Source organism: Lampris incognitus, chromosome 1 (genome assembly GCF_029633865.1).
Source record: "Lampris incognitus isolate fLamInc1 chromosome 1, fLamInc1.hap2, whole genome shotgun sequence".
Classification (NCBI taxonomy): Eukaryota; Metazoa; Chordata; class Actinopteri; order Lampriformes; family Lampridae; genus Lampris; species Lampris incognitus.
In genome coordinates, this window is record NC_079211.1 from 20,488,629 (window position 1) to 20,560,717 (window position 72,089).

The window sequence follows — 72,089 nt, forward strand, 5'->3', positions numbered from 1 at the left end:
GCAGAATCGTGCTGTGATTTACAGTCTTTGTATTTAACCAGAGAGAGATTAATTATGCCTAACAAATTGACAGGGCCAAGAAGAGGAGGAGTCTCGGTGATTGACACTGTCTTTCCTCACGCTGCGGACGGCCAGAGGGTATTTGCTCCTGACCTTGGGAGGGTCAGGATGTCTGGGCACCCGTTTTCCTCCCAACCCCACCCCCATGGACTGATTTTCTTCTTCTTCTTCTTCTCTTACTCCACACGGGGATGCTCACTGACTCACCATTATGGGATTAATCCAGGAAATGATTGTCCAATTAGAGTGAACATTTACTGTCCAATAAAATTCACATGTTATTCCACTGATCTGGCTTCATTCTGGGGTGTGTGTGTGTGTGTGTGTGTGTGTGTGTGTGTGTGTGTGTGTGTGTGTGTATTTGTGTGTGAAGATATTCCGTGTGTGTGTGTGTATTTGTGTGTGAAGATATTCCAATGTGTGTGTGTGTGTGCGTGTGTGTGTGCGTGTGCGTGTGCGTGTGTGTGTGTGTGTGTGTTTCCGTGTGTGTGTATTTGTGTGTGAAGATATTCCGTGTGTGTGTGTGTGTGTGTGTGTGTGTGTGTGTGTGTGTGTGTGTGTGTGTGTGTGTATTTGTGTGTGAAGATATTCCGTGTTTGTGTGTGTGTGTGTGTGTGTGGCTATTTAAGTGTTTATATTTATGTGTGAAGGTATTCTGTGTGTGTGCGTGTGTGTGTGTGTGTGTGTTTGTGTGTGAAGATATTCCGTGAGTGTGTGTGTGCGTGTATGTGTGTTTGTGTGTGTGGGGGGCTATTTAAGTGTGTATATTTATGTGTGAAGGTATTATGTGTGTGTGTATGTGTGCGCGCGTGCGCTCGTGTGTGTGCATATGTCAGTGCACGTAAATGAGTGTTCATGCCTTCTGCAAAGCTAGAAAATAAAAGTATTTGGATTCTAGTCTTTGTCTCTACACTGAGTTTACTGCTGCCCGGCAGATGCCCAATTCTGTTAACACCTAATGCATTATGCGCTATTTTTTATTTTATTTGTTTTCCATAAGGGCGCTATCTAACTCTGCGATCTTTATTCGGGAGACAGTGTTAGTCTGGTCATTCTCAGTGCTTCATGTTTTAAAACATGATATCAGATTACGACATCAGTATTCCCTCTCGCAGGCCAGTGAGGACCTGTCTGAGCCAGTGCTCTGCTTTAGTGCCATTATGAATCAAATTCAGCCTAAAAAAATATCTTTGATGATTACAGATCTAGCTTTGGTAAAGAGATTTCTGTGTTAAATGGCTGACAGAGCCATCACAGCAATAACCTGTCGGACGTGACGATGTGACAATGGTCACCCCTTTCCGACTACACGTTCTACCTCTCTCCAGCCCTCTTCCTGTTTGTCTCCATCCAGGCCCTCCGCACACCGGCTCCTGCAGCCCCATAGCCGAGCATCTTTCAGCCCTCGCTGTTGGCACACTCCCCTTACATCCTTACCCCGCGCCTTGCAGACTGAGAATCAGAATGAGGGATAAAAGGCTAATCATGCTCACACAAGACCAAGTATTTGGCCCCATTCAGTTTGGCCCCGGGCTAAGGGAGGTACATCCAGCGTAAACCCTGAGATTTTTGATATCACCAGCGCCTCCTCTTCATCTAAGTCCTGTTGTGCAAGTAGTGGGAGCAGAGGGCCCTTCCCCTTTTTCCAGCCCCTCGTCCATCAGCAGGGTTGGATGAGGAGGACCATGCAGGTCTAATGATTACCTTTACTAATCCTTTAGCGCCACTTAACAGCATCCCAAATCCCTGAAATTATCGATGAAAATCGCTAAAGGATCATAACATTTAATCAAGTCTGCCCGCTCTGCCCTCAGGCATCGCCGTCCCCTCTCCCTGTCTCTCTCCCTGTCTCTCTCTCTCAATCTCTCTCTCAATCTCTCTCTCTCTCTGTCTTTCTCCCTGTCTCTCTCTCTCAATCTCTCTCTCTCAATCTCTCTCTCTCTCTGTCTCTCCCCCGTCTCTCTCTCTCTCGCTCTCACTCTCTCTGTCTGCCCCTCTCTCTCTCTGTCTCTCCCTCTCTCTCTGTATCTCTCACTCCTGCCCCTCCATCACACTTTTTTTTCCATTTGAGGTCGGTGATCTAAAAAGGAGAGATCACACCAATCCAACTGTCAGCAAGGGAACAATTAGCAAGCAGGTGCAGAAAATGGCTCTTTTCATAATGAAGGTTATTTATACACGGACCCCTCAGGCTGCTCTAAAGCTGGACATGTTCCCTGTAAGTGCCCGGTGATTTCTCCATTTCTCACGCCATCATCCATCCGTGCAATGGCACAAATGCTTACATACTGCACAAACACACAAACGACAAAAACAAAACAAACAAAAAAACCATAAAAACTAAAACCTGTTGCTGAAAACTTTGCCAAAACCAGCTCGGCCTTGTAGTGATGTGATTATGTTAAGCGACCACAGAAAATCCATAATGAAGGTTGTCAAACAATCTTTACCGGCAAATTACCATCTGTCATTGCCTGCCTAATTGAATAACCTTGGTGCAGTGACACTTTGACCATCATCATAACAAACGTAATTAACAGTGAATGACTTAATAGCACCCTCTGCACCACACCACTTGCTACCCATACCCAACTCCAGTATGAAAATAGCCCGAGAAGTACGGCAAATACCTCACAACGGGGTGTATATATTAGCATTTGACAGATAAGCTATGACGGGGGGGGGGGGGGACTCACTTTTCTTTTTTAGGGCCCATGTCTGACTTTACAAGAATTGGAGATAAAGGGCGTGCATTTTCAAAGGACCACCTATCAGAAACACCTCGAATAATTCTGCGATGCCGACACAACTCCGGAGCTCCCGCTTTGCACGGCACACTTATTTCAATCTACAAGGTCAAAGTGGTCAACGGACAAAGCGCCACATAACGCCCAGTGGCGCTGCAAAACATAAAGCGCTACTGCCCCCTACTGGTAAGCAAGGGGAACAGACATTCCGCTGCGCTGGAAGTCGAGTGTGTGGAGAGGTTTTCGATCAAGGTTCACCTTATCATGTGTATAAAAAAGGGAAAAATACAAGGTAGTCACAAATTGCGATACAATTACTATAGTGAGAGCGTGAGTTGTTTCCTGCTTCCAGTATTGTCGTATAAAAAGCTTGTGAAGTATATCTCCCCTGAACAGGAAAGGTTTGTTTCACAGGGCTGCGGCTGCACCCAAGATATGATCTGGTGCTGTGGTGGCGCGTGGCATGTGGCATGTAATCCCCGGTGAACTGAGCAGAGAGCCTTATTATGATAAGATACACATCTTTATCCTTACAACAAATGGCTTCCTGATTGTTTACTATCGCACACGTCTCCGGAGATAGCTGCACCCTCGTGCTAAGCCGTTTGTCAGTCTCACCCCCACCCTCGCCCACCCCCTGCCCCCCTCCGCAGGTTTCGTGTCTGATGTAATGTTGGCAAATCACCCCATCAGTTTAAGCCATTTAAGGCGCATTATAGTTTTCTAAGCGTTACATTTATTTTTTTTAACTCCTTTGATTGTAAGAAATCATTAAAATATGAAAGCGGCTCTAATTCATTTCTAAAACATCCATCAGTTATCCCAACCCGATTATCCTGCTCTCAGGGTCGCGGGGATGCTGGAGCCTATCCCAGCAGTCATTGGGCGGCAGGTGGGGAGACACTCTGGATAGACCGCCAGGCCATCACAGAGCTCTAAAACATACACTAGTGTTTCAATTGGGGGTGGTGGGGGGGGGGTGTCCAGGTGTGTTGTGTTGTCTCCATCTAGTGGTATCATATAAAGTTACAGAAATCCTTTCACGTCTTTTACAGCGTTACTTTAGCTGAACCTTGCTGTGGGAGTACTCTCATAAACTTGTTACATGCTCAGATTTCCTAATTTTAACACTCTGAATATGTTTCTGTTGCTTTTCACAATACCTCTAAATGTACAGGGGCCACTGAAATATAAATGTAGGCCTATAACTACATAATGGTCAGCTCATTTATGTTTAACTATCAAATATTGTGATTTTTTTTGTGCCAAGAGCCCACTGAATCAGTTTCAGTGTAAAATAGACAATGTCTTCACTTCTATTCTATGAGGGGGAAAAAAATCGCAAACTGATTATGGGAAAATCGATCTGTATGGTAATGTCCACATTTCAGACTAGGCGAAAAGAAAGAGAAAATATAGAGTAAATGTGTGCTCTGCAGTATGCTCCCAAATTGTTTCAGGCTTAAGTTGACTTTTACATGTTCAAGACCGAGAACATATTGTACAGTATAGTCAAATAATTCAGAACTGTAGTGCACTGGAAGCTGTGAAATGATCTTATAGCACGAGACAACAATGGCCTGTAAATGTTTGGGCGTTTCTAACTTTTTCTGTGTACTCAACTCAAGTCAAAACTTTATTGCAGACTCGGGATCCAACAGACAAAGACAAGGTAAAAAAAACGAGAAGAAAGAATAAAGCTATAAAAGATTGGTAAAAGATTAACCCAAGACAGTACATAAAGTAAACAGAACAAAATAACAAAGAAGGAACAAATCAGTATAGCGTGGAGCTACAGATTTAGAACATTAACGTAGCAGCAAACAAATATTTGCTGTGTAAAGAGATAGCGGAGTAATGACGTCCTGTGCAGTGAATGACGTCATACGCTGTGTGTGTGTGTGTGTGTGTGTGTGTGTGTGTGTGTGTGTGTGTGTGTGTGTGTGTGTGTGTGTGTGTGTTGTAACCCGAGTTTCCCAAAAAAAAAAAAAAATAACTCCGACTTTCACTGTTCTTTATTTTGGAAGCTTGTCCGGCTGCGCGCGTGTATTAGTGCATCGCGCGTGCGTGTTAGTGCACGTGAGGTAGCGAGCAGGATAGCTAGCAAGCTAACAATTACGTTACATGGATTTAGGTTACTCGGCAGATTGAAGAAATAGCTCCTTACCTAGCTGGATACGTTACTAATGTTAATAAATCAACTCTATACTGTAAAAACTCAATATTCCAACCAACGAAATAACCAATAACGCGAAATAGATAAGATTAGATAAAATAGCCAAGTAGCCAAAAACGCGAAGGGAGGGGGTGGGTCTGAGATGCTGGTTAGCGCCTTTAAACATGGGTTTAGTCCCATATAACATAATACATCTATTCATCTTTGGCATATGTAGTGTTCATCCACTTCTGAACCTCTGACAGCCATCAGAGGCCCTTTTTCATCCTGTCTTGGCTTCTTTTTGGGGGGGGGGGTTGTTTTGTTTTGTTTTGTTTCATTCTTCTTTTGATGTCCTGGTTCCTGTGGTCCACAACTGCCCATCTACCATATGCTGCGTGGTACAAAAGTTCATCCCAAACTGAATCTAGCCCTGTAAAAAATAAAGCAGACGATTCAAATCAGCTGTCTTCGAACATCCATCGTTCAGATTGTCAACACTGCCGTCACCAAAGATCAGGCAGGCGATGTACAGTAATAATTCAACGTCAGTAGCAAAACTTGCGTCATCACTCATTCAAATCGCGAGTCACGTGACATTTTTGACACGCTGTCAAAAGAGGTTTTCTCGTGGGGAGGCTAAAACTGGAGGAAGATATATAGCCCCCTATTGTCTCGGAACACCAAGATTACTGCCAGCGAGGAGGAAGGTCCCTTTTTAAAGGGTCATCGATCCTGTAGCGTCTCACAAGAACAGCCTTTGTGCGAATAGATTAATATATATATATATATATATATATATATATATATATATATATATATATATATATATATATATATATATATATATATATTGAGAAGATCTAAAACCTACATAACAGCGTCGGCTGTTTGAGATCCGCGCAAGTCCCCGTGCAGCTCCTGACAGAGCGCGGCGATTGTTCTCCGCTCACAGTTCATCAATTAGCCTTCTTTTTTTCACCACAGATAACATTGACTTAATGAACCGTTGTTTCAACTGGAATATTAGGCGACTTCCCTTCCCTAAATTAATGAAGCCACTAATTTCCCTCATTTGCCTGTGAAAGCCCGGCATTAAGCGACCCACGACGTCTCCCCCGCTCAGCAGAACCACCTCCGTAGCTCTCGGGTGTGTGAGGATAATTAAAGGGCTTTTCTTTTTTCTTCTTCTTCCGACATCAAGAGGTTCACTGTTCCTCATGCACGTATGTAATGTCTATTGTGTGTGTGTGTGTGTGTGTGTGTGTGTGTGTGTGTGTGTGTGTGTGTGTGTGTGTGTGTGTGTGTGTGTGTGTGTGTGTGTGTGTGTGTTGGGGGAAGGGACACAACCGCAAACGTTGTTTTAATTAAAGCACGCACGAGGCAACGTGTTAGTTTAACTTCGGAAAGGAAACTCTGCTCGTCGGATGACCCCCCCCGCCCCCCCCACACACACACCCATGAGCAGATGAATTACCTTATTCATCATAGTGGACGGAGCGGACCAATCAATAGATTCACAACGTATAACCACCAAATGAGGCACTCATGCGGTTTACTGCGAAAAATGTGCGAGAAATATGCACAGTTGTTACAAATGCTACGACTAAACAAGAGAAACAGTGAAATAATAGCAAATATATATGTATTGAAGAGTCAATATTCCGATTAAACTGTTTAATCACGCAACGGAGCCACATGAACTTATTCCTGTGTATATATTTGTGACAACGGTTTTTTTGTTGTTGTTGTTTTTAACTGTGCTGGTGTTTGCCCAACATGAGAGCAAAGACAAAATTTGCAGCCTTGGTTGGATTTCTATTCTATTCTATTCTATTCTATTCTATTCTATTCTATTGTTGGGAAAGACGTTGGTGGAGCATGTTGGGGGTACGTGGTGGTTGCTCCTGCCATGGCTGGTTCAGATATCAGTCAGGGCTCATGACATACTGGGGGACGAGGGGGTACTGGGAAGGGGGGGGTGGAGGGTGGGTACTGGAAGTTGACCTTTGAAATGTTCCTCACACCTCCTCGACCCCCTTCGCCACTCCCCACTCACGCCTTACACCAGATGGGAAGTGTAACCCGGCGCCGCAATTTTAAAGTCGGCAGGGTTACAGGCTGTTTGGCCGGCAGCGGGGCTGAAGGAATGAAATATTCATGCGCCGAAAAGTGAATGGACACCCCGGGATGAAGAGCGTGCCGATTTCTTCCACTAGTGTAAGAGCAGGCCTCATTAAACTGCTGACGGCGAGGCAGGTCACGGTGATTTTCTTATGACCGCCGGTGCATTACGGCCAGACAGACTCACGCGTGCGCGAGGACGAGACGGAGAGCGGGAGAGAGACAGAGCAAGAGGGGGGAGGGGGGTATGACGTGAGGAATACTAATCCTACATGTAAATGTTGTTGCAGCCTCCATCCCCTCCAAATGAGCAGTAACGTCTCCCGACATTAGCTCTCACACTCACTGCGGTGTGGGGGTGGGGCGGCGGTGTGGCTCGTGGAAGCCGTGACCTGGTGACTGATTGGTTCTCATGTCACTTAACCACTCTGGAAGTTGGCTGGTCCCGGCGCGCGGCATATGGGAGACGTGGGTGATGGCGCTGGCGGAGGCGTAGCTCCAGAGCTTTGAATGAGGGTGTCGAGGGACACCAGCTGATAGACACGGTTTCACTGCGAGGCAATCAATCGGGTTAGAGAGTTTCGAGGTCTGTGGCTACTTTTGACTCATTTCCACGTATCTGCACTTTTAACTGGTGTTCTGAATATCGCAGCAAGTCTACGCAAGGGTGATGACGTCGATAATAGTAGTGATCGCTGCGATGATCATAGTCACAGACGTGGGATTTGGTGGGATGACCGCGTCTCCAGTCACTTTGGCTCCTCAAACCCGCAACACGCGTGTTTTATCATCTCGGTGTCGTTGCTGAATGATTCATAGGTTGCTTACGGGCAAGTTATCAGCTATCACAGCTCTCCCAGAGACAGGTGTGTCCCCAGCCATGCCTCACACCTGTTCCTTTTATTATTCCGCAAATACTCCAAGAAAGACTGTTCACTTTTACTGTTTATTTGATTAACAAACGCGAACACGTACATTTATCACTGACATTTTCGCCGATGCGGACGCTATAGGTTCAATTCCGTTGCTTATAGGTCGGAGCTCGCGGCGACAGTCGTACATACGTATACGGTGGTTGGTGTGCACGTGCAGCCCAATTCTAATTTATCCCATCGAGTCAAGGGTGAATTACTGATAAGAGTGATTCTTGGGATGATTCAGCGGAAAGCAGCTTACGAACCTCATCATTGCCTACAAGTTGAATGACGATGAATATAAAATGGTGTTTAAAGTCTGCACCGTTTTTTTTTCTTTTGTGGAAATGAGTAAGAACTGGCCTGCTTGTTCTGTATTGCTATTATTAGACCGGTCTCGTAAACACTGCCCCCCTCCACCCCCATCTGAAGCTCTTTAATGAACAGTTAATTTGGGTGTCTTTCAAGACAGCTGAAGATGAATGACCTGCATCGATGTAATTGCGTTACAATGCACAAAAGTTGAGCTTTGTCTACTTTTTTTTTTTTTTTTTTTTTTTGGACAGGGTCAAAGAGACTATTGGCTGCCTGCTCACAGCCCGTCAGTGGCTCCTGGAGGACAGTAGGGGTGTCTTGGTTATTTAAGGGGTGGGAGGAATATTCAGATGACAGTGAGGGAACACTCATCACATCACTCCAGGATTAAAGAGCATCACAGGAGAGAACTTTTCTTTTTTTTCTTTCTGTCAGCTTTCCTCGATAAAGACGATAAAGGGGTTATAATAATAATAACAGCAACAACAATGGCTGCTAAAACTGAACTTGCGAGCTGGCCAGAGTACTCAGAAGACTTTGCACTTTGGGAGCAGCAAAACTTGGCGGCCCACATCGACTCCAAGTCTTGGATAACTCCACCCGGGCGCTCCGCGCATCCCGTCCTGGCCCACTCCGTGCGGGGCGGCATACGCGGATCTGCAGGAACGTCCCCGGAGAGGAGGTTCGTGTCCGTCGCTACGCAGCCGGAGCAAACGGCCGGCGGTGTTACGGCGGAGGTGGACGCAGACAACCCCGCGGAGGGACACGGGGGCCGCGAAGCCGGTCCTCTGAGACACAGGCGCGTGGCAGCGAACGCGAGGGAGAGGAGAAGGATGCACGGTCTGAACAAAGCCTTCGACCAACTTAGGAGCGTCATCCCCTCGTTGGAAAACGAGAAAAAGCTTTCCAAATACGACACCCTGCAGATGGCACAGATCTACATCACCGAGCTGTCGGAGCTCCTGGCCGGCGTCGTGCATCCGGAGCGCAGGAGCTGCCGACCCTGCGCTGCGGACCACGCTTGCAGAAGGAGTCTGATAGAGACCATCTGCGCAACATCAGGGACCACGATGAGGAGTGAACTTTCTTACTCGCTGAATTCCCCACAGACCCCGCATCCACTGACCGGGGAGCGGTGCGAGACCCCCCACGCCCCCGTCGGTCACCTCATCATTCTGGCGACACCCAAATCTGATTCGGGATCAGTTGGTAAAACAATATCTCCTTCTTCCACGAGCAGTGACGGGGAGTCTTCCCATCTCAGCGACATAGAAGATGGCCAGAATGGAGGACAGTGAGCGAGAACTCAGACTCAGATTGTGTATGTATGTGATACAAGTCACCAGGTGAACCTGATGGCTCTGGAACAGGTTTACTCGTGTCGTGTGGAGGTTGCACAGCCAAAAGTAGGATGCGAAAGAAGCGAAGTACATCTGCACACACAACCAGATGAGGCATTTTTAACGTGTGAGGCCAACATGAGCCTTGCGTTGCACTTTAAACTTTGATATAGTTTTGAACCAACAGCTACATGTCCTGTTTATGTAATGTTTTTTTTTGTTTTCTAAATTAAAAAACAATTATTTTGATATTTATATATTTGTGTGTTTTGTAAGGATTGTTGTTTTCTAAAATAAACAAAGATACATTTTTATCACTGTGCCGTTTTAGGTGTCATTTGTGTCATTTTGGACATGGGCGGATTATGAAAAATTGCCCCCCCCCCCCCCCCCAGGGCAGGCACACTGACTTGCAGCCAACAGCACAATAACTAAAATTCACCTGTACCTCAACAGGATTTACAGTGCACATACACACGATTAACGCCAGCAATATATTAAAACATACATTCACCTGCAGTATCCTTCAGTTTTTCCGTAGAACTTTTGAGGCTCTGTTATTGACATGAATGACTAGGCCCTTTGACAATGCAACAAGAAATGCAAAGTCAATAACAGAGACTTCATGTAGAGGCTCTGGGCCCGGGCCCAGTAGGCCCATTCAGTAATCCACCCATGGCTTTGGATGTAAACTCATGTGTACCTATACAGTTTGTATCTTTATGTTAGGATGAATTATAACATCATGTTGTCATATGTGCAAACATTCAGTTAGCTATTCAAACCAGAGGACGACCTTTATCTGATAAAAAAAACCCAATCATTTCAGTTAATGCCAACCAATTAAATGTCCTTGTATGTAATCTAAATTAAACCTGTGGGCATCATTACATAGTAAAATCAATCTCAGATAAAAGTCAGTGGTAATTTTCTTGGTTTGCACATAATAAACAGAGAAACAGAAAGCCACTCAGAAAGTCAACAACTAATGTCTATAATTTCTGATTCCCGCGTATAAGTATATATAGGAAAATGTCAGTAAAGCATGACTATTTTTTTTGTTTGTTTGTTTTTGGGGTTTTTTTTGCTCAATTTTCTAACTACAAGGGTTATTAGATCATCTATACATGGAGAGGGCCTGGCTCTTTGCCAGGTCCTTTGAGATGATCCCTGATCTCTGTGAGGGTGATGGATGGAGAGAGGCCCTTGGCTGCCCCCCTCCCCTTTGTCCTCTCACTGTTGCCTGGGCTGTTTGCCGGTACCAAAGCTATCAGGGGACAATGAAGAGGTTGTATCTGAGGAAGACTATTGGAAAAGGAAGATTGTGTGTGTGTGTGTGTGTGGGTGTGTGGGTGATTATACCTGGAATTGTAAGTTGGGCTCACAAATTTTCCCAACAGAATATGCCCACTCTGAAAACCCCTCCTGTCTTTTGGTGCGGTCTTTTATCCTCATTCAAGTCCATCTCCTCACATTGTGGATAAATGCCCTCCTCCCCAACATTTTTCATTCTTACGGCACCAACGAAGTTGACAGCGCTCTTCTTTTTTGGTTTTTGGTCCAGTCTGTAGGTGAAGATGAGTCTCTGCAACATGTGCTGATGATTGTCTGCCGTCCAAATGCAGAGCTATGCGTGTATGTCATATAGTAAGCGTAAAGCTCATTGGCACTTTGGTGTTGGCTGTAAGGCTTGGAGGCTAAGAGGATCATGTGGGCAGTTGGTTTGGGCCTTTTGGTTGGGCAGTGGGTCTATCTGGTGGATGAGCAGACAAACCCTTTGTCCTCAGCTTTGTTTGTCAATACCTTGCAGATCTGAAGACCATGTTTTCACAGGGAGGTAGATAGTCCTTCTCTTGAATCACAGGGTTGGTCTGCTTGAGACAGAGCCTCATTATAATCCTCATTATAATGAGACAATATATCGAATGAAATATTTCCAGAGACCTTAAAACAAGACAATGTTGAGTTGGTCAGGAAAATGTAAGTACTTTCAAATAGGTTTTTTGTTGTTTTTTTGCTAATGTTGAGGGGACTCAAGTACCTTTACCTATGAAAATATATACAAGTGGCTGTAGTAGATGAGTATGGACTAGTCCAACAGCCTCTGTCTGGGGTCAACCCACCATGTTCCCTTGTTAACTGCCTCTCTGGACTATACAACAACATGGTACCGGTCTGTCTGCAGGGTCAGATTGAAGAACACACGACCACATTTTGCCATTTAAACCTGACTGGATACTGTATATACCCCCAATGACAGCAAGACATTAACTTACAGAAACTGTTAAGGGCCTTGATTCTCAGGATGAAGTCAAAATGACTTTTAAGTGGCAGTATTTGCACTTATGACAGCAAAGTGTATGAATGTAGACTGGATGGATTCTGATACAGAGAAAGGGTGATGTAAGAATCCCTTCCCCCTCCATTTCCCAAGACATCTCCAAATTATAGGAATCCCCCCTTCCCTCACCAAAAAAAAGAAAAAAAGAAAAGGCGAATCCATTTAGGCTAGTTACAAATATTTCAGAGAAAACAATTTACGACTTAGTTTGCTGACTATAATATTTTTTGTGTTTGAATAAGTTCAGTGGTCATTTCTGCTCTATGCAGCTCTTCCAGGTTTCTGCTGATGTCATGCTTGTTTTGATGTCATGACAATTCAACTTTGTGCTGTTTCCCTTAGTATTCTCCTAAAACAATATTTTTATGGAAATTGCCTACTCCGTAAAATTTTCCCCTTCAAAAATTCCGCACAGTGTTCTTACATAAACATAAAAAGGGGCATTTTGTTTATTCATAATAGCGTTGTCATCTTTCACTGTATTGGAACCAAGATACCTTGTTGCCAAGGAGCACACCACTCCTCCCCCCCTTTTTTTCTCCCCAAGTGTATCCGGCCAATTACCCCACTCTTCCGAGCCATCCGGGTCGCTGCTCTCCCCCCTCTGTCGATCCGGGGAGGGCTGCAGACTACCACATGCCTCCTGCAATATATGAGGAGTCGCCAGCCGCTTCTTTTCACCTGACAGTGAGGAGTTTCGCCAGGGGGACGTAGCGCGGGGGAGGATCATGCTATACCCCCCGTTCCCCCTCAACCCTGAACAAACACCCTGACCGACCAGAAGAGGCACTAGTGCAGCGACTAGGACACATACCCACATCCGGCTTCCAACATGCAGACACGACCTATTGTGTCTGTAGGGGCGCCCCACCAAGCCGGAGGTAACACAGGGATTCGAACCGGCGATCCCTGTGTTGGTAGGCAACGGAATAGACCGCTACACTACCCGGATGCCCGGGGGGCACTTTTAACAGCCACTTGACATACGAAATTAATGTTAACTGTTAGCTTTTGCATGTCAATGAGAAGTGGTAACGACATGTTTTTCAACATGGCATTTTCCCTAATGGCTATGCCATTTCCTCTCGCCAAAGTCCTTGAGTCTATTCCTCCAGGATCCTTCTACAAATACATCAGCATAGCAAACATTGCACAAAGTAAACTGCACACCCTTATCAGTTTTATGACATCAGTGAGGTTAGCAGCAAGGAAGAGGGGAGCCTGGACAAGCACAATTGGAGAAGTAAATAAGGAGATACGGCCTTCATATCAACTTCCTCATCCTATGTACCTCACCACAGTGGCTTCAGTTACAGAACCACCCTAACCCTAATTATTATTATATTTACAATGCAACTTCTTCCCTCCATATAAAAGCATCAACAACAAAAAAAACACACCCAACTGCACAACCCTTCCCCCATTCCCCCAAGTAACACATGTTGCACCAGGAAAGCTAGCTGATTGATGAAAGCCATACAGTCTTGGCACATCCCAGATCAGGGTGTGGATGTGGAGGGTATTGCTCAAACACAAGTCATTGCACACTGAAGAGCAAAACGTCTCTGGATGGGGGATAATGTTAAAGCAGTCACACAGAGGCACCACCAGCCTCTCGGCCATTCTTCTTCTGGTGGGACTACATCTAGTCGGAGATGTTTTCACTGTAACTGGTGTTACATATATCACTGAGGCCGCAACTTGCCAATTCCTGTGGTGCTAAAATTGAGAGCCACATCCACATTTTCCCCTGCATTTCATTTTGACAGGTACAAGGGTAATAGCATCCAGAATTGTGGGTCTGGACATTCATTGTTAAATCTGAGAAACGGTTTCTACCTGAGTAAACAGTGCACCAGAACTACATATTCGTCATAAAAGAAAACTTCAAACCATGTTTTTTTTTCTTACTTAAATTAAGTACTGACACCTACAAGAAGTATGCATATCTGAAGTAGCAAGAAAGATTTATTTTTTACATTACGCAATTTTGCCGTATCAAGCACAAGACTGCAAAAATAAACCTTTCCAATGTTGACTCACCGTAGGTTGAGCATCCTCTCTGAAAACATTGTTGATCGTTTCTTCCACTCTCCTCCTCTGCAACATCATCTCTTTTCAGTCTATGCCAGCTCTTCTTTTGAGTCATGCTCAATATGCTATGCAAGAAGTTTGGCCTGATGTACGCTTTTCAGCCAGTAGTAACTGTTTTGTGTCATCAGAGAAAGATGTGTTGTTTTCTAGTTTTGTGGAAAACTACTAGGAGGCAAGGTAACTTTGATCAACCGAAGAACTAGTGTTGTAAAAGTTGTTTAAGTTTCAGATTGCGAAAAAAAAAATTCTTGAATTTTTACACCTGATTCATCAACCAACAAAAGCTAAATACACTTAAAAATGTCCACTTAAGTAGGCAAAACAAAGACAAAAGGGTGTAGTTTTATTTACAATAAGATGCTTGTAAAACTATTTTACACACGAAACATATCTAGAAAAGGTATGGGAAACATAGGACCAAATAAAAAGACGTTCAAGCTGCACCAAGGGAAGCCTTCGTTATTTGAGCTGTTTCACAGTAATAAAAATATACTTCCTTTTTTTACAGGGCATGAGTCCAATAGCGACCATTCTTTTAAAAAAATCAGATGTTTCACAATTCAGTCCAGCATCCAGCGTAACAAGTGTGCCTAGAAGTCCATGGAACTATGAGCCAGGTAGTCTTTGCGGCCAATGTTTGTGACCTGTTTTGTCTGCATGGCCTCCAGCTTGGGACAGTCTGTAATACGATGGCCCAGACCACCACAAAACGTACAGCCTCTCTCCCCTGTGAAACCAAGAAAATATAAGGCATGTTAGACAGAAACCACAGGCTCTCAAATACTGACATGTTGGTATCACAAGGTTATTTTCTGTATATGATTCTAACTAAGAAACTGTACATTAGAAAAAAGGAGAAAAATGAACGAACACATTGAATACATAAAATGAAAGAAAAAAAATCAATAGATTATAGTCATCCCATGAATAATGAGAAATTGATACAGATATGAGAACAAGGGTGTTGTAAAATGAAACCTCACCTCCAATGTCCAGCATGGTTTCATCTCCAGTGTGGAGCACCTGGAGGACAGGTGGAACCTTTTGCTTGGCTTCAATGAGCAGGGCTTTCAGATCCATTAGTACTGACTCATCTGTGATAACAGACGCAAAACTTGAACGTTGCAAAAAGTCATCATTCAATGAAGACATTTAAAATGCACTGACATAGGATTAGATTCCAAAAAGACTTTTATGTAATTCTTCTGATATTTGCTAGATTTTTTTTGTGTCAGTATGACAGAGACAAGAGCTTTCTTGTTATTTACCGCAGCCTTTATTGATGAAGGTTGTGGCAATACCAGTCTTCCCCGATCGTCCTGTTCTTCCAATTCTATGGACTGAAAGAGGAGACAACTTCAATAGTCAGCGGTTGTGCAACACCTGCTATATGAAAAAAATTGTATGATTATTTACTTAAGATCATAGACATCTTCTCTCACCATAGTTTTCTATCTCCTCAGGCATGTCGTAATTCACCACATGCTGTATAGCTGGGAAATCCAGACCCTTCGAGGCAACGTCTGTGGCAACTAGAACGTCTTTCTTTCCTTCTTTGAATGCTTCAATGGCTTTAGTTCTTTCTTCCTGATCTGGACATCAAGAAGAGTTACATAATCATTAATTAGGGTATGAATGACTAGGGCTAACCTCTCAGTCAATTAGTTGACTAATTAGTCAGAGAATTCCAGGTTGGTTCAGGTTTTGTTAGTCCAGAAGTTGCCCCCCCCCCCCGAGATGAAAAAATTCCATCGTGTGTACCATAGAAATGTAGCATGCATGATAAAGATTTTATGTTATACAATTTAGACTGTAATCGTTTTGTCAACTTCACTTGGGACTTGCTGGCAGGACTGGCTCGTCCATACAGGCGAACTAGGCGACTGCTTATATTTGCACCTTGACAAGGCCAGCCAAATGAATTAACCATTTCAAACTGCAGAGGGCTGCCTGCCCCACATCCACTCATATCTCACCATAACAATTTTAAGACAAATGTGTGTGGTATTATATGATGCTGACTTTAGCTTGGATTTGTATGGTGCTAATGAGCGGGATGAGAGGTTTTCCCATGCGCAAATGTCAATCGTTAATTAATCAAGTTCAAGTGCAGACGCAAGGCTTCAAATTTTTCATTATGTTGGAATTACCAAAACTGAGACAAGAATGTTAGAAGAGTAAGCACTACAAAAACAGAAAGGCACTGAATTTTTAGAGTGAGCCTAAGGCCACTAACTATGTGCAAATGTGTTTCCAGTGCAAGTGTGAATATGTGTGTGTTTATGTAGTGACGCATGCAAGAGAGAGGTGGCCGCAGTGCATTAGCAAGAGATTTACATAAATTTGGTTTTTGGAAATGAAAAAGAGTTTATATACACTACCGTTCAAAAGTTTGGGATCACCCAAACAATTTCGTGTTTTCCATGAAAAGTCACACTTATTCACCACCATATGTTGTGAAATGAATAGAAAATAGAGTCAAGACATTGACAAGGTTAGAAATAATGATTTGTATTTGAAATAAGATTTTTTTTACATCAAACTTTGCTTTCGTCAAAGAATCCTCCATTTGCAGCAATTACAGCATTGCAGACCTTTGGCATTCTAGCTGTTAATTTGTTGAGGTAATCTGGAGAAATTGCACCCCACGCTTCCAGAAGCAGCTCCCACAAGTTGGATTGGTTGGATGGGCACTTCTTTGAGCAGATTGAGTTTCTGGAGCATCACATTTGTGGGGTCAATTAAACGCTCAAAATGGCCAGAAAAAGAGAACTTTCATCTGAAACTCGACAGTCTATTCTTGTTCTTAGAAATGAAGGCTATTCCATGCGAGAAATTGCTAAGAAATTGAAGATTTCCTACACCGGTGTGTACTACTCCCTTCAGAGGACAGCACAAACAGGCTCTAACAGGTACTATTTAATGAAGATGCCAGTTGGGGACCTGTGAGGCGTCTGTTTCTCAAACTAGAGACTCTAATGTACTTATCTTCTTGCTCAGTTGTGCAACGCGGCCTCCCACTTCTTTTTCTACTCTGGTTAGAGCCTGTTTGTGCTGTCCTCTGAAGGGAGTAGTACACACCGGTGTAGGAAATCTTCAATTTCTTAGCAATTTCTCGCATGGAATAGCCTTCATTTCTAAGAACAAGAATAGACTGTCGAGTTTCAGATGAAAGTTCTCTTTTTCTGGCCATTTTGAGCGTTTAATTGACCCCACAAATGTGATGCTCCAGAAACTCAATCTGCTCAAAGAAGTGCCCATCCAACCAATCCAACTTGTGGGAGCTGCTTCTGGAAGCGTGGGGTGCAATTTCTCCAGATTACCTCAACAAATTAACAGCTAGAATGCCAAAGGTCTGCAATGCTGTAATTGCTGCAAATGGAGGATTCTTTGACGAAAGCAAAGTTTGATGTAAAAAAAATCTTATTTCAAATACAAATCATTATTTCTAACCTTGTCAATGTCTTGACTCTATTTTCTATTCATTTCACAACATATGGTGGTGAATAAGTGTGACTTTTCATGGAAAACACAAAATTGTTTGGGTGATCCCAAACTTTTGAACGGTAGTGTACAATAGTGGCATTGGCAGAAAGAATTTTGAACTGGTTTATTGGAGTGGTTATACAGAGAGACTTTTTTTTTTTGCGTCATCATTTGTGTAGCAACTGTTATTAAAGCCTCAAAAATCTGCTGGCAACTATCTGCATCTGAGAGCTTACTTAATGTGTGTTGAAAGCAGAAGTAGCCTCCAGGAGAGCTACAATATTTAGTCTAGTCTGTGTGTGTATGGGCAGATATTGGATTACATAGGGCTTTGTGTGTTAACTACTGGTTGTGAGGTTGCAAACTTAAAGAGGCAGCTTGATTGCGTTTTGTCTACAGCAGCAGGATATCACGGGCTGGTCCTGGTTGCTGGTGCCAGCGTCCAGATTTCAGAAGAGTCTTGTACAGGTAGACAAGCATGTCTGGTCTAGTGCTCTGCATTTGATCATTGTAGTGTAACTGGGCAAAGGTGATGATTAATATGCTCTTTCTCATAATTCCAGGAACAGCATATACATATTACGACAACAAATCAATATCCAGCTTGGATCAACCCAACTCATGCCCACAAAGTCTGCCCGAAACCTGGGTGTCATGACTGATGACCAACTAACTTTCAAGGTTCACATGGCCTGGATTGCTCAGTCGTGCTGATTTTGCCCTGTATAACATCAGGAAAATTGGACCCTGCATGCAGCACAACTCCTGGTACAGGCTCTTGTAATATCACACATTAACTACTGCAATGCCTTACTGGCAGGTCTCCCTGCAAGCACTTTCAAACCTCTGCAAATGATCCAGAACGCGGTGGTGCATCTGGTCTTCAACCAACTCAAGACAACACATCACTCCGCTGTTCATATCCCTCCACTGGCTCCCAGTTGCTGCCCAGATCAAATTCAAAACTTTGAAGCTCGTTTACAAAACAGCAACTAAAGCAGCATAGTGGTCTATACCGCTGCCTACCAACACAGGGATCGCTGGTTTGAATCCCTGTGCTACCTCCGGCTTTGTCGGGCATCCCTATAGACACAATTGGCTGTGTCTGCAGGTGGGAAGCCAGATGTGGGTATGTGTCCAGGTCGCTGCACTAGCGCCTCCTCTGGTCAGTTGGGGCGCCTGTTCGGGGAGGAGGGGGAATAACGTGATCCTCCCACATGCTATATCCCCCCTGGTGAAACTCCTCACTGTCAGGTGACAAGAAGCACCTAGTGACTCAACATGTATCGAAGGAGGCATATGGTAGTCTGCAGCCCTCCCTGGATCGGCAGAGGGGGTGGAGCAGTGACTGGGACGGCTTGGAAGAGGGGGGTAATTGGCCAGATACAATTAGGGAAAAAAGGGGGGAAAATCTAAAAGAAATAAATTTAAAAAAAACCAGCAACTAAAACACCTCCCACCTACCAGAACCCCCTCATTCTGGTCTACACTCACTCCTGCTCACTAAGTTCTGCCAGTGAAGGGCGCCTGGCACTTCCGCCACAACAGGGCCCTACGTCACTAGCCAGACTCTTCTCTTCTGTAGTTCCCCGGTGGTGGAACGAGTTACCAAACTCCATTCGATACACTGAGTCCCTCTCCATCTTTAAGAAGAAGCTAAAGACTCTTTTGTTTTTTCCACTTCGGTGTGTAGCAGTGTACTTTTATCATAGTTATTTATTTTTGTTTCGTGGCTTATTCAACAGCCACTGACCCATCTATACTGCTAATTATCCACACTAGTTTGGCAATGCCCAGCCAGTTAACCTTCCACTGATCCCCCTCCCAATTAGTCAACTGCAATTGAACAAAGATGGACGGCTTACAGTCAGCTAGGGCAAATCTTAGTCGAGGACAGCCCTATCAACGACCATTTAGAGTTACATCTTCCGCGTCTGAGATTCACACAAACAAGGTTAGACAAGTGTAAGTTGTATGGCATCTGGTGGAAGTGGTTAGCTATTACAAGAAGATAAGAGTGTGATCCTGTCTTGCTGTGGATCACTATGCAAACAAAGTTGTCTATTGGCTGATGTCTGTCCTCATTTTCAAATTCTCATATTCAACCTCTGAGACTAAGAAAACTGACTGGAAAAATCAAATCAACACACTGCTGCTCACGAAAACACCTTCAAGTCTGGGAGTCAGTCTGTTGAGTTTAGACACGTAGTAATGAAGTGAGGGTTGTATTGCTGGATAGAGTACTGTTAAAATAGAACATTGGCCTTACCCTTGCCACCATGAATAGCGACAGCCTCAACTCCTTTTAGCAGTAGATACTCATGTATGGCATCAACATCTGCTTTCTTTTCAGCAAACATCAGCACCTATAGATGTGAAAACAAGAACTATTTTAACTCCAGGCATGTTTTGAATAATGTATTGGTGACACTTAACTGGCAGGAAAGGCAATCTTGTATAATATGATAATACTGACAGGAGGTGGTGTTTTTTGGAGGCACTCTAGCAGGTACACCATCTTGGCCTCCTCCTTGACGTATTCCACTTCCTGATCACAAAGATTAAAAAAAATCCAGGTCTTTCACACTGACAGGAAACCACACGAATTGCAATGCCCAAACAAAGACTAAATTATATCAAACCTATTTTAAGAAAAGATGAACATACTTGAATGACATCCAAGCTGGCAGCACCGGCCCTGCCAACATTTATAGTGATGGGTTTGACCAGAGCACTCTTAGCAAAATTCTGGATCTTCTTGGGCATAGTAGCACTGAAAAGCAGTGTTTGTCTCTGGCCCTAAATGAAAAGAGAACAGTTTAATAATACACAATTGAATTCCTATTAACCTCTTAGGACACATGAATGTTCTTGTTTGGCAATAGCTACAAAAACCAGCAAAAGTAAAACTGAAAAACAAGACAGAACAAAAAGACATCTGTGGCAGACTATTGCCATTTAGGTATTAACATCACCAACTATGACCTGACCTTGAAGTACGAGAAGATGGTTCGGATGTCCTCCTCAAAACCCATGTCAATCATTCTATCGGCCTCGTCCAGAGCCAGGTAGCGGCAAATGTCCAGACTCACCATCTTCTTCTGCAGCAAGTCCATCAGTCTGCCAGGGGTGGCAACCATCATGTGGACCCCCCTATAACCAGGAGGACACACAAAGTAATTGGGCCAACTCCTATTTCAATTTCCTTTGTTTTCAAGCAACCTCTTAAAGGAAATAAAGTAAAAGTGGTATCGCAAAGAATTCACAAAAAAAAAAAAAAACATGGGATTCACCAAAGGATGCATGAGGACTAAAAGTGTTAGTAAAATTCAGATTCAAGATGTCTAATGAGAATTTATTCTTTGTGATGTCACCCAATGATCAGAGAATAATCAAACTAAGGACTCCCATATGTGAAATACATTAAACTGTATATCCTCTGGGGAAAAATGTTTATCTAATTTATACCACAAAATTTAGCTACATATACTTACTGTTTTACCACCTCCATCTGCTCCTTGACAGACATTCCTCCTATGCAGAGGGCAGAGCGCAGCTGGGGAGCCCCCTCATCTTCCAGCAGCTTGCAGTAATACTCAATAATGCTGTGGGTTTGCCTTGCCAACTCTCGCTGAGGTTAAGTGGAGGATAAACTCAATCATAACTAAGCAGTCAAGAGTCTTTTCATTTATATGTGCGAAATGACAAATAACCTTTACTATAATCATCATCCCTAAAAATTTTCTTGGGACTGAACCGAGTAGAGACTATACATCACATGGTTGCTGTTTTAAACATATGCCTGCCAATAAAGGTCAGCCTCCAGGGTTTATTTCAGTCTGTAAACATGAGTATGTATTGGCTGTATGTCTTACTGATGGACAGATGATGAGTCCATACGGTCCCTCTCTCTTACAGAAAGGTAGTCTTTTCTCCTGCTCCAAAGAGAACATGATAATGGGAAGAGTGAAGACCAGCGTCTTTCCTGAACCAGTGAAGGCAATGCCAATCATGTCCCGACCTGAGAGACTACAGGAAAACAGTCAGATTTAACTTATTAGTATTAAAAAAAAGAAAAGAAAAAACCTTGTGAATCCAGACTATATAAGAACATGGTGTGGTAGACTTACATTGTAGGGATTCCTTGAATTTGAATAGGTGTTGGGTGCACAATGCCCTTTTTTTTCAAACCTTTCAGGATTGCTGCAAACACAATTCAAAGAATTTTAGTGCCAGTGGTTGAGGCCCTAAAGGGCTTTAAAAAACTAAACAATAAGATCTCAATAATAGAAAAACAAAAATATATCAAAACCTGGTGGAAACTTCATCTCCCTGAAACTTTTGATTGGGGGTGGGACTGGGTCTCCGTCCACCAAGATGTGAAATTTCTTCCTCACACGCTCATGTCTCGCATCAGGCATATTCAGGATGTAGCGTGGAGCCTTCCAGCTAGAGAGGACAACCAAGTTAAGAGAAAAAATGGGAACACTTGACTTAAAACACTACACCATAAAATTCAGTCATGAAAAACTTACCTAGTTTTTATTGGGTCATCATATATGATACCTTTGGCCATTTCCTTCACAGACATTAGAGCTGAGAGAGAAAAATGAAGTTTTCAGAAATTTGACCTCTGGTAGGATTTCAGTAGTCAACCTCCCAGCAAAAATCATCAGTTTTGTACAAAAAATGGGCCTCATTCACCAAAATTCGTACGTACGTATAAATCTGTTCCTAGACACGGGCTGCACGATTAATTGAATTCAAACCGACATTGCAATCTACAAACCCCAATTCCAATGAAGCTGGGGCGTTGTGTAAAACATGAATAAAAGCAGAATCAAATGATTTGCAAATCCTTTTCGACCTACACTACCGTTCAAAAGTTTGGGATCACATTGAAATGTCCATATTTTTGAAGGAAAAGCACTGTACTTTTCAATGAAGATAACTTTAAACTAGTCTTAACTTTAAAGAAATACACTCTATACCAGCGGTCGGGAACCTATGGCTCGCGAGCCATATGTGGCTCTTCCGGTGACGGCATATGGCTCCCAGACAATTTTGAGTTGAAAAAAAAATCAGTTTGGAACTGATTTTAAAATACTTGTGATATTTCTTAATAATACTGTGTCATTTTAAAGTAAACAGAAATTAGTTTTGAAGATAAATTTCACGGGTCACGGGTCACCCGTGGGTCGGGTCGGGAACCAATGGCTCGCGAGCATGTCCGGGTCATTGTAAAGGTGAAGAAATCAATTTGATCAGATAGCCAACTAGTTTATCCGCTTCAACCCTTGTAAGGGAAAAGAGGGCGAAAAGAAAAAAAGACGGTGGTTACCGTGCATTCCAGGCTGCGTGCGCAGAGGAATCTGCATTTGTGGAGAGAGCAGGATCTGCCATATGTCTCATATGCAATGATAACATTGCATCGATGAAACGGTCACATATAAAGCGGCACTTCGATACGCCATGCAGCACCAGAAGTCGCATTAAAAGTAAGACATATTTCATTTATTATACGTTAAAAATACTATATGGCTCTCAATGAAATATATTTAGAAATATTTGGCTTTTATGGCTCTCCCAGTCAAAAAGGTTCCTGACCCCTGCTCTATACATTGCTAATGTGGTAAATGACTATTCTAGCTGCAAATGTCTGGTATTTGGTGCAATATCTACATAGGTGTATAGAGGCCCATTTCAAGCAACTATCACTCCAGTGTTCTAATGGTACAATGTGTTTGCTCATTGGCTCAGAAGGCTAATTGATGATTAGAAAACCCTTGTGCAATCATGTTCACACATCTGAAAACAGTTTAGCTCGTTACAGAAGCTACAACACTGACCTTCCTTTGAGCAGATTGAGTTTCTGGAGCATCACATTTGTGGGGTCAATTAAACGCTCAAAATGGCCAGAAAAAGAGAACTTTCATCTGAAACTCGACAGTCTATTCTTGTTCTTAGAAATGAAGGCTATTCCATGCGAGAAATTGCTAAGAAATTGAAGATTTCCTACACCGGTGTGTACTACTCCCTTCAGAGGACAGCACAAACAGGCTCTAACCAGAGTAGAAAAAGAAGTGGGAGGCCGCGTTGCACAACTGAGCAAGAAGATAAGTACATTAGAGTCTCTAGTTTGAGAAACAGACGCCTCACAGGTCCCCAACTGGCATCTTCATTAAATAGTACCCGCAAAACACCAGTGTCAACATCTACAGTGAAGAGGCGGCTGCGGGATTCTGGGCTTCAGGGCAGAGTGGCAAAGAAAAAGCCATATCTGAGACTGACCAATAAAAGAAAAAGATTAAGATGGGCAAAAGAACACAGACATTGGACAGAGGAAGACTGGAAAAAAGTGTTGTTGACGGATGAATCCAAGTTTGAGGTGTTTGGATCACAAAGAAGAACGTTTGTGAGACGCAGAACAAATGAAAAGATGCTGGAAGAATGCCTGACGCCATCTGTTAAGCATGGTGGAGGTAATGTGATGGTCTGGGGTTGCTTTGGTGCTGGTAAGGTGGGAGATTTGTACAGGGTAAAAGGGATTCTGAATAAGGAAGGCTATCACTCCATTTTGCAACGCCATGCCATACCCAGTGGACAGCGCTTGATTGGAGCCAATTTCATCCTACAACAGGACAATGACCCTAAACACACCTCCAAATTGTGCAAGAACTATTTAGAGCAGAAGCAGGCAGCTGGTATTCTATCGGTAATGGAGTGGCCAGCGCAGTCACCAGATCTGAACCCCATTGAGCTGTTGTGGGAGCAGCTTGACCGTATGGTACGCAAGAAGTGCCCATCCAACCAATCCAACTTGTGGGAGCTGCTTCTGGAAGCGTGGGGTGCAATTTCTCCAGATTACCTCAACAAATTAACAGCTAGAATGCCAAAGGTCTGCAATGCTGTAATTGCTGCAAATGGAGGATTCTTTGACGAAAGCAAAGTTTGATGTAAAAAAAATCTTATTTCAAATACAAATCATTATTTCTAACCTTGTCAATGTCTTGACTCTATTTTCTATTCATTTCACAACATATGGTGGTGAATAAGTGTGACTTTTCATGGAAAACACAAAATTGTTTGGGTGATCCCAAACTTTTGAACGGTAGTGTATATTCAATTGAATACACTACAAAGACAAGATATTTAATGTTCAAACTGATAAACTTCATTATTTTTTTGCAAATATTCACTCATTTTGAATTTGATGCCTGCAACACGTTCCAAAGAAGCTGGGACAGGGGCAACAAAAGACTGGGAAAGTTGAGGAATGCTCAAAAAACACCTGTTTGGAACATTCCACAGGAGAACAGGTTAATCAGAAACAGGTGAGTGTCATGACTGGGTATAAAAGGAGCATCCCCGAAAGGCTCAGTCGTTCACAAGCAAGGATGGGGCGAGGTTTACCACTTTGTGAACAACTGCATGAGCAAATAGTTCAACAGTTTAAGAACAACATTTCTCAATGTACAATTGCAAGGAATGTAGGGATTTCATCATCTACAGTCCATAATATCATCAAAAGATTCAGAGAATCCGGAGAAATCTCTGCACGTAAGCGGCAAGGCCGAAAACCAACATTGAATGCCCGTGACCTTCGATCCCTCAGGCAGCACTGCATTAAAAACCGACATCATTCTGTAAAGGCTATTACCACGTGGGCTTCAGAACACTCCGGAAAACCATTGTCAGTTAACACAGTTCGTCGCTACAGCTGGGGTGAAAATAGCGGGATCCTCCCACACGCTACGTCCCCCTGGTGAAACTCCTCACTGTCAGGTGAAAAGAAGCGGCTGGCGACTTCACATGTATCAGAGGAGGCATGTGGTAGTTTGCCGCCCTCCGCAGATCGGCAGAGAGGGTCGAGCAGTGACTGACTTTAGTGTCAATGAGCAGCAGTATGTCGGTTGACTGGACCTATTTTGGATTTAGGAAAGAAGATGCTGCAGAGTCAGGTACCATGCAGAATGTGCTTTGCTACCATAGCTACACCATGGGGAAACGCTACAAACCTGCTCCGGCATTTAAGAAAGCATCACAAGGTATGACAATTATGACAATTGTTAAAAGTATGACAATTGCATGGCTAAAAACACAACCACCAGTGTGTCAAGTAGGCCGAATACCATCTGGCAGGGATCACTGACCAAAATGTTCAAGAGTGTATCGCCATATGAATGAGATTCAAAACGGCACCGTGAAATTACTCAGGCGATAGCGGAGTTCATAGGGAAAGATATGATGCCCCTCAACATGATGACTAAGGCCAAGTTTACGGCTTTGGTAAAGACATTGGATAAACAGTACAGCACGCCATCCTGCACATATTTTAGCCAGGATGCCAAACCAGAGCTACGTATATAAACCGTGCAGGCAGAGTTGGAGTGGAGCTAAAAACCGTTTTTCACTACTATCACAGACGTGGTCAAGCCGTTCAGCGGAACCATATCAGTCTGACCATGCATTTCATCAATGAAGAATTCGAGCTCAAATCTCACTGTCTTCAGACTGCTTACTTCCCAGGCGACCACACTGGGGAGAACATTGCAGCCAGCCTGAGAGAAGGGCTTGCCAGCTGGGACCTTGATGAAGAAAAATATGTCTGCCTAATGACGGACAATGCATCAAACATGATGAGGGCAGCGCGGCTTAACGAGTTGACCAGGCTCCAGTGTTTCGGCCATCGATTACATCTTGCCATTGGTAAGTTTTCAGTATTTGCGTGTGTGTATGAAAGAGAGTGAGAGAGACAGAGACAGACAGAGAACAAGAACATGAACGGTAAAGAACAGAATGGTCGAATGAATGATCTTCTATTGTAGCTGTGTGTGTGTGTGTGTATGTGTATGTGTGTGTGTGTGTGTGTGTGTGTGTGTGTGTGTGTGTGTGTGTGTGTGTGTGTGTGTGTGTGTGTTAGCCAAATAACACTCAATTTAAATCGTATGTACCAATTTAATGTTTGTTTTTTTTCTTTCAAGTGCAACAGGGCTGTGCAAGAAGCACATGTATTAATGTTCAGTGTTTCTTTTTCTTTTTAGATTTTATTAAAAGGCACAATCCACGTTTATATACCACATGTTTATTACAACAACTTTGAGTTATCTAAATATTTTTAGAGTGGCAGAGCCACAGATTTGTTATTTTTTATATTTCTGCACTTTAGTTTGTGTGATTTGTTACTGTTACTGACTGGAGATCAGCAAGAGTCACATTTATTTTACTGTTGTTCTGCAGTGCTTTGCTGTTCCTTTTCCAGATTTTATTAAAAAGTTAAGTCAGGATAATTATATGTTTGCAAGGCTTAAAGTGGAATCAATCAGTCAATATTCTACTGTGACTAAAGTTTTTTCTTTTTACAATTAAATAGTTAAATGAAGATATATTATTCATATCAATTCATGCATCAATTCATCTCATTCATCTACGCAGGCCTGGCCTACAGGAAAAGTTTATAGGTTGACTGTTGTGTTGGCCATACTGTAGAATGATTTACTGCTGTGTTTAGTGGATAACACAGAAGATAATGAACTTTGGGGAAAAAAAATCGCATACAAAATCACAATTGCAACATTGGTCTAAAAAAAAAAAAACACAATTAGATTATTTTCCCAAATCGTTCAGCACTATTACACACCCACTGAATTTTTTAGCCCTTAAGTTTGTCTCAGAGACCAGGATAGAACTTGGGTATCCCCTGAATTTAGACACCAATTAGCTAACACTGATGTCTTTGCAAGCCTGGGTGATGCTCGTTTCAAGAGGCAGATGATAGATGTTAGGGGGACGGAATTACAAATAACCATCAGGCTTTGCTTCTGACTGTCAGACAATCTTGAGAGCTAAAAAAAATTCCATGGGTGTGCAAGAACAAATTTGTACATATGAACAACTGATGAATGAGGCCCACTCTGCTCTTAACATATTCCCAACATTCTTTCATAGTGGTATGGAACAAGGTCATCATCTTACCTCTGCCCTCAGCAACACTCTCAAGAATCTTCTCTTCCTCTTTCAGCTGTTTCTCCTTGGCTGACTCTTTACGGGCTGCAGAGGGATATCCATTGAATAAGCATGATGTCACAGATTCACATTCAACTTAATCCCATTTGACAACAGATGATGTGATCTTTTAACTGCAACTAGGGGTTAAAATTAAAAAGGGAAATATCTTTGAATATCCAGAGTGGGCTTTGTTGCAATACCCTCTGCTTTCTCTTTGAGGTGCTGATGCTGGTCAAGGAGACTGATGTTTGAGCGTGGACCCAGGCCCTCATCCTCATCTCTCTGCTCTCCTCCGCTGTCCTTCTGCTCCTCCTCCACTGCCTTCCCTCGCAGGCGCATCATCTTCTGCAGCTGTTGGGTTAATGTACACGTTTGTGGGCTGATTTCATATTTCTTCAGAATACTTTGAAAATCCCTTTTTCCTAACCAGTCATTATTTGATGACACAGGGGCTGAGCACAAGGACAGGGATGGCCAAATCATACAGGAAAATGTGTGGTTACCTACCATATCTTGCTTTCTTATTTTGACAGGGACATATGGAACATAGTCATCATCCTCTGATCCCTCTGAGCAAGTGTTTTCATCATCGCAATTGGATCTCTGAATAAAAAGTGAACAAAAAGATGGTTTACTCCTAAAATGTAATGTTTGATACAGACGATTGCTGCACTAATATTACAAGTACACCAGATACACCGATCGGCAAAAACATTAAAACCATTGACAGGTAAGTGAATAACATTGATTATGTTGTTACATTGGCACCTGTCAAAGGATGGGCTATATTAGGCAGCAAGTGAACAGTCAGTTCTTGAAGTTGATGTGTTGGAAGCAGGAAAAATGGGCAAGCATAAGAATGCATAAGAAGAAATTGTAACGGTTAGAGGACTGGGTCAGAGCATCTCCAAAACGGCAGGTCTTGTGGGGTGGGTCCTAGGTCCGAACCCCAGGCCGTCCCAGATCCTATGTGGAGTTCGCATGTTATCCCTGTGTCTGCCTCAGCTTTCCCCGGGTGCTCCACTTTCCTCCCACCATAAAAAAATACTTCTGACTGTTCCCCCTGACTGAGGCGTGGCAAGAAGAACTGGAGTTGGTCCATGGGCATTGCACAGCAGCTGCCCACTGCTACCAGTATGTATTGGGGTGGGTTAAAAGCATAAGATGTATTTCCCCACAGGGATTAATAAAAGTACATCTCTCTTATCTTAGTTCCTGGTATACAGTGGTCAGTACCTACCAAAAGTAGTCCAAGGAAGGACAACCGGTGAACCGGCAACAAGGTCATGGGGACCCAAGGCTCATTGATGTGCATGGGGAATTAATGCTAGCCCATCTGATCTGATCCTACAGAAGAGCTACAGTTGCTCAAATTGCTGAAAACGTTAATGTTGGCTATGATAGAAAGGTGTCAGAACACACAGTGTCACAGCTTGCTGCGTATGGGCTGGCCAGCTGCAGACCAGTAGGGTTTCCATGCTGACCCTTGTCTACCACCAAAAGTGCCTACAATGGGCACACGAGCATCAGAACTGGACCATAGAGAAAGGAAGAAGGTGGCCTAGTCTAATGAATCATGTTTAATTTTACATCATGTGGATGGCCAGGTGTGTGTATATCATTTACCTGGGGAAGATATGGCACCAGGATGCACTATGGGAAAAAGGCAAGCCAGCGGAGAGAGTGTGATTCTCTGGGCAATGTTTTGCTGGGAAACCTTGGGTTCTGGCATTCACGTGGCTGTTACTTTGACATGTACCACCTACCTAATCATTGCTGCAGACCAAGTACACCCCTTCATGGTAACAGTATTCCCTGATGGCAGTGGCCTCTTTCAGCAGGACAATGCGCCCTGCCACACTGCAAAATTGTTCAGGATTTTTTTTCTTTTTTGAGCCTTGGGGGGGGGGGTTCCTACATGTTTATTGTTGTTGTTGTTGTTGTTGTTGTTCGTGTGCTTTGTATACCTGTTCCAAAAAAATTGAAAATTGGAAAAATTCTTGAGGAATGGTTTGAGGAACTTGAAAAAGAGTTCAAGGTGTTGCCTTGGCCTCCGAATTCCTCAGATCTCAAACCAATCGAGCATCTGCGGGATGTGCTAGAAAAACAAGTCCGGTCCATGGAGGCCCCACCTCACAACTTACAGGACTTAAAAGTATCTGCTGCTAACATCTTGGTAACAGATACAGGAGGACACCTTCAGAGGTCTTGTCGAGTCCATGCCTCGACAGGTCAGAGCTGTTTTCGGGGCACGAGGGAGACCTACATAACATTAGGCAGGTGGTTTTAATGTTTTGGCTGATCAGTGTACATGATAAAACAAATGAACTGCACCACCCTTTTTGATCTTTCCAATAATCTCATATGAAGTTACCGTAAGAACAAGACAACTTAAGAGTAGAAAAGTGACAATTAGCAGAGCCTATTAAAATTAATTTCAATAAGGTATGGATATTAAGCTAAATCATGTATATATGCCAGTTGTCAGAATAAAGTTCAAATCTGTACAAATCAACTTATTTAAAATTGATGATGATACCTCTACATCCAGCTTTGAGTGTGAAATCAATCTACCGCTGTCAGGTCTGTTTCAGTTTTGCCCATTTAAGCAATGTAAGTTTTCCAAACTACTACTACAAAGTAGGCTATTATGTAAGTGAGCAAATAGACCGGCCAGTCTTGAGATACACAAAAGACAAAAGTTTACTTATGAGTTATAAATGTCACTTTCTTCTGCAGTCAAAATGGGACAGAGAAGCCAGGCTGAGGTGATGACTCAATATATAATATCAAGGGAAGGTACAGTTATTTTTGAAAAATGTAACTGACCCTGGATGGTGACTTATCTACTTTAGAGTGTAAAAATTGTGTTAAGACAGCAAACAGCTAGGAGAGGGCTGCCATCATACTGCAATGCTGTTTGCTGTTGTAAGGACTGGAAAAAGGGGTACAAAAACTCTCCTGGACATATAAAAACATTGAAGAATAAAATAAATTCTTATGCCGAATAGTATTTGACAGGGACCCTTTAACCACATCTCTACAAGGAAGTTTTACAAATTACTGAGTCGCCCACACAGAAGACAGAGAACCAAAAAAAAATGCTTACATCTGGACCGAAAGCTGCCTTGAGCACATTACTACTTTTCAAATACGAATTATGACAATTTCACTGCCTACCGTCTGATCACAACCACATCAAAAAATATCTACATTTCCTTCTTTTTCTAATTGTAGCATACACACACTGTGTTAAATCTGAACACATAACGCCACATTTTACACCGCACGTTGCATTTATTTATATATAATGAGTAGGCGAGTCGGCCACAAAGTGTACTGTTGTCACGTAATATGGCTATATTAGCTAGCGTTTACGCTGTTAGCATTAGCATTACATTACACTCAAACGCAAAAGATTATTGCGTACGTTACACTTTATAATCAAGAATCCGAAAACTTGAGTATTTAAGCCAACTCTGGCAAACTAGACATCTTATTAAAGTGATTGCATGGCTTGCAATGCTAGCTAGCTAACTTTAGCAATATCACATTAGGTAGCTAGTTTACTTCATTTACTCACCTTCTTGGGTCTGCTTTCGAGCTCCATTTTCAGGGCCGACGTCGAAATCTTAACTATCACGAAACGAGGAGTAATGGGTCAAGTTTTATCTATAAAGTATGATACACCGTATCTAAACGTACATGTTTACAAGTCACCGGAACGACAGGGGAGGGCAATCGCGTCTGTACACGTACAGCTACCTGAAAGGGACAAAATTATTGAGGCGCATTTTGCCACACGCAGTCCGCAAAGTCACTGCCAATTTGGGCGTCTAATGTTACCTTGCTATAAAGCAGTGGTTCTCAATTTTTTATCTGTCATGCACCCCCCCCCCTTTGGAGGACGAAAAAGTGTCATGCCCCCCGCCCCAACAAAATGGTGACAAAATGGACCAAGTTTAACTTTATTTAACATCAAAATCATGAACATTCCTTTCACTTTTCTTTCAGTAATTTCTGTTGTGCAAATAACAAACGCAAGTTCCACTTCAACTTTATCGAACCTTTTTGTGACATTTGTCCCTAGATTGCGCCATCAGTCTGTGCGTTTTTTCAAAAACAGAAAAACGAAATAAAATTTAATAAAAATCACTCTCCGATAACAATAACAATAAAGTTCAATCTGTGCAAAAAAAAACCGAAAAAAAATGCAGATATTTGGGAAAAAACGATGAGCAAGTCAATTTGTGAGAACTCAAGTCTCATCACTGCATTAGTGGCTGCAATGAGCCTGTTTTGCACTGCACATCTTTTCAGAACGGAGTTGCAGGCTTGATACTGCCACTCTCAAGTCATGCTTCCATAAAGGCATCACCACCACCGTAATGATATTAAGGCATAGTTGATTGTTCAAGAAACAATCGGTGCAGGGGTTTTGTGTAGCAGACTATGCTGAAGAAACGAGGAATCTTCAGCGGGAGAATGAAAAATCAATTTCTGTCCATTCTTGTCGGTGACGTGGAGTATGGCAGGGAAAACATTCTGTATGTAAAGCCAGCATTTCTCAGCTGCGACTTGACGGTCGAGTACGCGGCTCTTTTCTTCGAGACCTCCACGCTGTAGTCCGGGTATATGTGTATTTTGGATCCACGGAAACTGAGGGATCCCACCTCCCTCGCCATCTTCAGGATGTGCTCCTTCGTCTGGTAGTGATGGCTCCGTGCGAAGAATGGACGTGAGGGATCGTTCTGTGTTTCCTCCGTAGAGTAGGTGATCTGTGAGCCGGTCCACAACTAAAGGGGTGGGGAAAGCGCCAGCACCAAAAACTTATTTCAGACATGATTCAAAAAAAAAAAAGAGAGAGAGCGAGAGAGCGAGAGAGCGAGAGAGAGAGAGAGAGAGAGAGAGAGAGAGAGAGAGAGAGAGAGAGAGAGAGGGAGAGAGAGGTAGATAGGTTGTAAGCCTTCAACTTTTTCCGGTGTGCCCGTTATACGAATGTTATTGCGCCTCGGATCTGTTTTCCGAATCGTCCAACTTGAATTTGAGCGCTTTGTTTTCTTTGTTCAGGGCTACACAGGAGGATTCTAGAGAAATAAGTCTTGTTTGCATGTCATTGAGAGGAATTCCCCTTCCTGGGTCGCCATCAGCAAGGGAAAGCAGGGCTTGATTCAGGCTGTGTTCAGCCGGGGAGGGGAACTGTTGACCCGGACTGGGGATGTTGTCTAGCGGTGACAAGAACACTTTGAGGAGCTCCTGAACCCAACTAACACGTCCTCAGTGGAGGAGGTAGAGTCTGAAGACTCGGGGGGAGGCCCACCCATATCCCTGGCAGAGGTCTTTGAGGTAGTTAAAATGCTCCTCGGTGGCAAGGTGCAAGGTGTGGATGAGATTCGCCCTGAGATGTTGAAGGCTGTGAACATTGTTGGGCTGTCATGGTTGACACGCCTCTTCAGTGTCACGTGGAGGTCGGGAACAGTACCTGTGGAGTGGCAGACTAGGGTGGTGGTTCCCATATTCAAAAAGGGGGACCGGAGGGTGTTCTCCAGTTATCGGGGCATCACACTGCTCAGCCTCCCTGGGAAAGTCTACTCTAGGGTGCTCGAAAGGCGGCTCCAACCGCTTGTCGAACCTCAGATCCAGGAGGAACAATGCGGATTCCGTCGTGGCCGTGGAACAACAGACCGATTCTTTACCCTTGTGGAAGTGCTGAGGGGGGCACAGGAGTTTGACCAACCAGTCTACATGTGTTTTGTGAACTTGGAGAAAGCTTACGACCGTGTACCACGGGGCACTCTGTGGGGAGTACTGCGGGAGTATGGGGTACCGGGGCAGTTGCTACAAGCCATCCGGTCCTTGTATAACCAAAGTGAGAGCTGTGTCCACATGCTTGGCACAAAGTCAAACACGTTTTCAGTGGGTGTCGGGCTCCACCAAGGTTGTCCCTTGTCTCCGATTCTGTTTTTGATATTTATGGACAGGATCTCAAGATGCAGCCAAGGTGAGGAGTGTGTCCGTTTTGGGAACCTCAGAATTGCATCTCTGCTCTTCGCAGATGATGTGGTTTTGTTGGCTTCATCAGAACGTGACCTCTGGCGCGCACTGGGGCGGTTTGCAGCTGAATGTGAAATGGCTGGGATGAGAGTCACCATCTCCAAGTCTGAGGCCATGGTTCTCTACCGGAATATGGTGGATTGCTCCCTCCAGATTGGGGATGAGTTGTTGTCTCAAGTGAAGGAGTTCAATTATCTCAGGGTCTTGTTCACGAGTGATGGTAGGATGGAGCGGGAGATTGACAGGCGGATTGGTGCAGCATCAGCAGTAATGATGACGTTGTACCGGACCGTTGCGGCAAAGAAGGAGCTGAGCCGGAAGGCAAAGCTCTCAATTTACCAGTCAATCTTCGTTCCAACCCTCACCTATGGTCATGAGCTTTGGTAGTGACCGAAAGGGTGAGATCGCGGTTAAAAGTGGCTGAAATGAGTTTCCTCCATAGGGTGTCTGGGCTCAGACATCCGGAAGGAGCTCGGAGTAGAGCCGCTGCTCCTTCACATTGAAAGGAGCCAGTTGAGATGGTTCGGGCATCTGATTAGGATGCCTCCTGGGCGCCTTCCTTTGGAGGTTTACCGGGCACGGCCAACTGGGAGGAGACCCCGGGGTAGACCCAGAACTCGCTGGAGGGACTACATGTCCAATCTGACCTGGGAACGCCTTAGGATACCCCAGGAGGAGCTGGAGGGCGTTGCTAGGGAGAGGGGCACCTGGAGTGCCCTACTAAGCTTGCTGCCACCACGACCCGACCCTGGAAAAGCGGCTGAAGATGAGATGAGATGAGATGAGATGAGATGAGATGAGATGAGATGAGATGAGATGAGATGAGATGAGATGAGATGAGATGAGATGAGATGAGAGATGCATGTCATTGAGCGTCGTTTCCATTTGTACAATTGTCTGGTCGTGTCGATCAGTAATTTCACAATCAGCAGAGAGTTGGACAGTAGTTTGGACATGATACATTCTTCCATGGCCTTCAGCAGCTTCTCCATGTCCATTAAGGTTAGCGGCGAGTTACTAGCTTCCACAGCGCTAGTTTGGCAGTTTGTGCTTCATCAACAGGCAAAGGACGATAATGACGACATTAACTGCAGTTAATGTCATCATTATCATCCTTTGCCTGTTGGTTATGCTTTTTGTTTGGTTTCCCTATCTTTGGTAGTCTTTCGCAAATATTTACACAAAGTAGTTGTGGAAGTACAGTACGTTTCAGCAAAATTTAGCCAGGATTTCAACAGAGCTCTCCCGGCTTGTAACCTACGCCACCAATAGTCAAACCGGAAGTCCCTGTTGACACCATATCTAAAGCTGTGGGAAGTATGAGCTCCTCTGCCATTAGGTATGGTTTCTTGCACAGGGACTGGGCAATTCTGAATGTGACTTTGTATAATGCCATTAGTGCTTTGTTGTTCACGGATGCAGCTTTTACAAAGCAATGATCCTGCTGACGGTATGTACCAAGTTTTCTCTGAAAGAACTCGAGTGGCTTATTGACATGGCTGGGGTGTAATGTCTCTCTTAATTTGTTTGGTTCCATACTACTAGCTGCCATTTTTCAGACATAAAATACACACTGGTCTCACCTCACTTCCCACCACATTCACTGTAAACCCAAGAGCAAGATAGGCTTCGTCATATTTTCTTAACTTGGATTATGGTTGATTACCATCAGCTAAGCACTTGGTCTTGTTTGTCCCGAAAGCATCGCCTGTCATTCTTTTCGTCCCTGTCAAATATCTCTCCATTCTGTGAACCTACAGACTCTCTCATGAAAGCACATTTTGTTGATTGTTCCACCGTGAAAAAGATTCCAACGTCAAAACAGTAGTTCCGCACTACATCCCGCCCCAGTCACGCCCCCCCCCCCCGTCATGCCTCTGTGCCGGGGGGGGCACACACTTTGAGAAACGCTGTATTAATCTGTAATCAGCTGATCTATGACCCCCGCTTCTTTTATAGATAAAACCCTTGACCAAGCACCCCTATGCTCATTGCTCACTTGGGGATTTCCCCCCCCCTTTTTCTCCCTAATTGCATCCAGCCAATTACCCCACTCTTCCGAGCCGTCCCGTTCACTGCTTCACCCCCTCTGCTGATCTGGGGAGGGCTGCAGACTACCACAAGGCTCCTCCAATACATGTGGAGTTGCCAGCCACTTCTTTTCACCTGACAGTGAGGGGTTTCACCAGGGAGACGTAGCGCGTGGGAGGATCACACTATTGCCCCCAGTTCCCCCTCCTCCCCCCGAACAGGCGCCCCGACCGACCAGAGGAAGCGCTAGTGCAACAACCAGGACACATACCCACATCCAGCTTCTCACCCGCAGACATGGCCAATTGTGTCTGTAGGGACGCCTGACTAAACTGGAAGTAACACGGGGATTTGAATCGGTGATCCCCGTGTTGGTAGGCAACGGAATAGACCGCTACGCTACCCGGATATCCTCACTTGGGGATTTATAAGTCTGATGAGAACTGTTTTACAAAGTGACTGTTCACACAACATACTTTACTTACCAGGATGGTATTTTAAATTTAAAAATACCCTGTAAGTCTTTCTGGTCAGTGCATTGACAGTTTTGTTTAGAATTTTATTCATTAATATAAATAAAGTTCAAAGATAACTATCATGCTTCCAAAGTCTGGATATTGTCTGTGTCAACCAATATGGCAGAGGGTGGGATAAAAAATTTAAAACAAGTCTTCCCTGTTTGCTCTATCTACTGTAAAAAGGTCTCTATTCATGTAGATAATGTCAACCTGCCAGGGGACCAAGAAAGTGAGAGACGTCTTACCATCTTCTGGCGCCCACAGGAAAAAGAGGCTGGTGCAGGAGACAGTGAATTACTCTGGACTGTCCGTACATAGTGGTTGGCGTTGGTAGACGCATCTGGATTATAGTAATGTGTCTCTCCTGTACTTATGACTTGCATGGGCATCCTGATGGACAGGTAGATCTTGCCATTGTAGATAATGACTGCATTCTGGATGGGGTCAGGCAGGGAGCCGTGAGGGAACATAGAAATGTGTTCACTTTGGCCAGAGGTTTGTTGGCTTGGCAGGAAGCAGCTGAGCACCTTTAAGGCCGCTGTACTAGAAGTAACAAAAGGCATCTGGACCACAGGCTTCCCCGCGGGAAGTTTTCTCTCCTGAACGCCATCTTCTACATGATGGGCTGGTGGTAGAGCTGTCTTCCTTATGACCACTGGAGAAATCGATATGCCTTTTGGAGATGCTTTGAGATTTTTGGATCGTGAAAGTCCCATTTTTTTCAAGATGGATAATGGCAAACTCCAAAGACGAATGGTTTTCACTTCAGACTCTTTGGGGATGTAGATCTCAAAGCCTTCAAGTGGATCCATGCTCTTTATATTTCCCTGTGTGAACAGATAGAAACCTTTATCAGATCATTTAAACAAATTGCTACCTTTGTTTGTATGCAGAACGCACATGACCATTGGAACATCACGTAACAGAGTTATACAGCCTGTACTACTACTACTTCTGGCTGCTCCCGTTAGGAGTCGCCACAGCGGACCATCCATTTCCATCTCTTCCTGTCCTCTGCATCTTCTTCTGTCACACCAGCCACCTGCATGTCCTCTCTCACCAAATCCATAAACCACTTCTTTGGCCTTCCTCTTTTCCTCTTCCCCGGCAGCTCCATATTCAGCATCCTTCTCCCAATATACCCAGCATCTCTCCTCCAAACATGTCCAAGCAATCTCAATCTTGCCTCTCTTGCTTTGACTCTAGCCATCCAACCTGAGCTGTCCCCCTAATATACTCGTTCCTAATCCTGTCCTTCTTCGTTACTCCCAGTGAAAATCTTAGCATCTTCAACTCTACCACCTCCAGCTCCGCCTCCTATCTTTTTGTCAGTGCCACGGTCTCCAAACCATATAACATAGCTGGTCTCACAACCATCCTGTAAACCTTCCCTTTCACTCTTGCTGGTACCCTTCTGTCACAAATAACTCCTGACACTCTTCTCCACCCACTCCACCCTGCCTGCACTCTCTTCTTCACCTCTCTTCTGCACTCCCCGTTACTTCAGACAGTTGACCCCAAGTATATAAACTCATACGCCTTCATCACCTCTACTCCTTGCATCCTCACCATTCCACTGTCCTCCCTCTCATTCACACATATATATTCCGTCTTGCTCCTACTGACTTCCATTCCTCTTCTCTCCAGTGCATACCTCCACCTCTCCAGGCTCTCCTCCACCTGCTCCCTACTCTCGCTACAGATCACAATGTCATCTGCAAACATCATGGTCCACGGAGACTCCTGTCTGATCTCGTCTGTCAACCTGTCCATCACCATTGCAAACATGAAAGGACTCAAAGCCGATCCTTGATGTAATCCCACTTCCACTTTGAACCCATCTGTCGTTCCAACTACACACCTCACCACTGTCACACTTTCCTCATACATATCCTGCACCACTCCTACATACTTCTTTGCAACTCCCGACTTCCTCATACAATACCACATCTCCTCTCTCGGCACCCTGTCATGTGCTTTCTCTAAATCCACAGACACAATTTAACTCCTTCTGGCCTTTTCTATACTTCTCCATAAACATTCTCAAAGCAAACATCACATCTGTACTGCTGTTTCATGGAATGAAACCATATTGCTGCTCGCTGATTGTCACCTCTTCTCTTAACCTAGCTTCTATTACTCTTTCCCATATCTTCATGCTGTGGCTGATCAACTTTATACCTCTGTAGTTACTACAGTTATGCACATCGCCCTTATTTTTGAAAATCGGTATAATATACTTCTTCCCCACTCCTCAGGCATCCTCTCACTTTTTAAGATTGTGTTAAGCAATCTAGTTAAAAAATCCACTGCCATCTCTCCTAAACATCTCTATGCCTCCACAGGCATGTCATCTGGACCAACTGCCTTTCCACTCTTCATCCTTTTCATAGCTGCCCTCACTTCCTCCTTGCTAATCCACCGCACTTCCTGTTTCACTATCGCCACATCATCCAACCTTCTTCCTCTCTCATTTTCTTCATTCATCAGCCCCTCAAAGTACTCCTTCCACCTTCTCAACACACACTCCTCACTTGTCAGCACATTTCTATCTCTATCCTTGATCGCCCTAACCTGCTGCACATCCTTCCCAGCTCGGTCCCTCTGTCTAGTCAATCAGTACAAGTCCTTTTCGCCTTCCTTAGAGTTTAACATCTCATCCAACTCATCATACTCCTTTTCCTTTGCCTTTGCCACCTCTCGCTTCACTTTAAACTGCATCTCCTTGTATTCTTGTCTACTTTCTTCATCTCTCTGCCTATCCCACTTTTTCTTTGCCAACATCTTCCTGTGTATACTTTGCTGTACTTCCTCATTTCACCACCAAGTCTCCTTGTCTTCCTTTCTATATCCCGATGACACACCAAGTACCTTCCTAGCCATCTCCCTCATTATTTCTGCAGTGGTTGCCCAGCCATCTGGTAACTTTTCACTACCACCCAGTGCCTGTCTTAACTCCTCCCTGAACTCCACATAACAGTCTTCCTTCTTCAACTTCCACCATTTGATCCTTGACCCAGCCTTCACTCTCTTCCTCTTCTTGGTCTCCAAAGTCATCCTACATACCACCATCCAATGCTGCCTAGCTACATTCTCCCCTGTCACCACCTTGCAGTCTCCAATCCCTTTCAGATCGCACCCTCTACATAAGATATAGTCCACCAGTGTGCACTTTCATCCACTCTTATATGTCACCCTGTGTTCCTCCTGCTTCTTGAAATATGTATTCCCCACAGCCATTTCCATCCTTTTCACAAAATCCACCACCATCTGTTCTTCCACATTTCTCTCCTTGACACCATACCTGTCCATCAACTCCTCATCACCGGTTTCCTTCACCAAAATGCCCATTGAAGTCCACTCCAATCACCACTTTCTCCCCCTTGGGTTCATTCCACCACTTCATCCAACTCACTCCAGAATTCTTCTTTCTCTTCCATCTCACACCCAACTTGCAGGGCATATGCGCTGATAACATTCATCAGTACACCTTCGATTTCCAGCTTCATACTCCTCACTCTGTCTGACACTCTCTTCACCTCCAGCACACTCTTGACATACTGTTCCTTCAGAATTACCCCTACCTCATTTCCCCTCTCATTCACACCATGATATAATAGTTTGAACCCACCTCCGATGTTCCTGGCCTTACTCCCCTTCCATCTGGTCTCTTGCACACATAGTATACCTACCTACACAGCCTGTAGAAGGCGATTCAAAGTTTTCTGAAAAGCTTCTTATCGTTATATTTACTTGAGCTGATTAGCTGTGTTGCCGTATTTAATTGTTTCTAATTATTATTGACGTTACTAGCTGGGATAAATTGAACAATTACAAATTCTATTTCGTGGGGACTTTATTTTCTTTTCTGTTAGTGTATGGGAATATCTGGTTTCCACAATTTTGGAAAGTCACTATATAATATATATAGCGTTTTGGGTTTTTTTTTAAACCGTCAAAGGTGTTGTTATAAGTGCTCAACTAATGAGGAGCGAAATATCAATACAGATTCAGGAAAAAAGTTTAATACATTGCAGTACATACAGCCCTGTTTAGTGCGTCGCGAAACAGGCCTAATGTATTAAACCTTTTTTTCCTGTATATGTATTGATGCAAGACGCATGAAACAGGCCTGTACAGCAATGTATTAAAACTTTTTTTCCTGTATCTGTATTGATATATATATATATATATATATATATATATATATATATACACTACCGTTCAAAAGTTTGGGATCACCCAAACAATTTTGTGTTTTCCATGAAAAGTCACACTTATTCACCACCATATGTTGTGAAATGAATAGAAAATAGAGTCAAGACATTGACAAGGCTAGAAATAATGATTTGTATTTGAAATAAGATTTTTTTTACATCAAACTTTGCTTTCGTCAAAGAATCCTCCATTTGCAGCAATTACAGCATTGCAGACCTTTGGCATTCTAGCTGTTAATTTGTTGAGGTAATCAGGAGAAATTGCACCCCACACTTCCAGAAGCAGCTCCCACAAGTTGGATTGGTTGGATGGGCACTTCTTTGAGCAGATTGAGTTTCTGGAGCATCACATTTGTGGGGTCAATTAAACGCTCAAAATGGCCAGAAAAAGAGAACTTTCATCTGAAACTCGACAGTCTATTCTTGTTCTTAGAAATGAAGGCTATTCCATGCGAGAAATTGCTAAGAAATTGAAGATTTCCTACACCGGTGTGTACTACTCCCTTCAGAGGACAGCACAAACAGGCTCTAACAGGTACTATTCAATGAAGATGCCAGTTGGGGACCTGTGAGGCGTCTGTTTCTCAAACTAGAGACTCTAATGTACTTATCTTCTTGCTCAGTTGTGCAACGCGGCCTCCCACTTCTTTTTCTACTCTGGTTAGAGCCTGTTTGTGCTGTCCTCTGAAGGGAGTAGTACACACCGGTGTAGGAAATCTTCAATTTCTTAGCAATTTCTCGCATGGAATAGCCTTCATTTCTAAGAACAAGAATAGACTGTCGAGTTTCAGATGAAAGTTCTCTTTTTCTGGCCATTTTGAGCGTTTAATTGACCCCACAAATGTGATGCTCCAGAAACTCAATCTGCTCAAAGAAGTGCCCATCCAACCAATCCAACTTGTGGGAGCTGCTTCTGGAAGTGTGGGGTGCAATTTCTCCAGATTACCTCAACAAATTAACAGCTAGAATGCCAAAGGTCTGCAATGCTGTAATTGCTGCAAATGGAGGATTCTTTGACGAAAGCAAAGTTTGATGTAAAAAAAATCTTATTTCAAATACAAATCATTATTTCTAACCTTGTCAATGTCTTGACTCTATTTTCTATTCATTTCACAACATATGGTGGTGAATAAGTGTGACTTTTCATGGAAAACACAAAATTGTTTGGGTGATCCCAAACTTTTGAACGGTAGTGTATATATATATATATATACAGTTGCAATCAAAATTATTCAACCCCCACTGCAAATTAGGTTTATTGGCAAAATTTACAAACTGTCAGCTGCTTGCAATAAACAAATCAAACAAGAACAATTTAAATAGCTCAACACAACTAATATTACAAGTGGTTTCTCCAAATTCAACACAAAATGCCACTTTTAATGACTACTGCAGTCTCAAAATTATTAAACCCCTTCAGGACAAGCGTCTTTAGTACTTAGTAGAGCATCCTTTTGCTGTTATGACCTGCTGCAAATGTGATGCATAGCCAGACACCAGCTTCTGGCAGCGTTCCTGAGGAATCTTAGCCCATTCCTCACGGGCAATGGCATCCAGTTCACTAATATTCTTGGATTTGCGTGCTGCAACTGCCTTCTTCAAATACCACCAGAAATTTTCTATGGGGTTCAGGTCAGGCAATTGTGACGGCCACTCTAGAATCTTCCAGGACTTCTTCTGAAACCAAGCCTTGGTGGGCTTTGAAGTATGCTTGGGATCATTGTCCCGTTGGAAAGTCCAATGACGACCAAGCTTCAGCTTCCTCACAGATGGCATGAAATTTTCTACTAGGATTTCCTGATACTTGATTGAATCCATCTTGCCCTCCACATGCTGCAAGTTTCCAGTGCCAGAGGAAGCAAAGCAGCCCCAGAGCATCACCAAGCCACCGCCATGCTTCACTGTAGGCAGGGTGTTCTTTTCAGCATATGACTCATTCTTCCTCCTCCAGACATACCGCTGATCCATAGGCCCAAAAGTTCCAGTTTTGTTTCATCGCTCCACAGAACAGAATCCCAAAACCTCTTTGGCTTATTTATATGGTTTTGAGCATATTGGAGCAGACTTTTCTTGTGCTTTTGGGTCAGTAGTGGTGTATGTCTTGGGAGTTCAGGCATGGCGCCCTTTAGCATTTAGTATGCGCCTTACTGTGCAAACTGCAACCTCAGTGCTTGCTGCCACAAAGTCTTGCTGCAGGTCTTTTGCAGTCACTCGAGGGTTTTTGACTACATGCATCCTAATGAATCTCGTGGCAGCTGTTGATAGCTTCCTCTTTCTGCCACGTCCAGGTAGTGTAGCCACTGTTCCTTTAACTTTGAACTTGCGAACTATGCTTCCAACTGTATCTCTGGGAACAGTCAGCGCCTTTGCAATCTTTTTGTATCCTTTTCCTTGTTTGTGCAAAGCAATGATCTCTTCTCTTAACTTTTTGGACAATTTTCTTGACTTAGCCATATTTCTAACATGCAATCAAACATCACCGTCAACACATCCCTAGCCAGTCCAGGTATTTGTTGTGTTCTATGTCAAGCACACCTGATGCAACTAATGAAGTCCTTGATTAGTTGCATCAGGTGTGCTTGAGACAACACCTGATTTGCAAATGCGTGCTCTTATGAGGGATTCTATTCAGGGGGTTGAATAATTTTGAGACTGCAGTAGTCATTAAAAGTAACATTTTGTCTTGAATTTGGATAAAACCCTTGTAATTTTAGTTTTATTGAATTATTTAAACTGTTATTGTGTAATTTGCTTATTGCAAACAGTTGAAAATTTGCACATTTTGCCAATAAACCTAATATGCAATGGGGGTTGAATAATTTTGTTTGCAACTGTATATATATATATATATATATATATATATATATATATATATATATATATAGGTGAGTACAGTAGGATTTGCAAAGCAATCCCTTTACCACGGATTCAGTTAATCCAAAAACCCTTAATATACTCAAATTTTAAATCGATATTGCCAAATTTAGTGATTAACGATTGTACATTATATGATAACAAATGTAATGATAAGGTGATCAGTGCCATTCTGAAATCCAAAGTGTTTCATGATTATAATATAGAGCCATATGTACATAGTCCTAATGTGGAGACCTTGTCTATTATGGTGAATGCACATTTTAAATTTATTAAATGGCCCATTTCCCCAAAGGTAAAGGAAACTCACTTTAAAATAATTCATAAGGTCTACCCAGTTTCAGATTTTCTTAAAGAAAAGGTTTGAATTTGAAGTGGATCCCTGTACATTTTGTAATGCAACAGATGAAACTTTAGAGCACATATTCTTCTATTGTCCCATGTCTAAAATATTTTGGGTTGATTTAAAAAAATGGATATCACTTAAGGTAAACGACATTCCTTTCTTTGACATCTCTCATATTTTGTTTTACATGGATTACCTAAACTCATCTATTTCTGATACAATTAATATCATTATTCTTATGGGTAAATATCATATTAATTGTAATAAATGGAGAAACAGTAAGCCCTCTTTTGTTTGGTTCATAAATGATTTCAAATGATTTTTCTCATCTCTTAAAAGAATGTATGCGAACAAAATGGCAAGAAAGATTTCTGGGGATATATCTCGTTTATTGTTGTTTTGATTTGTGTCCTCATGGTTTAAGCCTTTTGCTTCTTTGCCCAGTGATTTAGAAATTAATTTTGTTTATAAACTTTTATATGTACCTTTGTAGATCCCCCCTATTTTGTTTTGTTTTGTTTGTGCACTGTGATGGCCTGGTGGCCTGCCCAGGGTGTCTCCCCGCCTGCCGCCTGACTGCTGAAATAGGCTCCAGCATCCCCGCGACCCTGACAGCAGGATAAGCAGTTAAGATAATGGATGGAAGGATATATATATATATATATATATATATACACACAGTGCATCTGGAAAGTATTCACACCCCTTCACTTTCCCCACATTTTGTTACATTACACTTATTCCAAAATTGATTAAATTCCTTTTTTTCTCATCAATCTAAATTTCTTAAAAATAAAAAACTAAAATATTGCATGTACATAAGTATTCACACCCTTTGCTATGACACTCAAAATTGAGCTCAGGTTCATCCTGTTTCCACTGATCATCCTTGAGATGTTTCTACATCTTGATTGGAGTCCACCTGTAGTAAATTCAATTAATTGGACATGATTTGGAAAGGCACACGTCTGTATAAGGTCCCACTGTTGACAGTGCATGTCAGAGCACAAACCAAGCCATGAAATCAAAGGAATTGTCTGTGGACCTCCGAGACAGGATTGTATCGGGGCACAGATCTGGGGAAGGGTACAAAAAATTTCTACAGCTTTGAAGGTCCCGAAGAGCACAGTGGTCTCCATCATTTGTAAATGGAAGAAGTTTGGATCCACCAGGACTCTTCCTAGAGCTGGCCGCCCAGCCAAACTGAGCAATCGGGGGAGAAGGGCCTTGGTCAGGTAGGTGACCAAGAACCCGATGGTCACTCTGACAGAGCTCCAGTGTTCCTCTGTGGAGATGGGAGAACCTTTCAGAAGGACAACCATCTCTGCAGCACTCCACCAATCAGGCCTTTATGGTAGAGTGGCCAGACGGAAGCCTCTGCTCAGTGAAAGGCACATGACAGCCCACTTGGAATTTGCCAGAAAGCAGCTAAAGAACTCTCAGACCATGAGAAACAAGATTCTCTGGTCTGATGAAACCAAGATTGAACTCTTTGGCCTGAATGCCAAACGTCACGTCTGGAGGAAACAAAGCACTTCTCATCACCTTGCTAATACCATCCCTACAGCGAAGCATGGTGGTGGCAGCATCATGCTGTGGTGATGTTTTTCAGCGGCAGGAACTGGGAGACTAGTCAGGATCAAGGGAAAGATGAATGGAGCAAAGTACAGAGAGATCCTTGATGAAAACCTGCTCGAGAGCGCTCAGGACCTCAGACTGGGGCGAAGGTTTACCTTTCAACACGACAACGACCCTAAGCACACAGCCAAGACAACGAAGGAGTGGCTTCGGGACAAGTCTGTGAATATCCTTGAGTGGCCCAGCCAGAGCAGACTTGAACCCCATTGAACATCTCTGGAAAGACCTGAAAATAGCTGTGCAGCGATGCTCCCCGTCTAACCTTACAGAGCTCGAGAGGATTTGCAGAGAAGAATGGCAGAAATACCCCAAATATAGGTGTGCCAAGCTTGTAGTTTCATACCCAAGAAGACTTGAGGCTGTAATCACTGCCAAGGGTGCCTCAACCAAGTACTGAGTAAAGGGTGTGAATACTTATGTACATGCAATATTTCAGTTTTTTATTTTTAATAAATTTGCAAAAATGTCTACAAAACCTTTATCGCTTTGTCATTATGGGGTATTGTGTGTAGATTGATGAGAAAAAAAAGGAATTTAATCCATTTTGGAATAAGGCTGTAACATAACAAAATGTGGGGAAAGTGAAGGGGTGTGAATACTTTCCGGATGCACTGTATATATATATATATATATATATATATATATATATATATATATATATATATATATATATATATATATATATATATATATATATATATATATATATTTACATTCCTCGAACGTCAGGCTTTCAAATTTCAGATTTTATAATCAAAAGAAAAAAATAATAAAAAAAAAAAACAAGAAACTCAGCACTACTCCAGTACAGACAACATGTCACATAACTGGTGGCAAATTGGCACAAATGTGGCACAAATACAGTAGTGGCACCTCGAATTCACCGATAGCAATCTAGGCTCTGCACGTGTGAAGTTTTCAGTCCGCAACCAACTGCAATTCTTTGGAACCATTGGCCATCTCCAGCGAAAAATAACGCATTATAGCGTACTTCCTATATTTTCCCAGTATTCCCTGACTACTCAGCAGGCTTACCGCTTCCAGAACTGGTGAAGCCACGCCCCCTGTTGTCCAAAGTAAGCATCCCCAGCAGGGTCACAGCAGTGGAAAAATTCATCCACATGGACTTTACTCCCATAGATATTATTTTACCACCTGGTTACATATATGTCTTTATGCATGCTCAGTAATTCAGGTAAGAAAATCAAATAAGTGTAACGGGGGCAGTCCTATGCTGTTCTATGCTGGTCAGCCTGCTGCACGCCCGTCACTCTCATCATTAGCTCTGCGTTGTGTTCTAGTTGGGTGGGGCCCCAGGTGTTGTGGGGGGCCCTCAGTCTCTCATCATCATCATCATCATCATCATCATCATCATCATGATCAAGGAAGGAGGGGGGACGCATAGGACTCTATTTGGCCCACCTTGCCATTTATTTTGGTTTCAAACCCTTCGACAAACGTCCAGTCCTCCAGCGGGAGCGGTGTTTCTTACGGACGTGGGGGTCGAAGTTCAACCACTGCCCGGACTTCACTCGTGTGCATTAGAAGGAGAAACCGTCCACGGGACTCCGATGTAAGAAAGGATAAACAAGTATTTTATCCCACAGCTTGCAGTATCTTCTTACAGGGATACTCAAGGTTACGTTCTCCTCAACCAGCAAAACTGTGCTACGGTAAGAAACACGCGTGGCTCGGCTCGATCGCTGCTTGAGACCCCTCCCACAAAACAAAAATGGCCTCTCCCGCGTTCCCTCTTCCGTGTACCCACAAGACCTCTCTCTTAAAGCGACAGTACATGTATATGACGGTCGTTGGAAAACATACATAAAAGTAAATAATGACATAAAATAAAATGTAGTAAACACAAATAACAGCACACAGACAGGATTTGGTGATATTTCATACTCAAACAAAATAAAATAAAAACATTAATTTTAACCTGGTTACATTCACCCCTCCTGAAATTCACCAACATCCTGACAGCAGGATAAAAAGAGAAAGAGGAAAGGAAAAGCCCATCACTGACTACTGGCACAAGTGAAAAGAAGGACCTAGTCCTCCAGTCAACTTAGGAGCTACCTCGGTTACGAGGTTCAGAAAATAATGAGGTTGATCAAGTCTCAGTATTCCCCTAGATCAATGTGACGCCTGATACGCCACACCATGCACTTGGCCCAAAACAACCCTGTCTGATAGACACCTAATAACTCACATTAAACTAGTTTGAATGACTCCAACCTCCATCAAAGTTCAAACCCTCACACTCCGTAGAAATGGCATCTGAGCCATAGATTCTATTAACCTGTTCACTGACCTCACCACCCTCCCTGTGCGTGTCCTAACCCGACCATCGCTCTCTACTTGTGTGCGTGAGACAGTGCGAGCTGCAACATCTGTATCGAGTGAGTGTGGTGCTTCTGTGTGCGAATCAGTGTGAGATATAACACCAACATCGAGTGAGTGTGATGCCTCTATGTGTGGTGCATGTGTGTTGTGTGGTGCGTGTGTGTTGGGTGGAGTCTGAGCAGTGGCCCCCACAGGACTGACTACCAGACTAGGCGGAATGAACTCTTCCGCTTCTGCCCACTCAGATCTAGGCGAGTCTCCAGGTGATGAGACTGCTAGCCCCACTGCATCCCCTGAGACCGTCAGGCCATCTGCACTGTCCTCCTCATCGGACTCTGCGCAGTCAAGCAACTGACTGGTTGTACTGGACTCCTCACCCTGATCTAACTCAGGAAGGGGCAAGAAGTTGACCTCCAACAAACGGTTCCTGTGCACCACTCTGGTGTGCCCCTCTGCATCCTGAATCGTGTAGACGTGGATATTGGGGTTGACACCGACAACCGTGTACACTGCGTTCTCCCATTTGTCAGCCAACTTTCTCTTCCCTCGCTCACTCTGGTTCGCAACCAAAACACGATCCCCGACAGACAGGACAGTGCCCTTGGCGTGTCTGTTGTACTGTCGCGCCTGATGCTGCTGCTCAGCCGTGGAGTGCTTCTGAGCGATCTCCATTGCACTCCTTAGACAGGAAAGCAGAGACTGAGCATAAGAGTCATAGTCAACAACGTGAGGATCATGCAAAACCTGCCTGAACATAACATCCACCGGCAGTCTTGGGACACGCCCATACATCAGGAAGAAAGGTGCATAACCCGTGGTCTCGTGAACAGTGGCATTGTACGCGAGCGTGAGAGAATGGATCTGCTGAGGCCACTGTTGCTTCTGCTGAAGCGGAAGAGAACGGAGCATATTCCCCATCGTGCGATTAAAACGCTCTGTCCCGCCATTACCCATAGGATGGTAGGCCGTCGTGTGGGACTTCGCTACACCCGCCAACTTGAGAAGCTCTGCATTCAGGTTGCTCTCAAAGTTTGTGCCCTGGTCAGAATGTATTCTCTCCGGAAACCCGTAAACACAGAATACATGATCCCAGAGTTTCTTGGCGACCTGCTTCGCTGTCTGATTGGTGCAGGGGAACGCGTGAGCAAGCTTAGTGAAGTGGTCAGTAACCACTAAGACATCTACTGACCGCTGCTTACTGTCCTCAGCGGACCAGAAATCCATACACACAAGCTGCATCGGTGCGGAAGTTTTAATGCTCTCCAGGGGCGCGCAAGCAGCTGGCTCTGGGGTCTTCCCAAACACACATCTCCGACAGCATCTGACATATGCTCTGATATCCCTCTCCATGTCAGGCCAATAAAAACGCTGCCTTGCAAGAGAGAGAGTACGGTCCTGGCCCTGATGACCAGCGTGATCGTGGATGCCAGACAGTGCCTTGTCTTTCAGACTCAGAGGTAAAACATACTGAGACCTCCTCTGTTTGGACACTGGGTCCTTTGTCACCCTGTACAAGAAACCATCATTGACTTCCAACTTCTTCCACTGTTTCAACAGCCTGAGGACCTTCTGGTCAGCACCATGCCTCTCACGTCTCGATGGCCACTTCCGAACAGCGACAAAGGGCAACACCTTGGAGATGCAGGGGTCCTGCTCCTGCCTCAACCTGAGCTCCTAGGTGGATAACATTGGCAGTGTATCCTGACCACCCGACAGATGCTGAACGTGCTGGACCAAACTGAGTGCTGTGAATACTGATGCATCAGGCCAGTCACATTTGACTTGACAAAAAGCCCTGACCTCAGCTGCATCACAAGCAAACCCAGATCGCGCACTACTCACTGTTTGGGACTGGCAACTGAGTCTGAAAACATCCTGCACAGAGTCCCCCTCAACCCCGTCGGCTTCCTGAACAAGGGCCGGGTAGGGCTCCCTAAGTAGCCTCTGACTGACGGGCTTGGAAAAAGGGTCGCGACTCAAGGCATCCGCCACCACGTTTTTCTTCCCTGGCAGGTGTTTGAGATCGAAAGTGTAAGACGCCAACTTAGACACCCAGCGGATCTCACACGCGTCAAGCTTCGGCTTCATTAGGAGATAAGTCAGCGGATTATTATCTGTCCAAACGGTGAAGCTTTCACCCTTCAGCCAGTGGCTGAACTTTTCACAAACACTCCACTTCAGCGCCATGAACTCCAGTCTATGAGCTGGATACTTCCGCTGTGAGGCACTGAGGGACTTGCTTGCAAAACCAACAGGTCTGGCCTTGGACTCTCCTCGGGGCACTTGAGACAGCACCGCGCCGAGTCCGTCCAAAGATGCATCGACCGACAAAATGAAAGGCACCTCAAAGTCTGGATGGGCAAGCACCACACACTCCAGTAACTTTGTCTTCAACAGATCAAATGCTTCCCCACATTCCACCGTCCAGTCTGCGGAGGTAAGCTTACGGAAGTTGCCATGGGGCTTCTTATCCTTAGCCGACCTCCCCCTCCTCTTTTGTCCAGCTGTAAGGGCGAACAGGGGCCTAGCCACGGAGGAGCAGTTCGGGAGGAAATGCTGGTAGTAAAATACCATACCAAGGAAAGATTTGATCCTACGAACAGAAGGCGTGCACCCATCACCTTCCATGAGATCCTGCACTGTCATGTTGGAGATGACCTCTACTTTGGAGGGATCGACAGACACAACTCCGCCATCAACCACGTGGCCCAAAAACCGCACCCGCTTCTGCAGCAGATGACACTTTTTCGGAGCCAGTTTCAAGTTGTTCTCCCTCAACCTCTGAAACACAGTGCGGAGCCTCGACAGAGCCTCAACCTCTGACGGCGCGAAGACAAGAAGATCATCAAGATAGCACAAAAGCTTCGTGAAGTTCAGATCCCCAAAGATCCCAATCATCATTCTCATGAAGGCTGCAGGGCTATTACAAAGGCCCTGTGGCATGCGATTGTATTCATGCAGCCCAAGGGGAGTCGTGAAAGCAGTGTATTTCTTGTCATCTTCATGCATTGGGATGTTGAAGAAGGCAGAGGTGAGGTCCATCGTACTAAAGAGGCAGTTACCACCCAGCGCGGCAAGGCAGTCTGACTGGTGTGGTAAGGGATGAGCGTCTTTCAAGGTCCGAGCATTCAGCCATCTGAAATCAGTGCAGATCCGAAGCCCGCCATCCTTCTTCCACACCATAACCAGCGGTGAAGCATATGCGCTCGAGGACTTCCGGATAATCCCTTTCTCCTCCATATCAGTGAGAACCTGTCTCAACTTCTGATAGTGGGCTGGGGGAACCCTCCTGTAGGGCAAGCGAAAGGGGCGCTCATCCACCAGATGGATGCGATGTGTGTATCCTGTGACCTTGCCACAGTCCAGAGAGTCCCTGGAGAAGATGTCATGGTACTCGGTGAGCAGCTGAGTGAGCTGGGACTTGCATGCCTCACTAACCTGACAGGAGCTGAGGTCAATGTCACTGAGTCCGAGCTCTGACAAACTCCTAGCCGGCTGGACAGGGGGACAGGCACTACCTGTGGCGTTGGACTCATGCCTCCCCGCAACTGATTGCAGTCCCTGGAAAACATTAAAGTCCTCAATCGCCAAGCATGGAAACACATCAGCCAACTTGCAGTTCCTTTTCAGCATGATGGCTTTGTCAGATGGATTGACAACAGTCATGGGTACCCACCTATCACCCCAGAGCGGTGTGACAAGTCGACCTACGAGGACACCGCGTGGCATGGCCTTGGAGTCTGTCGGCTCCACAACAACAGTGCTTCCAGCTGACATAGGCACCTTAGCAGGAAGTCTGCCCCAGACTAAGTGCTCGTGCCTCGGTAAGAGTGTCACGGCCTGGGTGAGCTTAACAGTACCTATCTTCTCAGGAACAGCACCACCCCTCCAGCGCTCTACATTCGTGAACATGGACAGGAACTGTTCAACGTCAGGACTAGACGGATGTTCCTGTCTGGACGCGATGTCCCAGTACTCAGTACCACTCTTGAGTACATGGGCCACATGTTTAATGACGTTTGTGCCGACTATCAGATCATCATGCTGACCGGGCACGACCAGAGTGGGTATGACAAAGGAAACACCATAAAGCTGCATGTTGAGGTCATAAAAACCATCAGGCCTAGTCTCCAGACCACCACAGCCAATCAAGAAAATGTTCTCTTCAGGCTGCTGCTTCTCAGGTAAAACACCCCCAGAGCGGAGCTTCTCTACTGCATTTTCACTGATACTGCATGACATAGAGCCAGTATCCAACATGCCATTAAGCTGCACACTCTGGTTGACAAGAACAGGAGCATAGAACAAGTCACTGAAAGCCTGAATCCTCTGTGTCGCCTGAATGACCATACGCGAACCCTGAGGTGCTTTGGCACACTTGTCATCATACCATTTAGCCAAGTCGGAGACATCAGTGAGGGATACATCTACATTACCCACACCATCCCTCTCTAGATGTGGGTTTAGTAGTTTAACGGACGAGACTGACAACCAGCTCTTCCACCAGGCTGAGAACGGAGCTGGTTGGGCGGCTGAGGGTGAGGACAGTCCCTCTTCCAATGACCAGGAGACAAACAGTTTATACATCGGTTCTCCCGGCTGCAGTGGGAAAATGTGGAGTGATCCAGAGACTTACAAACCCTGCACAACCGCTGCGGTGCGTCTGGCACCCACCCTGCGGCGCTAGCTGGCGGTTGAGTCCGCGTCGGTGTCCGGACTGCAGCGCTAACTGGAACCTGAGTCTGCATTGTGACCAAACGGTCTAGCAAGCTCACCAAACTCCTCATATAGTCATCACCGCCAAAGACAGGTGCGGGAGACGGTGTAGGACACCTTGCACAAAATGGTGTAGATGACGCATGAGCCGGGATGGGAGATGGCACCACCGGCACGGTCGTGTTCAAGTCGGGAGCCACGTCGACTACAGGGACATGAACCTGTGAATGGAACCTACGCTCTACCGCGCCTGCTTCACGTTGTCCACCTGCAGCAACACGGGACTTCCTCTCCAGCATGTGCTCATCAAGCCTCTCTTGGATCTCGCTAGCAGACCATTTCCCTGCGGACTTGAACTTAAAAACATTGGCAAGAGACTGATCTGGACAGTGTTTGATAAACATCATGCTTACCTCGTGGCTTGGCTCTTCAATACTACGGCCCTGCCACTTCAAGCATTCGTCAGCCACCTCCACTGTCTTATTAAGCCTAATCCAATACTCCATAGCGTCCTCACCTGGCTTGGGCAGCGTACTGTAAAAGTCCGCCAGGGGCATGCTTGAGTATGTGAGGTCACTAAAGTGTTGCTTCCGTACATCAAAAATAATGTGGGGGATCGCTATGTGGTCGACAGATGTGTTGCGCAGCTTTATCCTCACCACGTCCCCTGCTTTCCCCATAAGCTTAGCTAGAATCTCATGTGACTGCTCACTAACTGGAATGGCTCGCTTCCTCAAATACAAAGTCATAAGGCTCTCCCAATCATGAACTGTAAACTTATCAGAGCTATCGCCCCTGAAAATAGGAGGCTCCCTAGCGTCTGTCTGCATTACTACTCTAACACTAGGAGCTGTCTCCAAACGCTGTTCAGCAGACCTAGCACTGTCTGTGTGTGTGTTTCTAAGCATTTGTGTTTCCTGCAGCTTAGCAGTGATTGACTCTCCTATCTTCTCTGCTAACTGAGTAATGAGCATGGCTAACTCACCCACTGGCTGCTCGCTGTTACCCAGCACAGCCCCTTCGCTGATACCTGGCCTGGCCCGTTCTACGTAGCGTGTGGAGGTGAACTGAGGAGTGCCAAATGTGGTCGGGTCTCTAGGTCCTGGTGCTCTGGTGTCTGGTTCCCCGCCCTCTAAGAGCTGCCCGAAACTCCTACCTACACCTAGCCGTAAACCCCCACCCACATCTAACTGCTACCCCCTCTCCATAGCACACTGGCGATCCAAAAGATCCTGATCAGCAATGTTACCCCCACCTATGTACGAACCACCCTCTGCCATGTTCCTACCTCTAACACTCAGATAAAATAAAAAATTAAATAAAAAAGTGAAAAGCTCAATTCATTTAAATAATTGAATCTAGAAAGCACTAAGATATTGAAACAATCACATACAATCAACAAATTCACTAATAGATTAATCACATATGCACATATCTAGTAGTTTACATCAATAGATTATTCACACGAGTCCTTCAATCACATCAACATTAACTTTTTTCCTTTTTTTTCGTGTGTTTTTCTTCCTTCAGTATATACAAATGTCCTGTTCACAAGCCCAGTCCATGGTAACCACAGCTATGACTGTCCAGTGTCCACACAGCTCAACTCCAGTCCACTGTAACATGAGCGTACAGTCTATAGAAATACCTGAGGACGTCTGGGGCTTGATGACGACAGCAGCCTCCCGCGGCGAGCAACTGATGTCACTCTCAGGATCCAGGAGGGTCACGGCACTAATGTAACGGGGGCAGTCCTATGCTGTTCTATGCTGGTCAGCCTGCTGCACGCCCGTCACTCTCATCATTAGCTCTGCGTTGTGTTCTAGTTGGGTGGGGCCCCAGGTGTTGTGGGGGGCCCTCAGTCTCTCATCATCATCATCATCATCATGATCAAGGAAGGAGGGGGGACACACAGGACTCTATTTGGCCCACCTTGCCATTTATTTTGGTTTCAAACCCTTCGACAAACGTCCAGTCCTCCAACGGGAGCGGTGTTTCTTACGGACGTAGGGGTCGAAGTTCAACCACTGCCCGGACTTCACTCGTGTGCGTTAGAAGGAGAAACCGTCCACGGGACTCCGATGTAAGAAAGGATAAACAAGTATTTTATCCCACAGCTTGCAGTATCTTCTTACAGGGATACTCAAGGTTACGTTCTCCTCAACCAGCAAAACTGTCCCACGGTAAGAAACACATGTGGCTCGGCTCGATCGCTGCTTGAGACCCCTCCCACAAAACAAAAATGGCCTCTCCCGCGTTCCCTCTTCCGTGTACCCACAAGACCTCTCTCTTAAAGCGACAGTACATGTATATGACGGTCGTTGGAAAACATACATAAAAGTAAATAATGACATAAAATAAAATGTAGTAAACACAAATAACAGCACACAGACAGGATTTGGTGATATTTCATACTCAAACAAAATAAAAACATTAATTTTAACCTGGTTACATAAGGTTGAATCAATTCATTTGGATACAACGTTTATTGACATACGTTTCATCCAGGCGCGGTGCTAAGGAGGAGCTTGTCAGTGCTTCAGCTCCCCTAGTGGTGGCCTAGCACCCCCATGAAATCAAATAAAAAGTTACCAAGCTAAATATATTTGTAAGGCTGTTTGTCTTTTTCACTTTTTATCTAATTTTTTTCTGAAAATGACCAACATTTATTTAAAGACATTATGAAATGTCATTATGAAATGTTTTTTCCCCTTGAAATTGCTCGCGCTCAGTGCTGTTTGCTAGCAGTCTTTTTCCCCTTGCCAGCAAAATGAAACGTTTCGTGATCCCAATTAAACGTGCCCGAAGTTCGGAAGAACCAGTACCAGTAAGCAGTGTGGAGGATACCGACATTCCCACCACTAAATACTGAGGATATGGCAAAAGACAACACCTCGGAGTCAGATGAAGAGTGTTCAGCGGCAAGTGCTGGTCCCACGGTGGAGCTAGCTATTGCCAGTGACAGTATTGCTAATACTAATTCTTCTGCTGTTAACCTTGGCAGCAGCTCAGCCTCAAGCAAGGTTTGTGGATCAGAGGATCTTAGCGAAAATCCAGTGGAAGACCCTGTGTGCAAGTACCCAGCAACGACCTTTGGTACTCAGAAAAGGAGCGTTAATTGCGTATGGTATGAGTAATATAGCTGGCTCGAATATTCATTGATTAAGGATGCAGCCTTCTGTTTCTCATGCAGACATTTTGCCCCTGCGGGCAGTTATGGATTTTGTTCAGAGGAAGCTTTTACTGTGTTTGGGTTCCAGAATTGGCATAAGGCACAAGCATCTTTCAAAGCCCACAACATAAGTGCTGCACATAAGTTTTCCATGGAAGCATGGTGTGAGTTTAAGCAGAGAAAGCAGGATGGTTCGAAAATTGAGAAAATGCTCGAAAAGGGACACCCAAAGCTGGTTCAAGAAAACCGGGAGTATATGAAAGAAGTAGTGGAGAGCCTGCGATATACAGCGTGCCAGGAGATAGCTCAACGAGGCCACAGAGATGACGGTCAGGCTAACAGAGGAAACTTACTCCAGCTCCTAGATATTATCGCTATGTTTAACAAATCAATTGCTAAAAAGATCTCAGACAACCCATCAAACGCAAAATACACCCACCATGAGATACAAAAGAAATGTTTAGTATTATGGCTGACATGGTGAGGATAAAAAGTGATGAGATAAAGGAAGCTGGGCATTTTGCCATAATGGTCGATGAGAGCAAGGACATTAGTAAGAAAGAGCAAATCTCAGTGGTGGTCCGTTATCTGCACAACAAAACTGTGCTTGCGGAGTTTTTACATTTTATGCCAGCTGATGGATTGGATGCAGACTCTGCTGAAAAGTATTAAAAAGACACTTAGTCAATGCAACATTGACGTAAGTAACTGCATCGGCCAATGCTACGATGGGGCTGCAGTGATGTCGGGATGTAATAATGGGGTACAAGGGAAGTTCAGGAAAGAGGTGCCACAAGTTCTATATGTCCACTGCCATGCGCACTGGTTAAATTTGGTTCTGGTTGATTGTGTGAGTAACATGCAACCTGCAGCCGAGTTTTTTGAGACAGTGCAACGATTGTACAATTTCTTTTCTGGCTCAGTGGTCCATGACATGTTTTTGAAAAAGCAGAAAGAACTGCAACCATCAGAACAGCATGTTGAGTTGAAAAAACTATCCGATACACGCTGGGTCTGTCAATACACTGCATTGCGCGCAAAAAAAAAAAAAAATCGCTCCCAGCCATCCAGGCTACTCTCCAGGACATCATAGGCCAGACAAACGCGAAAAGAAAGACAGAGGCTAGGGCTGTGCAAGGACTTATCGATGAACAGTTCGTTTTAAACCTCACTTTACTTGAGGATGTATTCAGGGTGAGCGAGTTTGCCTCGGACCAGTTACAGTCACCCAACCTGGATATCTCGTCTGCAAATGATCTAGTTCAGTCAGTCATCGCAACGTTTTTGGAAAAACAGTCAGAAGAGTCATGCAACAACATACAGAAGCGTGCTAAAGAGCTGTGTGTTAAGGCTGGCATAGCACAGCAGAGACCACCACCACCAAGGAGAGAGGATCGGAAGCAATCCAGCCGTTTACAGGACTATGTGGTTGAGGCCCCGAACCCGATACACCGCACACATTCATCAGATGGCCTGCACACACAGCTTTTTTTTATCCGGTAATTGACAGGCTGGTCAATGAATTGAGGAGACGCTTCTCCACAGATGCGGGTCATGTGCTGACAGGGGTCTCAGCCCTCAACCCAAAACACAAATCTTTCTTAGATAAGCAGTGCATATTGCCAATGGCACAGAACTATGGCATCACCGAAGATAATTTAAATGCTGAATTACACCAAGTCCGACATCTACTCAAAAGGAAATCACAGCAAGGGCACACTGTTAGTACCACTTTGGAATTTTTGTCACTGATGGCACCATACAAGGACGCATTTATGGACCTGTACAAACTCACATGTATATTATTGACACTTCCCGTTACATCTGCATCCTGTGAGCAAACTTTCTCCTGTCTCCAACGCTTGAAGACATACTTGAGGAGCACCAGCGGGGGTGCTCGTACCAGTAACCTTGGACTTTTGGCCGTGAATATTAGGAGAGAAAGAGCCTTGGATGTCCACCAGATCATCGATACATTTGCCCTCAGCCACAACAAGCGACGCAATGTCCTTCTGTGAAACATCGACTAGTAATTGACTGGTGTCGCCCCCCCCATGGCGATGGGTTGAATATTGTGTTGTATATTGTGAATTATTATAACTGTGTGTTAACTATTATTATATGGATAGACATTTAGTTGCTTTGGTATCATATGGCATTGATGGTTATATAACCAATTGCTTAATAATTACGCGGATACTGTGTTTGAGTTCCCTGCAGTTTTGTGTTTTGACATAGAGGCCGCTGGCATTAGGTCTGTGCTTTGCATCATGCATGTCGTGTTCTGCTTATGCTATAAATCTAGCTGTTTATCTAAATCTGTATGGAACGCCAAATTTGGCTTTTGTATTGAGTTACTTTCAGCCATTGGCATTATAGCAATTACAGTTCTGTGATACTTGCAAACTAATATCAAATTAGCATGCCCAGACCTGTTTTTGTGTTTTGTACCTATGCACTAGGCTAGCCTATATCTCAGAGCTCCCCCAGTCAATGATCAAGCACCCACGTAGCACCAGTAATCAAAGATCCCTGGCACTGCCACTGGTTTCATCACTCATCTAAATGACCTCTTCAGTCTAAACTGACTGCAGGTATCCCCACCCTTATAAACAATACAGTTGCACAACGACCAAAACCAACGACCAGTTTCATATGCAAATATGGTGGTGACCATTAACTAGCGATTCAATTGCCATGTGTACTATTCACAAAGGATTTGGATGACAGATGTACTCTTAGCCCCCCCACCCCCCGGTTCAGGGGTGGTCGTTCCCTCTTCACATAGATGGCCTTTTTGACTCCCTGGTTCTCCCTATCAAGGATGTGCACATCCTCATCTTTGAAAGAGTGGCCACTGGCCTGTAGGTGGATGTAGACTGCAGAGTCCTGGCCATTCTCTTGGCTAGCGTCTGTTTGGTTTCCCCAATGTACAAGTCATGGCAATCTTCCTGAAACTTAACAGCGTACACTACTATATTGCTCTGTTTGTGCAGCGGGACCCAATCCTTGGGGTGGACCAACTTCTGTCAAAGGCAGGAAGACGCCCAAATAGTGCACCAGCCAAACAAAGGGAGCAGAAGGACAACAGATGCCTAAGCGTTAAACCAGTGGTGATTTCATATGTCGCAGGAGTGTTGGAAAAGCTGAGACACGTTATTTTCCACACACCGCGTCTCAGTTCAAACCCCAAAACATGCTGCCCCAGGAGTCAAAGAAGCTGTCTATGTGAAGAGAGAACGACCATCCCTGAACCAGGGGGCTGTTAGAAAGGTTCCAGATGGTTGTGTGTGTGTGTGTATGTAGATCCCCATAGGAGGGTTTCCATGCAACATAACAGATGCGTGCGCAACTAGGGGACAGAAAGCAGCTACAGCGCAGAGATTTTAACCAAGATAGAGCTCAGATACAGCAAAGATGACACGCAGTTGTTGTGCAATAAACTGCACAAACCGCCAAAAGGATGAGTGGAAAATGTTCAACATTTTCATTGTTGAACCGCTTTGGTAGCTCTCAAAAGATTATGCATCTCATAATCTTTTGAGAGCTACCAAAGCGGTTTTGCCCCCTGGCTGCGCACGCACCCAGTAATGTTTGTAAACGGTAAACCCGTCTACCCCTCCCGTGGTAGGGCGGAAATTTCCTTTAACTTCTACGAGAGCGTCGGACCTGTTTAAGGGACAGACCAAAAACCAGGATGAGGTCTACAGTAGATTACCGTAGAAGTTAAGGGAGAGCTCGATTATAGTTTTCTCCTGTCTCCCGAAAGACCTATTTTCGTGTGGGTCCAGAGAAATAACCACACATACACACCCACCAGTTGTTATCAATAACCGTCTTTGAAGATAACATCTTTGCATTCTTGCCGATGCGCCACTGTGGTCACATACTCCCAACCAGCTACAGTTACAGTCCGAGTGAGCAAACCTTCATTACAGGGCCTAAGAGTACATCCGTCGCCATTTTACAACGCTATGATAGCAAACATTCCCAAATCCTCTGTGAATAGTACACATTGTAATATTTGCTAGCAATATTTGATTTGCTAATGTCCCTTACGGCTTTCCGTAGCGCCACAACAAAGTCACGTGATGTACATAACAACGTCAGTAGGAATCCGGTCGATGAATAAACACCCAGCACGAGAGAAGTCGTCCTTGCTTCATTAATGTTATAAGTTAACTTAGCCAGAGGGCACAGATCATGGTGTCAGAGTAGCGGAGTTTAAATACCCAATATGGATTCGTACGGCGTTCCAGCTCCACGGATGGACTGGGAATCGGCGAACTTACCTGAAGCATGGAGACAATTTCGACAAACAACGGAGCTAATGTTCAAGGGCCCCCTGCGCGGGAAGAACGAAGAGGAGAAATGCAGCTACCTCCTGCTCTGGATAGGGGAAAAAGGGCGCGATGTGCACAACACTTGGACACTCAGCGGAGAACAAGCCAAGAAGCTAGAAACGTACTACGATAAGTACACTGAGTACATCACCCCCAAAGCAAACCCGATTTATGCCAGATATAAATTTCATAAAAAGATGCAGGGAGAGAGTGAATCCTTCGAACAATTTGTAACTGAGCTAAAGCTCCTAGTCAAAGACTGTGGCTACCCAAATGCCGACGAGATGGTCAGGGACCGCATCGTGTTTGCCACCAACTCACCCAGAGTGAGAGAAAAGCTACTTAGCCAGGGAGCTGAGCTAACGCTAGAAAAAGCCATAGATGTAGCCCGCTCACACGAGCTAGCAAAGCAACAGCTAAAGTTTATGGGCCAGGGCAGCACACATGAAACGGTGCACGCAATAGGCAGAAAGACTTACAAACCGAACGCACCCAAAGCAGCTAACGCTAACTTCAGACAAAGGGAAGGTAACGTTAGCACCGCCGCTAGGGCGTGTAGCTATTGTGGAGGGCTACACGGCGCTAAAGCCACTTGCCCAGCTAAGGGTAAACAATGCATTAAATGCAAGAAGCTCAATCATTTTGCTAAAGTATGCAAGTCTAGCTCCCAGGGACAGACAAAGTACTACCGCGGCACAGTACATGCCGTCGGAGAGAACCCAGAAGAGTACACCACTGACAGAGAGCAGGAAGAACTGTACTTCGACAACATTACAGTGGAGAGCACCGCTGTGGGAGAACAGACAGAGCTGTACATAGACTGCATCTCAATAGAGAACAACGGAAAAAGCAACGAGCAGGCTTACGTAGAGGTTGGAATTGGCACACCTCCAGAGAAGGTAAAGTTTAAACTAGACACTGGGGCACAGGCCAATACTATTCCCACCAACCTGTTCCAGGCGCTGTTCAAAAATGTGACACTGAAACCAGCAATACACAGACTCACTGAATATGGAGGAGGCGCGCTGAGCGTGAAAGGCACATGCAAACTCAAATGTAAGTACAGAGACAATGCAATGATGCTGGACTTTTACGTCATTGACACAAACGCCCCACCAGTCATGGCAATGAAAACATGCCGTGACCTAAACTTGGTAAAAATAGTGATGGCTGTGAGCGAGGAAAACAATGTCACATCACAGAGCATAATGGATGAGTATGCAGATGTTTTCCAGGGAATAGGAGAGTTCCCAGGCGAGTGCACCTTCCGCGTCACACCAGATGCAACGCCGGTCGTCTGCCCGCCACGCAGAATCCCCATCGCCCTACGCAGCAAACTGAGGGACGAGCTTGACAGCATGGAGAAAGGCGGCATAATCTGTAAGGTAACAGAACCCACAGAATGGGTGAACGCACTCGTCATTGTTGAGAAGCCAAAGACAGGCAAACTTAGAGTGTGTTTAGACCCCAGAGCTCTTAACAAAGTGATACAACGACCTCACTACCCCCTCCCCACGCTGGAGGACGCCACCACAAAGCTCGCTGGAGCTGAGTACTTTAGCGTGTTAGACACGCGGTCAGGCTATTGGGCCATCAAACTGAGCACTGAATCCTCAATGTTGACGACATTTAACACAGTGTTTGGCAGGTATCGTTTCCTCAGACTGCCATTCGGAATCGTGTCCGCTCAAGACGAGTTCCAGAGACGCGTGGATGAAACATATGAAGGATTGGACGGTGTGACGGCCATAGTGGACGACATACTAGTGTTCGGCAAGACTAAAGAGGAACATGACCAGCGTCTCAGAGCGATGCTGAAGCGCACAAGGGAGCGAGGAGTGAGGCTCAACCCCGACAAGTGTCACATATGCGTGTCCGAGGTAAGCTACTTCGGCCACAAGCTCTCACACGAAGGCATCAAACCAGACCCACACAAGGTGAAGGCGGTCAAGGACATGCAACCCCCACAGAACAAAGCAGAGCTGGAGACAGTCCTCGGCATGATCAACTACCTCGCCAGATTCGCTCCACACCTCTCACAGATAAACTCACCCCTCAGACAGCTTCTGAAACAGGACAGTGAGTTTGTGTGGGATGCAGTCCACGACAAGGCGTTCCAAGAGATGAAGAATCTCATTACACAGCACCCAGGTCCAGTACTCTCATATTTCGACCTGCAGAAAGAGCTGCGACTCCAAGTGGATGCATCCAAAAGTGGCCTTGGGGCTGTCATGCTCCAAGATGGCAAACCAATTGTCTATGCGTCCAAGTCACTCAACAGCACTGAAGAAAACTACACACAGATAGAGAAGGAGCTCTACGCTGTCGTCTTCGGCTGCAAGAGGTTCCACGAGTACATGTACGGACGAAAAGTGATTGTGGAGTCAGACCACAAGCCTCTGGAGGCAATACTAAAAAAGCCACTGGCAGCAGCACCACCCCGGCTGCAACGGATGATCCTGGCGCTCCAAAAATACGACATCCAAATCATCCACCGCCCCGGTAAGGACATACCGGTGGCCGACACACTGTCACGCAAGTCAATAGAACACCACGACAGTGACCTACAGGAAGGGATGGAGGCCCAAGTGCACACAGTCCTCAGCAACATCCCTGTGAGCGACACAAGACTCACAGAAATCAAGCAGGAAACAGCGCAAGATCCACAGCTCACCGCACTCAGACGAGCCACACTCACTGGCTGGCCAGACACAAAGAAAAAGTGCCCGCCCAGCATCCAGGAATACTGGAACCACAGAGCAGAAATCTCAGAAATGGACGGTATCCTGTTCAAAGGTGAGAGAATCATTGTCCCCCAAAAGCTTCGCAAGGACATGATACAGCGCATCCATGCCAGCCACCTTGGCGTGGAAAAAAGCAAATGCCGAGCAAGAGACTTACTGTTCTGGCCTGGCATAGGGAAACAGATCGAGGATGCGGTAGCAGACTGCAGCATATGCCAAGAACGGCGCAGCGCAAATGCAAAGGAACCAATGATGTCACACGCCATACCCGAGCGGCCGTGGCAAGTGATAGGCACAGACCTATTCACATGGAACTCACAGGGCTTCATAGTCACTGTGGACTACTACTCCAGATTCTTCGAGCTAGAGAGATTTTACAGCTGCACCTCATCTGCCGTCATCATGAAGCTGAAAGCAGCAATGGCTCGACACAGAATCCCCGAGACTATCATCAGCGACAACGGTCCGTGCTACAGCTCTGGTGAGTTCCGCAACTTCTCACAGACATGGGGTTTCTCACACACCACCACAAGCCCCCACTACCCACAGAGCAACGGCCTCTCCGAGAAGACTGTCCAGACGGCCAAACGCATCCTGGACAAAGCCAAAGCTGAGAACAAAGACCCCTACATGAGCTTACTGGAGTATCGCAACACACCGGTGAACAACCTGAAATCACCGGCACAGCTACTGATGAGTCGGAGGCTGCGGTCCATTCTCCCATCAACAGCAAAACACCTGCAGCCACAGATCGCCAGTCAGGAGGATGTTCACAAAAGGAGAGAGGTATGTCAACAGCGCCAGCAGGCATACTACAACCGAACAGCCAAACCTCTGCCCCACCTGCCCGCAGGCACACCAATCCGCTTCCGGCAGGAGGATGGATCCTGGAGACCTGCAACTGTGGAAAGACCAGCGAACACAGACAGGAGCTACCACATCCAAACCAAAGAAGGTCAGATCTACCAACGCAACCGTCAACACCTGCGACAAAGCAGAGTGAAAACTCACACTACACACACACACACTTCACAGCAGACTGTTACCAGCGCTAACAACAACACACAAGCCCATCAGCAAGAGCATGCTGAACCTCCAGACACGAGCAATCAGCGACAACCAGACACACAGCCTGGTTACACCACGAGGTCAGGTCGCACGATCAAACCAAGACAAATCCTTGACTTATGAATGTTAAAAAAAAGAGAATTTTACACCAACCTGTACTATACCTGCTATGTTTTGAAAAGAAATATTTACAGCGTTCACTTACCTTGTGTACCTACCTGCTGTTTGCAGTTACCAGTAATGAAATGAAAAAAAAAAGATGAAATGTTATTACGGTGTCACATTTAGACAGTGAAGGAAATGTTTTACACTACTTTGTTGCAGTCCAGTTATATAAGAGTTCCACTTTCATATTCTTTCTTATTAAGATTGTATTCGCTTATAAACGTGCTCAACGTGGTCTGTATCTCTGCAGAGAAAGCAGCACTTTTCAGAAAAAGGGAGATGTAATATTTGCTAGCAATATTTGATTTGCTAATGTCCCTTACGGCTTTCCGTAGCGCCACAACAAAGTCACGTGATGTATGTAATGTCCGTAGACGCCTTGTCTTACTGACATAAGAATAATTCAAGAACGAGCCGACTTCGTAGGTTCTTAACTGTGTAGCTTTTACTAGCGTTCATCCGACATACAACCTTCATAACATGCCGCTTCTCACTTCCTGTATACGTCACACGCACTGCACGTACACCCGTGAGTAGGTCAAGCTAAACACGTGACCTTTCATTCATTACATCTCCCCCTCTAAGATGATTTTCTAACCTGTATATCACCCCCCTTTTCACAAAAAAAATAAAAAATCCCCCACAGTACACAAGTCCATACGCCTCACAAATCCAGCCGGATTGCAGGCTTGCTCACCCTGCCAGAGCGAGTAACATATGGTGTGGAAGTTGGCATTTCTGCTGCTCAGGATTCATCCGTGTTTCCACTCTCCCCTGGAGTGACATGGTCAGGATCCCTGCTGACAAAGGTGAGTGTTTTAGGTGAGGCCAACAGGTGGCGCCTGTTCCTTCTGTAATGTTCACCTTGAGCTGTCTCCACTATGTAGGATCTGGGAGTGGAGCTCTGACTGTGAACAACTGCTGGCATTGTCCATGTTTTCTGTCCATCAAGTTTGGTGAGTACTGCGTCACCCGAGTTCAGTGGGCGCAGTGTCCGCACGCCGTTCCTGCGGTTGTAGTAGAAAGCCTGCCTCGATTTGGCTGCGGCGTCAGCGGTTTTGATCAGTTCCTCTTTAGGCCAGGCCGGTTTCAGGTTATGCTGCAATGTGGGTAAGGTGGTTCTGAGTCTCCTACCCATGAGCAATTCCGCTGGACTGGCTCCAGTGGAAGAAGGGGGTGTAGCTCTGTATGTCAACAGGGCGAGGAGAGGGTCTTCCTGCCTTAATATGCTTTTGGCTATCTGAACAGCCCTCTCTGCCTGTCCATTACTCTGGGGGTAGTGTGGGCTTGAAGTCACATGGATGAAATCATAATCCTCACTGAACCTCCTCATCTCTTCTGAAACTAGCTGTGGCCCATTATCGCTAACTACAATTTCAGGGATACCAAAACGTGCAAATGTAGCCTTCAGCCTAGCTACAACCTGACTGCTAGTAGTTGTTGGTAGATTTAGGATCTCCAAAAACCTGGAATAATAGTCAGACACTATCAAGTAGTTTTGCTTTTTGTACTCACACAGGTCTATGCCAACTTTCTGCCATGGTCTGGATGGGAGCTCACTTGACATTAAAGGCTCTTTTCTCTGTGTGTTCTTGTGTTCTCTGCAGAATTGACATTGCTGTATCTTTGTTGTAATGTGCTCTGTCATTTTGGGCCACCACACTGACTGGCTAGCTCTCTCTCTGCACTTAACTATCCCCTGGTGCCCGTCGTGTATTCTGTCTAAGATCACCTCCCTCATCTCTGTGGGAATGACGATACGACTGCCTCTGATGACTAAACCATCTACCTCAGATAACTCCCCTCTCACCTGATAAAAGTCTCTGACTGTCTCCGGCACTTTATCGACATACTCAGGCCAGCCGTGTCTGATGAAGCCCAACACTGTCTGGAGCTGCAAATCCCCATCCGTGCTCTGTTTTATCTCCTGCATCCTTTGAGGTGTGGCAGGCACCTGGCACACGATGGCATCAATGTGCGCTGCAACATCATCATGAGAAGCACCATCTCCGTAGCACTGCTCTGGGCCTCTGGAGAGTGCATCAGCCACAGCTAAAGTTTTGCCTGGTGCGTATTCAGCCACTGCATTGAAACGCATCAGCCTCATTAACAGTCTCTGGCACCTAATGGGCACATTATCCAAGTCTTTGCTGTTCATGAGAGGCACTAGTGGTTTATGATCGGTGACAAGTCTGAAATTGTCAAGCCCAAACAAGTACTTCTCGAACCTTTCACATGCCCAGACGCTGGCTAAGCACTCTTTCTCGATCTGTGCGTACCTTGTCTCTGCGTCACTCAGCCGTCGGGAGCAGTAGGCCACGGGCTTCCAGTGTTCCCCGTGCTGCTGGAGCAGAACGCCTCCCAGCCCGTAGCTGCTGGCATCTGCTGACACCACCGTAGCCTTAGTGACGTCATAAAAGGTGAGTACCGGGGCGGTCGCGAGTGCTGCTTTAAGGTCTTGGAATGCTGTGTTCTGTGCAGGTCCCCACAGCCACTCTGTCGTTGCTTTAAGCAGTCCATAAAGCGGCTGACCTACGGTGGACAGCTCTGGGACGTATTTTGCCAAATAGTTCACCATCCCGAGGAACCTCTTGAGTTCCGTCACGTTCTGGGGCGGAGGAAAGTTCTCTATTCCGGCCACTTTGTCCGGGTCAGGTCTGATGCCTGCCTCGTTGATGATATGACCAAGGAAGTGGACTTGTTTCTGTTTGAACTTGCATTTCGCTTGGTTCAGTTTGAGACCTGCTGTTTCAATGACCCCCAGCGCCTCTGCTAGGCGCCGGTCATGGATTTCCTCAGTCTCTCCATGTATAAGGATGTCATCCATGTACACCTCTGTGCCCTCTAGCCCGGTCAGAGTTTCCGCCATCTTTCTCTGGAAAATCTCTGGAGCACTCGTTATACCAAATGGAAGGCGGCAGAAAGCATACCTCCCAAATGGGGTGATGAAAGTGGTGAGCCCCCTGCTGTCTTCATGCAAGGGGATCTGGTAAAACCCACTTGCTGCATCCAACGTTGTGAAGAACTTTGACCCTGCGAGCCTTGGCATTATTTCCTCCATAGTGGGCAGCACGTATTTCTCACGTTTCACCGCTCGATTCAGCCTCCTGAGGTCAGCGCAGCAGCGAACCTCTTTCTTGTTCGGTTTCAGCACCGGCACCATAGCGGCGCACCATTCTGTGGGCTGAGTCACTTTTTCAATAATACCCTCATTTTCCATGCGCTGCAGTTCTTTCTTAACCAGTGGTACAAGTGGCAGCGGTATCCGTCTGGCTGTATGCACCGCGTATGGCTGGGCACCCTCCACCAGAGCTATTTTCACTGGGTCTGTTTTCAGCAGTCCACTTGAACCGAAAACTCCACTGACCTCATTCATCCGCTTCACTAGACCCATCTCCACTGCCTCTGGACGACTCAGCAGACAGCTGCCTCTCCCCTTGATCACATACACTGGAAAGGAGTATTGTTTCTCCTTGTAGTTGGTTGTGGCTTGAAACTGTCCTATGCAGCTGATGTTTCCACCTGGGCTTATGAAGCATGTGTCAGGAGGTCCCAGTTTTATGTTTGGCTTCAGCTTTTTAAATGTCCCTTGGTTGATAACAGTAGCGTCAGCCCCCGTGTCAATTTTAAAGGTTATTGGTACATCACTTATTGTTAAACTAACAGTCCAATCTTCCTGACTGCTCTCTTTGCCAACTTCTCCCAGAAAGTACAGCTGTTTAACCTCTTCAGTGACTTCTCTCACCGCTTTAGAGTGACATACACGCTCCCAATGTCCCTTTTTATGACACTTGTTGCACTTACTGTTCGTTGCAGGACACTTCCGCTCATCGGTGTGCTGCGTCTTGCCGCACCTCCCGCATTCATCTACTTTGTTGGTTGCAGGTCTGCTGCCACCATGACGCTGTCCGCCCTTTTTGTTTTGGCGTTCGTCCCGCCATCGGACAACATTGACGTTAGCCAGCTGGGCCTCTGGTTGGTTAGCTTGGAGGCTGAGCTGCTTTGTTATTGCCTCCGCCTGGCGCACTTGTTCAATGACTTTCACCAGAGTAAGGTCCGCTGTGAGCTGGAACTGACGGGAGAGCACCCTATCTTTTATGCCCACTACCAGACGATCTCTGATATGTTCATCCCTCTTGTCCCCAAACTCACAGTGTTCAGACAGCTCATACAATGTCCGGATGTACATCTCCGCTGTCTCTCCTGGCTGCTGGCTACGTTGATAGAAGCACGCCCTCTCATGTATGATGTTACGGCGGGGAATAAAGTAGTCGTCGAACTTTTTCAGTACGATATCATAGTCCACTTTATCACCCTCCGCCGCGAAGTCAAACGAGCTGAATATCTTTTCAGCCTCGCTGCCCATTGCATAAATCAGCGAACTCACTTGAATCTCCCCGTCGTCTTTATCCAGCTTTGTCGCGAGCCTGAAGCGCGAAAACCGTTGTTTCCACTCCGGCCATTCAACGGGGCAGTCAAACTTGAATTCACTCGGCGGATTAAACTTCGGCATGACCGCTCGTGTTCCGATACACAGACTATTCTGACACCATGTAATGTCCGTAGACGCCTTGTCTTACTGACATAAGAATAATTCAAGAACGAGCCAACTTCGTAGGTTCTTAACTGTGTAGCTTTTACTAGCGTTCATCCGACATACAACCTTCATAACATGCCGCTTCTCACTTCCTGTATACGTCACACGCACTGCACGTACACCCGTGAGTAGGTCAAGCTAAACACGTGACCTTTCATTCATTACAATGTACATAACAACGTCAGTAGGAATCCGGTCGATGAATAAACACCCAGCACGAGAGAAGTCGTCCTTGCTTCATTAATGTTATAAGTTAACTTAGCCAGAGGGCACAGATCATTACACACATGGCCACTGAAACTCTAATTTATGGTTAGGCCCATATTTGCATATGAAACTGGTCGTTGGTTTCGGTCTTTATGCAACTGTACTTTTTATAAGGGTGGGGATACCTGCAGTCAGTTTAGGCTGATGAAGGTCACTTCCCACTAGCCAAACAAACCCGCTAACATCCGCCTTTTTACATTGACCAAAGGCGGACATTAGCGGGGTTTTTTGGCCATTGGGAAAAGCAGATGAGTGATATAACGTATCTGTCAATAAACGTTGTATCCAGATGAACTGATTCAACCTTCTTTGACTGGTTGCATATAGTTATCAATTAACATTACTAGCTTTCTGATAGCTAAAATTGCACTGCTAAACTAGCGAAATCATCGACTTGGAAAACATCAAAAAGGACTTAGTCAATATGGTTGATAAGGGCTCATTGTAGGCTTATATTAAACGTATAAACTGATAAAAGTTTTAAAAGTTATTTGTTGCTCTGTACCTGGTATTTCTCCGAGTTAATTCCACTCGCCACATTAAAGGTAGGCTGAAGGAGCGCGAACGCTAAATTCTACACCACTGTGATTGGTTGTCTTGATGTTGGCGGATGACGCCGTCTTCTTCCCTTCTTCTCTCGGTTTACTGGCGGATCGCAAACAACTTTAAGGTGTGTACTGCCACCTACTGTACAAGATTGTGTAACATCATGTCATTTTACCCTATTAAATTCTACCCATCAACCTTGTGTCACTTAAAAACGTAGAGTGCCTTCCTGGTGATTTTAATCCCCTCTCCCTCTCCTTCTGTTCCCAGTATGCCCATCAGATTCCACTCCCTTCTCGCCTCTCGGACTTTATCCTGTAACCTTTCTCTTTCCACTTCATACATGTTACAATATAATATTACATGTTCAGCGTTTTCTTTAACTCCAGTTCTCACACTTATCACTGTCCCTTTCCCCCATTATAAACAAAGTGCCATTTAAATCAGTGTGGTCCAATCTTAGTCTTGTTACGATGATCTCCTCCCTCCTGTTCCTTTCTTTATAATTCTTTGTTATTATAACCGGTTATTTTCTTGCCCGGTGCGGGATTCGATGCGGGGTGTACTGCACCACAAGGCGACATCACTAACCGTTCGACTAAAGGGTCAGATCCGTTAGCCAGCGGCTAACGTGTCTTATTAGTAGTTTACATTATGACAAATTTTTGTATTTCGTAATACCCCCTTCCTTTCTGGTCTTCCTCCCACCTTTCCTGCCATATCGCCATTCCTTTCCTCTTAATAACTGCTTTTCCTTCTCCTTTTCCAAGTGGAACTGATACTGTTATTTTTGCAATGCCGTTTTTGCTAGTTTATCTGCACACTCGTTCCCTTTTAGTCCCTCATGTGCTGGTACCCAACAGACCTGTACGTCTACACCACCTCTGTGTAGTCTTAGCAAATGATTAAGTCTTCTCTGACAGTTTTTGTTGACTGTATACTTTCCAAGACTGCTACTGAGTCTGTACATATCACCACATACTCATAACTGCCACTGTTTCTGCTGTGTATACTAACAACTGGTCAGATATTCTTTTGGAAATAGATATTGTAGCGAATTCGGGGGGGGGGGCAGATCGGGAACCGCCACACCCGGGATGCGAACCCGAGTCTCCCTCACCACGGGCGACTACGTCAACCAGTCGACTAAAATGTCCAACCTCTTAGTCGCCCTTGGTGCGGGAGACTCGGGTTCGCAACCCGGGTGCGGCGGTTCTCGAGCTGCCCCCCCCCCCCCAAATTCGCTACATTGTTGTCAGAAGTGCGATGGTGAGACCGTGAAGCAATCGGAAGCGCGTGCGCCCAGAGGCGTGAGGGAGTCGATGTGCTGAAGCGTGGGAACGCGCTTCCCGAAGGAGAGGCAGTGTAACATGCAAGGATAAATAAACTTGCTAGCGCTTGGCTAACGGGTCAGCTCCTTTAGTGAGAGAATGTGAGAGACCCGGCTTCGCGTACTGGCTGCGGTGTTCTCTGTGACGCCCCCCCCCCCCCCCGGATTCGCTACAATATTTTAAACTCAGTGACGTACACACCAATTCCCACACATTCCTGATTGCTCTTGGAACCTTCTGTGTAGATTTTGTGATACCTATTACTCAGGTATACACTTGTTTTAACTCCCACTTCATTCATTCGCCATCCACCAACTGATGACGCCATGGGCATTCGAAATGGTTAGGCTTAGGGTTAGCCAATGAGCGGCACGCGAAGGCTTCGTCACACGGAGCAGAGCGTCCCTCCCCGGAAAACGCCGACGCATCTACCGTGACAGATGCAGTGTATTGTAACGTGCGTGGATAAGTAGACACGCTGGCCGCTGGCTGGCAGGTCTGACCCTTTAGTCTAGCGGTTAGCGATGTCTCCTACGGTGCGGGCGATACAGGCTCGCTTCCCGGCCGCGGCAGTTTCTGTGGTTGTGTTGTCCCCCGAATTCGCTATATTTAGTGTAATGTGCATGGATAAGAAAACACGCTGGCCGCTGGCTGGCGGGTCTGACCCTTTAGTCGAGCGGTTAGCACATGAAAAGTAAACAAAGTATAACAGACAGGAGTGAAGAATATGAAGGTTTTTATTGTCTGGGGCGTTCAGGTGGTCGAGGGGGGGGTTCTAGTGACAGGTGGGAGAAGTTAAATGATAGTTTTGTTTTTTGGTTTTTTGGGTTTTTTTTATCCCGATTGAAACAGACAGACGGAGCACTCAGTGTGACATACGCGCTCCCGTTTTATGGGAGGAAGTTATTAAAGAATCAAGACGAAAAAGCATCGTCTCATCAACTTGCAGCATCGCTTCCATTAATGCAGTGGTTCTCAAACTTTTTCTGTCACGCCCCCCCTTTGGAGGAAGAAACGTTTGCATGCGCCCCGCACCAACAAAATAGTGACAAAATGGGCCAAGTTTAACTTTATTTAAATAACATCAAAATCATGAACAATCCTTTCACTTTTCTTTCAGTAATTTCTGTTGTGCAAATTACAAACGCAAGTTCCACTCCAACTTAATCAAACCTCTTTTTGTGACATTTGTCACTGGATTGCTCCGTTAGTCTGTGTGATTTTTGAAAAACAGAGAAAAACGAAATACAATTTAAAAAGCACTTTGCTAGAACAATAACAATAAAGTGCAATCTGTGCAACAACAAAAAAAAATAGAACAAATGCAGATATTTGGGGTAAACGATGAGCAAGTCAATTTGTGAGCGCTCAAGTCTTACCACATTGTATTAGTGGATGCAATGAGCCTGTTTTGCACATCTTTTCAAAACGGGATTGAAGGCTTGATACTGCCACTCTCAGGTCATAAGAATAATATATTTTATTTGTGGGCGCCTTTCTGTAGCGAGAGTAGGGTGCAGGTTGAGGAGAGC

At 45.0% G+C, this 72,089-nt stretch overlaps 2 protein-coding genes across 3 annotated transcripts; one reads left to right on the forward strand and one right to left on the reverse strand.

The window, feature by feature from the left end:
- The first annotated feature begins 8,803 nt into the window (after nucleotides 1–8,803).
- Nucleotides 8,804–9,941, forward strand: atoh1b (atonal bHLH transcription factor 1b). The gene has a single exon (XM_056276588.1). The coding sequence runs from the start codon at nucleotides 8,804–8,806 to the stop codon at nucleotides 9,611–9,613; it is 810 nt and encodes a 269-aa protein (XP_056132563.1). The 3' UTR covers nucleotides 9,614–9,941.
- A 4,009-nt stretch (nucleotides 9,942–13,950) lies between these two features.
- ddx41 (DEAD (Asp-Glu-Ala-Asp) box polypeptide 41) lies at nucleotides 13,951–31,355 on the reverse strand. Of its 2 annotated transcripts, none has more exons than XM_056287663.1 (17): nucleotides 31,168–31,355; nucleotides 28,092–28,187; nucleotides 27,785–27,935; nucleotides 27,552–27,626; nucleotides 22,112–22,172; nucleotides 21,889–22,025; nucleotides 21,707–21,779; nucleotides 21,452–21,605; nucleotides 21,071–21,207; nucleotides 20,567–20,729; nucleotides 20,244–20,375; nucleotides 20,053–20,124; nucleotides 19,846–19,942; nucleotides 15,533–15,682; nucleotides 15,359–15,430; nucleotides 15,074–15,184; nucleotides 13,951–14,817 (listed from the first exon to the last, which is right to left on the reverse strand). In XM_056287663.1, the coding sequence occupies exons 1-17, from the start codon at nucleotides 31,192–31,194 to the stop codon at nucleotides 14,681–14,683; spliced, it is 1,845 nt and encodes a 614-aa protein (XP_056143638.1). In that variant the 5' UTR covers nucleotides 31,195–31,355; the 3' UTR covers nucleotides 13,951–14,680. The 2 variants fall into 2 exon arrangements, with proteins under 2 accessions (XP_056143638.1, XP_056143645.1); XM_056287670.1 differs by having other exon boundaries at nucleotides 13,951–14,812; nucleotides 15,069–15,184.
- Nucleotides 31,356–72,089: the final 40,734 nt, after the last annotated feature.

Excerpts from the sequence above, each read along its gene's own strand:
- atoh1b (XM_056276588.1), top strand. The coding sequence starts at position 8,804 with ATGGCTGCTAAAACTGAACTTGCGAGCTGGCCAGAGTACTCAGAAGAC.
- ddx41 (XM_056287663.1), bottom strand. The coding sequence starts at position 31,194 with ATGGAGCTCGAAAGCAGACCCAAGAAG. Across the intron at positions 27,936-28,091 it reads AAATAAGAAAGCAAGATATG|CTGCAGAAGATGATGCGCCT; the intron begins GTAGGTAACCAC and ends TTAACCCAACAG. Across the intron at positions 21,208-21,451 it reads GACTCATCATCTGTCCATCA|CGAGAGTTGGCAAGGCAAAC; the intron begins GTAAGACATACA and ends ACTTAACCTCAG.